We start from the raw sequence: 72,089 nt of genomic DNA on the forward strand, positions 1-72,089 counted from the left end.
GCTATGAAAAAGTACGACTATCACCAAAGTAATGCAGATCACACTTTATTCTTGAAGAAGAGAGAGGATAAAATCACGTGCCTAATAATCTATGTCGATGATAATCTCATCACATGGGACAAATTTTGAAGAGATAGAGCAACTTAAGAAGAATTTGGAGACGGAATTCGAAATGAAGGATTTGGGGGCACTCAAGTATTTTCTGGGAGTTGAAGTCCTAAGATCAAAGGAAGGGATCTTTATCAATCAGAAGAAATACACTTTGGATCTTCTAGCAGAATCTGGCATGTTGGAATGTAGGCTTGCAGACACACCAATCGCCATAAACCATGGTCTCCAAATAACTGAGGGAGCCCAACTAGCCGACCGAGAGAGATATCAAAGGTTAGTAGGAAAATTAATCTACTTGTCACACACTAGACCAGATATCCCATATGCAGTAAGTGTGATAAGTCAGTTCATGCACCGACCTCAAGACGACCACCTTGAAGCAACATTAAGAGTTGTCCGATACCTCAAAGGAACATTTGATCATGGAATTATGTTCAAGAAAAATGGACATTTGGAGATTCATGGTTATACAGATGCCGATTGGGCTGGAAACCCAATAGATAGAAAAATCCACTTGTGGGTACTTTACATTCGTTGGAGGAAACTTAGTCACTTGGAAGAGCAAGAAACAGAAGGTCGTAGTGTTGTCAAGCGCAGAGGCGGAATTCGGAGGAATTCGAAATGGTTTGACAGAGGTACTATGGCTTAGAGGATTGATGGAAGAATTGAGTTTTCTATCACAAAAACCATGTCGATTGTTATGTGATAACAAAGCCGCGACCAGCATTGCAGAAAATCTAGTCCAACATGAACGAACAAAACACGTTGAAGTAGACATACACTTCATCAAAGGGAAAATCGAGGCAGAGATTGTTGAGTTCCCATTTGTTCGATCCAAAGATCAGCTTGCAGATATTTTGACAAAAGCAGTTGGAGCAAAAGTTTTCTCAGAAGCTCTTACCAAGTTAAGTATCGGAAATCCCGTTACTTAACTTGAGAGGGGAGTGTTAGTTAATGAGCATCAAGAGTTCCAAGATAAGTAACAAGAGTTCCAAGAATACAACATTTATAATATCTAGTTTCAATAGTAGACTAGTTCCAAGAATGTATTTATTGTTGTATCTCAAGAGTCTCCAACACTCCTATAAATTCATGGATGTTGGATATCTTTTTCAATCAATAAAGTATACATCTATCTTTTTCAACAAAAACTTGATTTGATTCATGATTTACTTTTGTTTGACTAAATTACAGTTCTCTAGCTGAATAAAATAGCACGTGGAAAGAAATTCTTATACACAAAAGTAGTGGATTTGAGCAAGAATTGGGGCATAAAAAAAGTCCAATTGATACCAATTGTTGGCTACTTATAGTATAGCCATGTGAATAGATATTGCATGTTTGTTCCTTACTAACCTCACCACTCGATTATATATACGAAATTTAAAATAATAATACATACTATATCTTTATTTGATTTGGTCACGAATAATATCCGATCATGTATGTAGGGTCAGGTGTGAGATTAAAGGTGACAAGATTGGATACAAGAAAAACAAAAGACATGAGTTACTGCACATTAGCACGCCTCTTTGCAAAACATGTGCATAAAACAAAACTAGTACTACTACAAATTTAAATCAACTCATGAAGATATCAAATGTTAATGGTAATGGAGATTAATAGATTATGCTATTGCTGCCTACAACTAATTTTAGTCTACTTTATAGTAACACTAAGACAAGGCTATATAAATTTCGTAGTGCGTACACATTATTTTGGAGATTATCATAAAAAATATTCCATAAGAGATAGAATAGGAGAGGTATGATCACCAATAAAGAATCCGAGTAAAAATATTTGTTTGAGTTGATTGTGCAACTCATAAAAGATTCAGCTTATAAATATTGAGGTTATATTGGAGTAGAAAATAGTACTACTCCATATCTCTTGTGAGACTGTAATTGAGTCGAAACTCAAGTGACGAAATTCCAATATAAATAAAATATCGTATTGTAAATTATTAAACTTTGCCACGATGTCTAAATCCACTTCAAGAATCTATTTCAAACTTTAATCTACAAAATCAGCTCGACCCCTGAGAAAATTATTGGATTGGAGGGTAAGTAATTAATTTTAAATATAGAGATTAAAATTGGTGAAATTGTTTTGTCATGTAAGGATTAAAGGTGATGCATGAAGATGTGGAAGTCCTAAAATATGAGAGCGATCAACTTGGCACCTTTTAAAAGATGAAGACATGATTTTCACTTCTTTTTCTGACCGAATTGAAGTTGAACTTCAAAGCCCAAAAGCTTAGATTCTTGTCGAGTGGATCACACTGCCCAAGAACTCATCATATACTATATCGAAGGTTAATAATCAATGTGTATATATTTAATATTAAAAACGTGGTTTTTCTTTTCAAGAAAAACAAATGAAATGTGATACTTTTTGTTCCAATTTAACAGAGTTAAATGGATGATGTTAAATCACCACTATGTGACAATGAAATTTAAAATAAAAATATGTATATTTTACAAAAGTCAATTTCTATAGCAAAAAATGTAGCTTTAATCCCTAGAATATTGGAATTTGGAACTGAGCCATATGACGTTGTTCGGAGACTTTTTTAAAAAAAGTAAAATACTCAAGTAAAAAAATAACGAGCTTCAAAGTCCAACAAAACAACCTCTCAAGAAGCCAAAATCTCGTAACAAACAGCAAGTGTCAAAAACACAAAGCAAACACCAAAACAAACTCTAAGACCTCCAAATGCAAAGGTTTATCACTGTAAAATTACTACTACTGTATTTTTCTAAAACTTAGATCAATTGATTACTAACAACGTCTATAAATTATGATACATCCAAAGCCCCAATAAACTAGTAAGTGAACCTATTCGAAAAAATGTGAATGAGTAATCACTATATTCAGTAGAATTACGATTCTAATCTGAAGTCTCAGCCAAGAAAAAAGGAAGCAAAAGTTATGAAACGTTACATCCAATTTTGTGCTGACTTGCAAAAGAGCAACTAACTCTATAACATCAGCATGATTTTCTATTATTACTACTTTAATGTCTAAAACATCTCACCTAATCTTATCTTTTCCGAAAGTCGCATTAAGGTAGTTAAGTGACAATAATTAGGCCTAAACAAGAAAGTGAGAGACATGAAAGGCCAACTAAACTTTAAAAAAATAATAACAGAAAAAGATTAAATCTCTTATAACTGAATTTAATAATGCAACAGGCAATTAAAATCGAGTGAGTAGGGTCGTCGGTCAGCCCACAATCCCTTCCAACCAAAGATATGTGAACATCATTTTCCAATCCAATGATTTATGATACAATAATCCCACCATTGATCCCCCACTAGAAACTAGGAGTGCTTGCTACGTGCAGCCTTCCTAACTCCATTACACTAACTTGAGAATATTTCTCAACACACAGTTAGAGAGGCATTTCTTCAGGAATGAAGATTGTGAGTTGATTAGTAAGTTCTAGGATGATGAGTTTCTATGTATAAACCATGGTTATGAAGCCTCACTAATTGCATTTGGACACCTGAAACATAAATTCTCTTTGGAAATTACTGATTGTGCCCATCATTTTCTTGAAATATCATAATCAACCTACCTAATGAGGTTCCATAATGGAAAGAAATCAAGAGGAATTTCAGTGGGGCAAGGACATGATAGTGGCTGGCTTTGGATAGAAAATGAAATATTCTAGGATAATAAAATGTAATGGATTAAAAGTGGATACGAAAGTTGTTTCCATTTTCTTTAAAGTGATTCCTTCATGAGTGATAAATCTGCAGTATGAACGTGATTGTAAGGCAGCTGAGGTCACATGTGATCAATGTATAATACTTCTAGGCCAACCTTGATCAACACATGATTTATCAAGAGAAGTATATAGTGTATGTCCTAGAATTTCAATCAAATCCAATTGAAAATTTCCCATGTATAATAGAAGTTGTACCCAAAAGCTAATCTGAAGGGAGGGTACCCTAATTCAAACACAATGCTATTTCTATACTTTACCACTGTGAAACTCCACCACGATCACAACACTTTCACCTCATTATGAATGCAGCTGTAAGTAAACTATTAAGCTTTATGTGGTTTTGTCCCATATGCTCGATAATCTTTGAACAGTTAAAAAGTCCAAAAACTCGAGGATAAACCAACGGATACTAAAGTAAGTAGCTATAGTTCACAAGCATAGTTAGTTGGCAAAGTTGGCAAGAGTCCTCAGATTCAGTGGCATAATGCAACTCAGATAATTCCTGAAAATGGTCTTATATGTAATGCAGACACAAATGTATATAGATATATACGTACATTTTTTAAATTGTCAATTCACATTCCTGAAAACATGATGGATTCCATTGTTCCACCCGGTGATTTTCAATCTGGCTCTCACATCAACTTAGATTTGAGAGTGTTCAAGGTTCGTTTTGGATAGTTGATTCAGTTATGAAAAGAACAGATGCAGAGAATACCTAACGTATTTGCGGATTTCAAATTTATGACAGGTGATTTCTGTCGGAGCATAGATACTGATATATGTCAAATATCTCATAATTCAATTATTCGTTTTCTACTATTGTTACGCTGCATATATTGTATGTTGTAGAGTAACTCTGAATTCACAGGAGCCGGAAAAGAATGTGTGAAATAGAAGAAAAGTGGCTCAGAAAAGCATATAATAACAAGTTGGTACTACAAGGATTAGCAAAAAGACAGAAACCAACTTAGTTACAACAAAAGTTGTGATTATGCATATCATATATGCATAATGCGCATCACATTGTAAGCAATGTTTTTAAAAGAGTCTAAACTCTAGCCACCTTACCAAAACAATGCACACAAGAAAAAGAATAAAAGATTGGCTCCACCATGACATGGCCCTGTTCCTACGATATTTAGTGCTCTGTAAAAATATAATTTCTACAGGCAAGAATTTTCGAATTAGATTGATATATTGCTTCCTTTAATCATTTCTCTATTAACATCCACTTGAGTATGAGGATTAACCTTCATTTATCTTGTTTTACTTCACCTTTTATGACGAAATTGCCAGAGAAATGTTCAATAATAGAACTTTTCAGTATGTTTTGATTATAAATTATTGAAAACTATAGTTGAGGAGTTACCAGGTTCCAGGGAAAAGAATAACAAACGAGAATCAGTTAGATTTATAAGGAAAGGAACAATTACTTTCAACTTTTTCAATTTCTTAATCTCGTACAAATGTTCTGTAATATTATGGCTTTCTTCTTTTTAGCGGAGGACTGGCATTCAATGTCTGACAAAGGGCATCAACACTCCCACTGAAGATATGGATATCTGAATCAACTTTCAAATGATACCAGACCTAATGCAGATTACTTAGATTTTTAAGTTTGTTTTGACTGTTAATTGTGAACATGCAATTGATTTTGCTAGTATGGGAGATAAGAGTCACATCACTAGGTACTTAGATCACGGACCACAAAGTCACATATCACAAAATATACAAACAGATTCTTCATGTCTAGAAATTCATGCTTCTTTTCTCACAACATTTTACAAGAGTAAATTCTAATATATAGAAGACAAAGTAAACCTACATTCCATATAGTTGCATAAAAGTAAACAAATGAACATGTATAAGAAAGAACACTAAAAAATGAGATGCAGAAAGTATAATTACCGTTCAAGTTATGGAAAAAGGAGAATGGGTAATTTCTTTTACGCCACCTACTGTGCAATTTGTTCTCTTAGTTTACATAAATAAATTCCTGCCATCACAACAATTTAAGTTAGAAGCAACTAGAATTTTCAATAGCCAAATTATGTTGAAGAGATGAAAAGATTAATAATTATGCACATCTTATGCAAATTGCACTCTTCCACTATTCACAGTGGCATATACAAATTTAATGCTGTATTTATCAGCAAGGAGAAACTAAAGTGGTGCTGCAGGATAAGATTTGGCATTACAGAAGAATTCATTAGCAGATAGATCTATAAACAAATAAAATCAAAACTAAATAAAGTGAAAGGTGGGAGCACTGTGTGTCTCTTAGGACAAAATGCTATAGTACAAGGCTCAAATACAAATTTAAGAAGTGCTTAAAATGCCCCCAAGCCTAGTAGGAGTTAATCTTCCAAGCAGAACAGGTCATACTAAATATAATCCAAAAGAAAGGCTATATAAGAAGCAAGCATCAGATGACCAGAAAGAGAGAGATGAGTATAAAATATAAATAACTGAATGAAACTAGTATAAGTTTTTATTACAAAAAGAAGGTGGGGTCCACCAGAGGGTCCTGGTTTACATTTTGGGGCACTTTAGCATGTAGTGATCCTTGTTTCAAAGTGGCCGCCTATATATATGTAGCAACAAGTTCATTTTGGAAATCGAACATAAAAGCAACTCTTTAACTTCTTCCTTCAACCTAGAGACCACCAGCATCAACTGTATTCGGCCATGCCCCTCTCTTCTGTGGCTCCAAAACCAGAAAATGAGTGCCCAGAATCGGCCACAGATCCAACAACTAGGATGGAAGCCTCTACGACAGCTTATCTTGCTTACCCCATGCAGAAGAACTCACAGTTCTTACAAAGGACTTTATACCCCATAACTATAAAGGTTCTCTCTCTCTCTCTCTCTCTCATGCACGCACGCACACACAAGCTCTATCAATAGAGCTTCTCCACATTAAGGAACCATATAGTTTCTAGTACTATGCACTAGAACATATAATCATTCTGAATATTCTGCTTGCCTTTCAGTTTGAAGAAGTTGTTTACAAGGTCAACTGTGAAAGGAAAGGAAGCTGTGGAGGAACATCAACCACTAAAGAGAAAACAATACTCAACGGAGTAACAGGCATGGTTAATCCAGGGGAGCTACTGGCAATGCTCGGCCCCTCAGGAAGCGGCAAAACCACCCTCCTCACAGCTCTCGGAGGCCGCCTTTCCGGAAGCTTGTCAGGGAAGATCACTTACAACAGTCAGCCACTGTCAGGCCCAATCAAACGTCGGACAGGATTTGTTGCACAGGATGATGTTCTATATCAACATCTCAATGTCTTTGAAACTCTTCTATTTACTGCACTGCTGAGACTACCCAAAAGCCTGACCAGAGAAGAGAAAGTAGAGCACGTGGAGCATGTTATAGCAGAGCTTGGGTTAACCAAGTGCCGGAACAGCATGATAGGAGGGCCACTTTTCAGAGGAATATCAGGTGGAGAGAAGAAGAGGGTGAGCATAGGTCAAGAAATGTTGATTAACCCGAGTTTACTGCTGTTAGATGAGCCAACTTCAGGGCTTGATTCAACAGCAGCTCACCGCATCATAAAGACACTCAAAGGGTTAGCTAGTGGAGGTCGAACTGTCATAACCACTATTCATCAGCCCTCTAGCCGTCTCTACTACATGTTCGACAAAGTAGTTTTGCTCTCTGATGGTGCTCCGATTTACTATGGCCTCACATCAGTTGCCTTGGAGTATTTCTCTTCCATTGGGTTCTCAACATCCATCACAGTCAATCCTGCTGATCTCTTGCTTGATCTTGCTAACGGTAATTGAGAATTTCGACATTCTAAAGCATGTACTTTATATAGTTTAGCAGTAAAAAGTACTAAAAGTTCAAACATTTCACTTCATTCCTTTCTTACCAAAAGATAGAATGTCACTTAGTGTACTTAGTGTGTTTGTCAATATTAAAATCATAGTGGGATAAGATGCCCCACCCTCACAATATTCCACACACGTTTTTCTAATATTTTTTAATAGTGGAGTTTAACAGCTGCTAACAGGAAATTCTCTCTAAACATGATATCTTCTTTCAGGAATTGGACCTGATGCCCAACATGATGCCGAGGACAGTGAAAACCCACTACAAGATCCAAAATCTGTGAGGGAATTTCTTGCAACTTCTTATGACAAGAACATCTCTACAAGGCTGAAAAGCGAGCTCTGTAGTTCAGAAATTAGCAGCTACAATAACAAAGAGGCATTTACAAGTAACTATCTCCAATCATCTCCTTAATATTTTGGGAGCTTGTTACATACTTCTTATACTGTCAATATTAATACAATATGCTTGAAGTAATGTCACTCAGTACACTTTATGTACGATGTAGGAAATCGAGGGAATTCTGAGAAATGGTGTACAACTTGGTGGAATCAATTTAAGATCCTCCTTATAAGGGGACTAAGGGAGCGGCGATTTGAAGCCTTCAACAAGTTAAGAATATTCCAAGTCGTGAGTATGGCAATACTTGGAGGGCTTTTATGGTGGCAGACTCCATCTGCTCACATTGATGACCGTGTAAGCATTCCCACAAAAAATATCATGATAGATAAATCCTCATATACATACATCATACAAGCAAACACCCTTAAAAATTGTGGCAGTTTTGACCAAAACTTAGATCAGCATTCACTATAACTCAAGTAAAGGTGTTAAGCATTCACGTAACTAGAACAAAAACAATTGTCGCACTAATAAGAGAGTGTCTTGCAATGTGCAGATAGCTATGCTATTCTTTTTCTCGGTATTTTGGGGCTTCTACCCCCTCTACAATGCTGTTTTCACCTTCCCTCAAGAAAGAAGGATGCTGATCAAGGAGAGGTCATCGGGTATGTACCGCTTCTCCGCCTACTTTCTAGCCAGAACAGTGGGGGATCTGCCAATGGAACTCGCCCTCCCAACAGCCTTCACACTCATCTTCTACTGGATGGGAGGCCTCAAACCAGACCCATCCACCTTCATCCTCTCCCTGCTGGTTGTCCTCTTGAGCGTCCTCGTGGCGCAGAGCCTTGGCCTGGCCTTCGGGGCCATACTAATGGACGTCAAACAAGCCGCGACTCTAGCCTCAGTAACAACCCTAGTGTTCCTAATAGCCGGAGGCTACTATGTGAAGCAGATCCCCCCATTCATAGAATGGCTAAAGTATCTAAGCTTCAGCTACTACTCCTACAAGCTTCTCCTAGGCGTTCACTACAACGAGAACGACTACTACGAATGCTCAAAGGGGGTCTACTGCCGAGTTTCAGATCATCCTGCCATTAAAGCAGTAGGTTTAAGCCATTTATGGATGGACATATCCGTCATGGTTCTAATGCTAATATTTTACCGATTACTTGCATATATCGCTGTGCACAGGGTGCATTGAAGCGATCTCGGATCTGCCTGGAAAGGAGCTTCGACGGTTTCAATTTTTTCTAATTTAACCGTGAAAATAATTTTGGGTAGGCGATGCGAATATATATAACTAGAAAATTTTATGTAGCCGTTCTATTTCTGCGGAATTATGAGTATTTTTGTTTAGCATTCATTCACAGAGAAGATATGGAATGTGAAAACGGAAGCACAATCGAGATGAAAGTTAAGCAGTAAACAAGAAGACAAACCTCGACAATTGAATTTTTGCTGATCATTAGAATGTTTTAGGCATTTGAATCGATAAAACTGTTCTGCATTAGCTGTCTGGAGCTGGAGAGAGAGAGACGACGACACAATTTTTGCTTTCGCGGCTTATTAACAGCAGACTAACAAATTTCTTCTTAAGAAACACAACTAATTTTTGTTTAATTCAACGAATTAATTAAGTAGGATATCGACTTATATAGGGAGTAGTATATTTCGAGCTCGATAATTTTATCGAACTGATGGTGCTCAATTTGTTCAAATTCATAAACATGTTCGTGAGCATGTAAGCAAACCTTCATTTGATATCTTCTATGGAGACAAAAATGAGTCTTTTAAGAGCATATTTTGCATTTGTTTATAGTGTATCTTGATTTAAAAATATTTCCAAAATATATTGTTGACTTTGAACTCAAAATGAAGTACCACACGAGTGGAGCCGAGTGCAAGTTCGTCAATTAGGCACCTTCTTCCCAAAGTAAAATGAAAATGAAATATATCTATTAAAGTGTTTCGTATCATTAATATGCAACATAAAATTAAATTGGGTGGAATTCTATAATTCTTCTTAGAGCTCTAATTTAAGATAAATTTAGACCAAAGTTTATTTTTTAAAATATATGATTAATTTAAGATTTTTACCTTGTTTTTTCGTTCTCAAGTCCTAATTTTGATCGAGTATCATATTTCAAGATTTTATAAAATTAATATTAATAAAAAATGAATTTTAGTTAGAAATCAATTTTGATAGCGGCGGTGAAAGAGAAGTAGAAATAACATAGAAACGCGCAGAAATCCGGCAACCGTGAGCTCGGCACTAACCAAATCCCCAATTATGGAGGACGGGGGTGGCGGAGGGTTCCGATCAAGCAAGAAGGACAAAGACGGCGAAGTCGACTACAAGACCAAGGCCGGAACGGCGTGGTCCCATAACTTCCTCAACCAGAAGCCGTGGCACCCGCTCTCCTACCCTAACCAGCGCCGCAAATGGATCGCCGAGCAAACTCACTCTCAGAATCAGCGCCGCGCCGAGGAGGTCGCGCGCGAGGTGCGCACTACTTTCCCTGATTCATTCTCTGTATCGAATTTCTTGTTGTTGAAAATTAGGTATATTTTTCTCTCTAGAATTGGGAAATAATGGAATTGGAAGTGGTAAGTGTGTTATGCTCTATTTGATTGTATTTCCGTTTAGCTATTCAGCTCCAATGGAATTTCAGTTTGTTCTGCTCACTAGTTTTTGGATTTTGCAGCTATTGTATGTGTTCTTCATTCAGTCAGCTCCGTTTCTTATTTCTTTTTTGTTTTCCTTTTTAGATTTTGATACTTAAGATTTATAATGCTGATATATTATGCCTTTTGTTTCCAAGATTTTTGCTTATTTATGTTTCTTTCCTGTTTCCAGTATGCACAACAGCAGGATTTTCTTCGGCAGACTGCGCTTCTTTCACATAAGGAAAAAGAAAAGGTAATGCTTAGTAGTGTAGGAGGGAAATGATTTCCTATAACCACAACTTTCGAAAGGGAAAATGAGTCATGGAAGTTTTGGCAAATGAACAGACACACATACATCTAGTTTAAAGAACAATATAAATATTAGATTTTCGTTATATGATCTGACTTGCTAGTTGCCACTTTACACTTCGTATTCGTTCTTGTGCTTTTATGCAATAATGCATTTAGTCTTTTTTTCATATATAGAAGCAAATTCTTTAGATAATTGCTTGGATTTTCATTTTTCTTGTAACCTTGTTACAATCAGTTGGAAATGATGCAAGCTGTAAGCTTTTTATATGTAAAACCTCCTGGTTACAATGCGGAAAGTGCTAAAGCTGCTGAGATTGCTGATGAGAAAAGGAAGCTAGAGCAATCTCTTGAAGAGGCCTCGTCTTCCATGTAATAGTCTTTACTTAATCAGTTTGTTTATATTGTATGTAGATCTGTGAGGTGTATTGTTTTATTTTCATACTATTTTTTTTTTCTTATAGGGAAGGTGGGCTGTGTTTTGTTTCTTTTATTAACTATTATGTTGTCTGTTACTTTTATAGGAAGATGGAAAATGAACCTTCTGCAGGGGAGAAAAAGAAACCAGTGCCAAAAGATGTTTTTGGTCGTAAATTACCTACTGAAGAACAATTTGAGGTCCTCAAAAATGCTCCAAAGTACGTGTGAATATTTTCTTCTTTAAAGATTGTGTGGCAGACATGTTTTGTTATTAAGCTGTTTCAAAGTGTTGCTTAATTCTGGAGGCATTTTTCTTAGGTGACCTTTTCTTTTCGGCTATGCTTTGGGCTATGGCTGGGAATGACATGAGGTTCTGACTTTTGAGGATATATAGGATGACTTGATTACCTTTTCTCTCTTTTCAGGTTAGATACTGGTGTTGCTGGCCGGGCAAAACCATTTGGAGTTGAAATTCGCAATGTGAAATGTCTTAGATGTGGGAACTATGGCCATCAAAGTGGTGACCGTGAATGTCCATTAAAGGATGCAATAATGCCTAATGAGGAAAGTCGATTAAAACGGGATGACCCTTTAACAGCCATTTTAGCTCAAACTGATGTTGGTGAGGTAATTATCGAATATACCATGTATCTTGTAGCTGTGTACTGTATAAGATTGAACTCAGTTAGCTGCTGATTAGAACCATTCTCTGCTATAGCTTGATATATATTGCCGCAATAGTGGCATTTGATGTTTCATATCCATGTCAGATGATAAATAAATGTCGAATTGCCATTTCAAATATTGGATAGAACATGTGAATATTGTGAAGGAGATGTGACAGAGAGAAACAGTATTGGGGATTTGAGATTTTTTTGGAAGTTCATGGAATGCTGAACTACTTTGTGAGGATACAGCTACCGATTTGGATATAGAATACGATTGAGGATTCTGTGAAGCTTAAAAAAACCTGATTCGTTCATTACATAAAATTTTATGGCACATGTTTTTCATTGTTGATGAATCACTACTAGTACCAACAGCAGCTAGGGGAAAGGTACAGAATTATACAGAAAAAAGAATGAGGACTTATTTTTCCTTAGGGTAGGATAGGGTGGGTGGGGTTAGATAGTAATGGGAGCAGATAGATGTTTTGGGTCGAGAAAATTTGTTCATGCATATGGGCGAGTACGCCTCGCTGCACCACCCTTAGACTGAAGAGAATGCTGACCAAGGCATCCCAATTATATACAAATGATGCTGGATAATAATTTTGGACACTGGAAAAATCTAGAATCATGTTAATGCAAATGCTGTGTTTATTCAAATGAGATGTATTTTTATCATTACTTTCTTCTCTCTCTTGCAGCCTTTAAAATGGGAGCTGAAGCAGCAGCCCGGAATGAGCCCTCCTCGTGGAGGTTTCAATCCTGACGATCCCAATCAGCAGATAGTTGCCGAAGACATATTTGATGAGTACGGAGGTGAAAGCTATACACCTTGGAGCATAAAAGTCAATGTGTCGTCAGTCTTGAGATTCTGAAAGTGTAATCTTCTTTTTATCTTTGTTTGCAGGATTTCTAAGTGAAGTCAACATACCAGAGTTGCTAACCAACTTCTCTACAACAAAGAAAAAGATGAAGAAGAAGAAGAAGAAGAAGAAAAAGAAGTCAGACAAGAGCAAGAATACGAACACTAGACGATCTCCTTCACCAGATGAAGAAACAAGACACAATGAAGGGAGTGAATCATCGTCTGGAGATGAGAGGAGGGAAAAAGTAAAGAGAAGTCATAAGAGGAAGAAAGAGGAAGAAATACGGGACAGTGAAGGGAGAACATCATCATTTGTCAACGAGAGGAGGGGAAGAGTAAATAAAAGACATGAGGGGAAGAAGAAGAAGAAGCTAGAGCAATCCGAGTCAAGTCCACCCGAAAGTTCAGATAGCAATAGGCATCGGAGAAGGGGAACCAGACACAAGCATCGGCATTCAAGCTCCTACGAGGCATCTGACTCTGATGATCGGGGACGTAGACGCCATCGCCATCGGCACAGTCGGCATAGTCATCGGCATCAACGCTGACATCATTCCGTTTCTGAATCAGATTGGTCAAATTTCCTACACTGAATATAGCGGTGAAATGGATGTGTTACAGATGCTGCAGAAGTAAAGCAATTGAAAAATGTTGAGGTTGTGTAGTCTGAACACAGATGCATTAGTTTTATTTACCAGCATATATCATTGGAATCCATTTCAACAGGTATTGCAATTTTGGACTTAATAGTAAATTCCTGAGGTACTTAATATTCAGTTTCCAATTTTATGATTTTTTAACGAGAATAAACTTCCAATTTGAGAAGACAAAATAAACTCTATCACTGTTTCATTGTTTAAAACAGTTTGAAGTTTGTATAAATAATAGATTTTTTTTTATTTACATTGCATTTTAGTACATTCAGTCATGGAGTATATATTTTGACAACGTTAATTTTTTTGCATACGTGTGACTTACACGACATGAAACAGTGGTGCAACTTTTTTTACCAATAAAACTTTTTATATCAATATAAAATAATGAAATATCTTGTTGTAACTCGTGTAGACAAAAAGTTAATATTGCCTATTAGTATGCATTGAATCTGTATAGTTTACCGCTGGCTAACGGAGGTCTCGCTGTGATATGTTTCTGTTTTAGGCTCTAATTGTTATATTAGGTCTAATTCGTCATCTATGTTCCTATTTATATAGAAGTAGGGCACATAACTTTTTAATATGAAAACAATCAGAATACAATCAGTTCTCCGTTTTCTGTCCGTGGACGTAGCCAGCACAACATTGGTGAACCACATAAATTATGTGTTTCTTTATGATGCTATTTCTCTCGATTACACAATTACTCTATTCCGTCACAACAGTCAAAAATGAAAAGAATTCATATTTTTAAGTGGCGGGAAGCATGAAACAATTTTTGTAATGCTATTATTATAAATTTTAAATTATAATTAAAAATGAATGAATATTTTAATAAAAAATAAACTAAACTAGAGTCGATACTCTACACTTATTACAAGCACGTTGGGGACGCAAAATATTTACTTCTGAATTTTCAGTGTCGCTATCCTTCACATCATTCATTGACAGTTGACACCATCACAAACCAATATCTTTCCTCATAAATACATCATCTCATTTCGTTGATTATCAAAAATAACAAATTTAAAATTGTTAGCGACGGAGAGAAAGGAGAAGTCGTAGTCTCATACCTCATGGGAGAAGAGGGCAAGAAAGAGGCGGAAAAAGGCGGCGGCCCCAGCCACCGCCGCGCCGAGGAGGTGATCGATCACTTTTGTCTTTTTTTTCCCCTTTTCCATTGCATGTTGTATAACTGTTGAAAATCGGAAGTGTTGAGTGTAATGCTCAATTTGACTAATTTGGGGACTGCATGTTATCGATCATGATTACTATGCTCATTTCTCCCACCTTTTTCAGTCTGGCTAAAGTTGTTCAACTCTATTGCAAATATTTGTTTCTTGTGTTTTGCAGGGTGCACGAGGTCATGGAATTAATGCGCAGAAAGGGCAAGAAGAGGTGATTTCCTATATCCCACGACTTTGAACAAGGGAAAATAATTGGATCTGTTGATGTTTTTTTTGGATATCTTTTAATTGCTATTTAAATTGTGTTGATGTTGATATTTGTACCAATTCTAGTTCTAAGTATTAAGCGGTGTTAAAATTTCATAATTCTTGTCCCACATCGACTTGGTAACGATCCTAGCTCACCTATATAAGTATGGATAACCCTTCCCCTTATGAGGCCTTTTAAGGAGTGAGTGACCCATTTCTAATATGGTATCAGAGCGGGCCCAAGTCGATGATGGATGTTATCTCTTCTCTTGCCTACCCACGCGATGGAAGTCCGATGTGTCATTCCGGCCCACACGTGAGGGGGCGCGATAAAATTCATAATTCTTATCTCACATCGACTTGGTAACGATCCTAGCTCACCTATATAAGTGTGGATAACCCTCCCCCTTATGAGCCATTTTAAGGGGTGAGTGACCCATTTCTAATAAGTGGGACGTTTTTTTTGGGAATGTGATTTTAAAAAAAATATTAAAAGAGTTAAGTAAAGATAGAGGAAATTATGACACATAATAAAACAAGTGGGAGAATAAAGCAAGAGAGAAGAAATGAATAATTTTTTGTTAAAAAAATGAAATGACTCATTTTAGGTGGGACACCGAAATGGGAAAGTGAGTCACTTTTGGTGGGACGTAGGGGAGTGCTATATATTTTAGTTATACTTATAGGTAATAACAACTTGACAATGGGTGGATGACACATACTTTTTCTTTCTTGGCCATTTTGCAACATTATATTATGATCAAATAATCTCATATCTAAGTTATAATCCTATCACTTAGTTTGGAATTTATAGATGTTTACATAAACCTAATATTTCTTACAATGTTTGTTTGTTTTGGAAATGCAACTTAATTATATAGGTTATGTTTATCTCCAAAAAGTTACATTTGTTATTATTTTCACAAATTTAAGCTTGTGGACGATTTTCTCTATATACCTATTTAAAAAGAAAAAATATGCCCTACACAATATATGTAATCACAGGTGCATGTGTAGCATTAGTATATGAAAACATAATAATCCTAAAACGTAGATATTATTCAAGTATAAAAGATGTTATTAAAATTTATGCAAAATTTGATGGTTTTTTCCTCATATAGTACTACTTGTATTCTTGAGTTGTTTATAATTCATATTGCTACCAATAAGTATACACGTACACTATATTATTTGATTGGACTAGTAATGGATTTATCGTACGTAGAAATAGATAATGTCTTGCACCACGCGGGTGGAATACTGATGTCTCAGATATTTTGGGTGTGAGCAGGTTAATTGGACGTGGAAGAGAAAGCCGTTGCAAGGATTTAGCCATTCGATCTCCCTTTCTTACCGGAAGAAAGTGTTTGATGACATCAGGTCGGTTTTGACCTGTGTCGGTGGCGAGAAACTACTGCAACGATTTTCAGATGGCTGCTTTGGCCATCTTATGCGTTTCGTCGGGGGAGTCAGTTGCAGCAAAGCTCTGCATGAGATGATTAGCCGTGAAATCACATTTCCCAAAGCCAAAGGAGATGAGTTGTGGTTCCACGTTGGTGAAACCAACATCCGGTTTGCAATTGCAGAGTATGCACTCGTGACCGGACTACATTTTGGATCATCCACTTTTGATCCACTAGGGAGTCATGAGATCCCACCGGAAGGGCTTTTTATGCGATTATGGAAGGGCCGTCCTATCACCGCGAATCATCTTTGGGGCCTGTTTAATTTGCAGCATCTGAGTATGTCACCGGAGGACTATTTGAAGGTGGCTCATGTCCTGGCCATGCATCTGATGGCATTGGGGTATGACCAGTCTAAGAGGATCGAGCCATGGGTGTGGGTTTTGGTTGAGGATCTCGATCAGTGGAATAGTTTTCCTTGGGGCGCCTACACGTACCAGGCGCTCGTGCACTTTGTTAGCATCCTGCCTACAAAGAGGGGAAACATAAAACACCGACTACGATATTTTGTTTCTGGGCCGGTATGGGCCCTACAGGTATACAATCCTTGTGTTTATTGCCTTTTCAACTTTATTGATTCTTTTTTACTCGAGTTGGCTCGCCTTATTTTACAGATTTGGGCTTATGAGGCTATACCATGTCTACCAAATTTGTGTGCTTCGTTCACCAGGGAGGTCCGTGTGCCCCGATGTCTTAAGTGGTCATTCCTTATAAGGGGAAAAAGGTTGCACAAACATATTTTGGACAGTAAGGTATCACTATCATGCTTTTAGAGTTTTTTAGAAATTTGGGACAGAGATGAAACCAAATTAAGATTGATTACTAGAGAGATTCCCCACTAAATTAACTTGTGTAAAATTAGTAAGTTTTATAAAAGTGTGCAACATATTTTATTAGAAATATTTTTGTTGATTAAATTGTGCATGTCTAGATTATATGACACAAATTTATTTTGTCCAGCTTGTTTGTCATGTGACACTGGAGCCAACAGCCGACGAGCGATTGCAGCCATATTGGCTGAGCTTGCAAACTCAGCAGCCACTCGGCGTTCGTTACCCTTCCCCACGGACCCGGCAGCGGCAAGTAGTGGCGCCTCCGCCTCGTGTCGTAGGAGCTGTAAAGCGGGCCAGGGTTCCCGTCTTGTATAACTATTTAACTTCAACAGATGATGCTTCAGCTAGTTCGTCGCTGCCAGAACCACGACATGCTGCTCCTCTGGAGCCTGTCGAGGTCCCTGACACCGATGGTAGCGTGCACAGCACTCCGCAGCCATCCGAACGTCCCAGCCGCAGGCTGAACCGCACACCACGACGCCCACAGAGATGTCCTCAAGCATTGGACGAGGCTCGCTTTGTGGATCAAGTTTCCGGTAAGGTGGTAGATCATCTGGTCCAGCTTCTCGTTCCCCAGATGAAGCAGTGGATAAATGACCGGTTTGATCAGGTTCGAATTGATTATTCAATATTTTAGTTTTCCATTCTATCACCATTTGTTGCAATTCTTTGCTAGTGTTGCTTAAAATTGTGAACACAATCTCAAAGTTTACTTCATTAACACTAAAACTAACTAGAACACTTGTGCTTTTTTTATGAAGGTTGGTTAATTTTTTTCACTTTTATTATCCAAAGTTACTTCTAATAAAGTGAGACACTTTTTAATAATTCAACTAACATTCTCTTCTCAATAACCTTGAGCAATAAAATTGGGACATTTAAAATAGAATTGGAGGAGTACATTGTAACTCTTTATTTTTCATACAAGAAGCAATTTTTTGAGTGGCCTTACTAAATTATCATTTTATGTGACGGTGATCAGATGGAAAAACCTCAAGGTTGCAACGCAAAAAGTGCTAAAGCTGATGCTGAGATTGCCGTCAAGAATAAAAAGAAGAAGAAATCCTTTGGTGGGGGATCATCTTCAATGTAATTCTTGCACTATTGCTTTTGTTCATAGTAGGGTATGATGATCTCTGAGGTTAGTTAGGATTTGGGTTAAATGCTGTCAACTTTTTTTTTATGATTCTTTCCAGGTTAGACACTGGTGTAGCTGGCGACGGAATATCAAGTTCTAATCAAGAGGATTCCGTGATGCCTAGTGAGAGAAGTCGAGAAAAACGCGATGTCCCCATTCGGCCTCATAGCTATGCTAACAAGGTAATGCATAGCAATTATTTATGATGAAAGGAATATGATTTCACCACAAAAAAATAACGGATAAGGACATTTTTTAATTCCGTTAAGGACACTATTTAATGTTGTTAAATATATCAAATGCGCTTTAAAAAGCGTCCTTATTCGTAGCGTGCCAAATAATTAGAGACGCATGTATTCAATGCGTCACTAATTTAAGCACGCTTTATTTTGCGTCTCAAATGTGGGCTATTTGTTAAATTTTCCAACGCAAATGATTGCGTCCATAATTTTGCGTCTTTATATGATATATTTGTTGTAGTGTTTGATGATTTTTGCCAATGTTAGTAATTTATTCACATATAAAAGCTGTATACTGAGATGGAAGTTAATTGAACATATCATGTGGATACTGTGAAGATGTTGTTGAACTTTGTCCAAGTGAATGCAAATGCTTTTTTATTCAAAATAATTTTTATTTTTAACTCCTCTTTCTTGCCCTTGATGCAGCCAGTAAAGTCTGAGATGAAGCAGAATCCAGGTGAAAACTATATGCCTTATATTGCAACTCAATCCTTACATATCATGGAACTATTTCATGAATTTGTACTTTTCTAGTTGAAGCCAACCCTTATTCAAGCAAGACGATGACGACAAAGAGGTTGAAAACGAAGAAGTGTCCTACGTCCAACGAAGAAACAAGTGATGGTGATGTTAACGAGGGGAGCAAATCACCTTCTGGCGACGAGAGGAGGAGGAAGAAGAAGAAGAGGAGCAAGAAACGGAAGCAGAAGTATTGGCAGTCGAGTTCGGCCGAAAGCTCAAGTAGTGACGGTGATCGGAGGAGGAGAAATAGACGCAAGTGTCGTCGGGAAAGTTCCTCCGAGTCGTCCGATTTCGGCCGTCGATCCAGTCGGCGGCACCATCGTTCCCGTCAGAGCCACCATCGCCACGATCGACATCACGCCGATTGATCAGCCTCTTTCAGTGATGTAGGTGTTATGTTTTGAACTATGCATTAGCAGAGTTGAGAGTAATTTCTTTATGCATGGAATTTCTAGGTAACTTAATTTTGAGCCTTACTAAATGTTTGATATTTTGTGGCTACTTAATTTTGAGATGCATTACCCTAAACCTAAACTCTAGCATTACCTTGATGAAGTTGATGTTTTATGGCTGCTTGGTTTTTAGATATATTACCTAATTAGGCTTGTGATTAAGGTTGTAATTTGCGACTTTATGTGGTCTTTAGTTCAATTCCTATGTTTTTAATCATTGGTTAATCCAAACAAGAAACACAAATGCCCCCTCCAGGTTGCAGATGTCCTTATACTCCTCTAAAAAATTAAAGAATCCATGCTAAAAGGTTAATTGGAGAAAGAAAAACGTATGAAAGAGAATAAAACAAGACGGAAAAAAGAAGGTGAAAAATAAGAGAAAGTAGTTTGAGACGGTATGAAATTGAATAGAATGCACTAGAATGAGACCTAGTAAGTAGTACTCCCTCCGCCGCTACTAAGAAGACACACTTCCTTATTAGTGAGTCCCGAATAAGATGTTACATTTATATTTTTTAATAAAGTAATTTTTTTCTCTAATTAATACACTAAATTAGTTTTCTCTTTTTAATTAAAATATCAGACTATCTATTTTTAAAATTTAATACTTATATCAATTTTTTTTCACCAACTAAACATATTCATCAACTTATAAATTTTTTGTCGACTAAAAAATTGTATCATCTTAGCGGGGACGAAGAGAGTATTTTTCTGGTTAATGCTGGAATAGAGCTTTTAAATGGCCATAGGGAAAGTCGCGTAGACTGTAGAGAGAGTCGCTCTATACCGAACCCGACATCTCCCGTTTTCACCCGACCCGTTACCATCCTGAAACATAAGGGCATAACCCGACCCGAATAGACATTCACCCAACCCATCCCCGAATTTCGCATCTCTCTCTCTAACAAAGGGCATCTCATCGCAGCTCGGACGGAGCCGATTCGCCGGCAGCCGCTGCCCTTCACCTCCTACGGATAATCTCTAGAATAGATATCCTCGTTTTGAGTTTTCTCTGATTTTTACTATTTATCGACACTCGATATCGAGCTTCTCTAATTTTTATGGCTTCCGATGACGAAGATGCGAGTCTCGTTCATTTCCTCGAATCCGAAGTCCTATCTGGACTCTCCGAAGTGGTATACATCTCTTTTGGTTTTTTAATTTTTTTTTTGTAATAATTTTCAGTTTTTTTTAATGCAATTTTTTCATGATATATGTTTAAATCTATTTTCTGGATTGATATGCTACGAATTTAATGATATATGTTGAACTGCATATGTTTTCTGCGTTCAACTGTGTTATTGATATGCTTATAAGTTGTCGTTTAATCATTTTAGCTTTCTTCAATGGGAAAGAAGTGTTATAGTATTGTTCAACTATTATAGAGATTGATGTGCTGATAAGCTTAATTTAGAGATTTTGAAAGCCAGATTTTATTATTATTATTTTACTTTTAATATGCACTAGTGACCTAATTTATGATAATTTGTTTCTATTTATCTGAATAAAAGTGTGACTCTGTTTGGAGTCAAAGATTTTTTTTATATAAGTTGTATTTCATGTCTTTGATTAGACTAGTATAGACTAATACATTGCTTGTCTCAATTGTGTATTTTTTCCATTATGAAAAGTAAATGTCCTCTTAAGGTAGCAATATATTGAATATTGATGTATGTATAATAGTTGTTAGATTGTCAGGAAATACTATACCCTCTCAGGGGATATTTCTATTCTCTTTTCATTATTGTTGCATGCAATATCATTATGGGCTTCTATTTAGAAAATTGTCATTTTGCTACTTTGTTGGTTCATACAATGTGTTAAGAGAGTGAGTCTAGATTGGCATATATGATATATGTGTGAATCCGTTCGTCAATGTATATATAATTTGCTACCTTTGCAAATTTAGATATGTGGGATCCCTTTATATTGATGTATTACTCTTAAGTATTCTTTATTGGATAAAAGAAATAATTCCCAACACACAATTGTAATTGGATCTTTTGGAATGTGTGTGTGTGGCAGGAAGAGGAAGAAAGAGACGTGAAGAGACCGCGTGCTGAGGAGGGGCAACTAAGTGATCAAGAAGAGGAGGAGCAGCAGGAAGCAAAGAAAATAAGAATCGGCGAGGGTGAAATTAGTGATGAAGAACTTTCAAGGGTGCTGCGGTCAACGTCCTCATCATCACTGTCATCTGTTGAGCTGGAAACTGAAGTAAAAACTGTATCTTCACCTCCAAAAGGAAGCGAGACTGTCATATCTGGCAATAGCAGTCGTGGGAGGCATGTCATGGAAAGCAAACCTGCCCCAAAGAGGATTGAGACTGGGATTTTCAGCCACATCCCTCCTGAGTTGTTGTATCACATCCTCAAATTTCTCTCTTCTGAGGTTACAAGAATATTTTAGCATTTGTCGAACCTTATTCTGTTAAGTATCTTAACTGATCGAGCTATAATTTCTGATAATTGGAATGCAGGATCTTGTTTCTTGCACGTTGGTTTGTAGGTTCATGAGTTTTGCTGCTTCAGATGAGTCACTGTGGCGTCGCTTGTTAGTATTATTCCCCCTTTTTTTCTGAAGCAGTTTGACATCATCTGCTCGTTTACAAAAATATGCACCCTTTCCTCTCTTGTAGATATTGTATGCGGTGGGGTCTGCTGCCTCCGAAAAAGCCACGAGAATGTGCGTGGAAGAACCTTTACATCAAGGTAGTTTTCCTCCAAAGATCTGGCTTAATACTGACCCAATAATTTGAGATTATTTTCGTTATAGCTTTCAACAATTGCATTTTTGAGATTGAAACTGAGGCTACTCAGCTGTTTTTTTTTTCTTGTTTTGCAGCGTGATGAAGAAGACATGGCAGAGTTTGTGCGAAGCTGCCCGACTGAATTCAAAGAATATTACATCCAAATGCAGGTGGCCAAGAGAAGCCAAGCACCTAATCGTTCTCAGGTGAAAAAAATTAAGTGTTCTGATGTAGAGTTTTGTTATACTTGCCGATGTGCTTGATTGCTCACATTGTATGTTGACGTTCTCCTGATTAAATATAAGAACCAGTTAAGTTAAAGTTTCAGTAATCATAACTCATAAGTGATGAATGGCCATGTATTCCTTCAGCAACTTAAAATATTCACCATTTATATTATATGGCATGTCAATAGCAAGAGGCTTTTAATGAGGGAAACCAATGTAGGACACTAGGACTGTATCCTGGACTCCCATGATCTTCCAACCCTGCAGTCCGAAATGTTACCAGAAGGCTTCTATTTTAGTTAGAATTTAGAAATTAATGGAGGATCTACCTGTTATTGTAAACAAACTAAATTAACTTATTAATACTTAATTCACACTTACAACATCTATATATATATACAGGGTACAGTTATACTACAAACTCCTCTCCCCCTCAAAAGTATAAAATACGACCTATTATACTACCATGGTGAATTCATTGTGAAAATTGACAAATTCATAGTATTAATTGTTTTTGTGCCCACCATGGGGCTTGAACCCATGATAACAAGGTATTTTGATTAGATATAACATGCTAACAAATGATAATGATGAATTCACAATTCGTAGGAAATCTACACAAATACATCACCGATTTAACGCAGATCTTCATAATGAGCCGATATAGTTCCTATTTTATAGTTAAAAAAAAAATCTTATGTGATCCAGATCCTATGCATCTTTTGCAATATGGTGTTTATTTTTTATATCCTATTACACGTGTACTGTATAATCTTGGAAAAAAGGTGTACATTTGAAGTATCTTCTATTTTTTGGGTTATGTGTAATAAATAGCTTGATGTTTAGGTGAATGATGACCGTATAATTCTTGATAAGACTCTTGCTGATCAAGTGTCCATTTGGAAGAGTAGCAGAGGCCTAACTGAAACAGCAGTACCCAATCACGCTTGCTCCGGAGAAAACTGCACTTACTATCAAATCGGAGATGTATTTGTGTGTGAGAAGACTGGGAATGTTCATGGTAAGGCCGTCCTTCTGTTTTGGTCAGAGACACGATGCAAACTTTGATTAAAAAAATTGTTTCTTCTCATTTCAATATTTGACAAGGATGATATAGACTGTTGACTTTCCCTTCTGTTTGTGTAGTCTGTGATGATACATGTAAAGATGTTATCATGGACCCTACAAATGAACTCTTGGTCTGCACCATCTCTGGCCGATGTTTTGATCGATTAATCTCACCAGATGAAATGGAACCTGATGTGGTAAGACATTTTTCCATGTAATTGGTGGACAGATTTTTTCTATTGGTTTCTTACTGTTTGTATAAGTGATTTAGCAGTGTTTTTTTTATCGCATTCATGAAGCTCCACAGAAGGTATTGGGAGGGGTGGGGAATGAATCGTGCTTCTTGTTAGTTGTCACAATTTGGAGACTCTCCCTACCGTAGATGTATGATGCACCATCCTGTAAAAATGGTCTCATACAGTATAGTATCTACAGATAATTTGCGTAAGGGTATAGTTCAGGCACAATAGATAGCCATAAGATAGTTAGTCGAGACTGTACGAAATAAATTATGAAGGATCATAGCGCTTGGCATGTTGCATATCCTTTCTTTCATTGTGTAGAAGTCATTCTTTGCTCGCATCGTTTCCGTTCTTTCTGATATATTTTTCTCCTGCTAGTATTTCTAATTCTTAAACATCTTTCTGTGACAATTGTAACGGCTGTGGGTCTCTTAATGAAACCGGATGATTTTGGGGCTAATGGTTTCTGAATATTTTTTTGTCGAAAATTCAGGAGCAACAGCAAGCTGCTGCTAACGATGAAGCGGAGCCTTTTATGGGATCTGGTCGTTTTGGTACGTGTATGCTACACATTGTCTCGTAAATGAACAGATTTTTCTCGCTCCCATGTACCCTATTTGTGATTTTTACTGTGTAATTCGTGCACCAGCTCGGGCATATTTACTGGGATATAACTGTGATGATGAGAAAGAGTTGGAGGCTGCATTGAGGTTTTGCTGATTTAGGTTCGTCTCTCAATTCTAGCTTCTACATGGTTTCGGAATCGTTGAAATAACATGGTGATGTATTTATGAGGGACACTTTAGCTGGTCACCTTCAAGTGTTTTCTTGTGAAGAAGAAGCTATATATGTATTTAATGTATCAGCCTAAAGAATGGATATTCTCTCATCTTGCATATTTGCTTAGTTGTTTGTGTGTTTTATCTTAAATTAAGGAAAACTTGAGCATGGTGTTTGATAGGTATATAATTCGGACGAAACCCAACAAATTTGACTGCAAAATGGGATGTATATTGTTTTGTTAGATGTCTATTTATCTTTACAACCAAGAGAAAAATCATGAGTTGTGTAAATGCTCATGCTTAAATAAATTTCATGAATTGTAATTCTAATATTAAAGCGAAGGGAACTAGTTGGATTCTAGTTCAGTTAAATTTATAGTACGACTAACATATAGCCTTCTCAAAATTTGATGTCAGGCAAACCGGTCTATGATTTTATTACCAAAATGTTTGTACTCCTCCATCCATATGAATATATCAATTCATTTATATATATATTTTTTTGGGATGTGATCAAATGCAAATTCTAAATATTGTATAAACTCTAAGCTATGATCTGGATCGTTAGAAAATGTCAACAGATGACGAAATAACAGCAATAAAAAATGTCAACACAGTGTCAACGGTTGAAGCTGTGTTGCCATTATGTTGACAATATGGTGATATTTTTTGTTGCTATTATATTTGTTAATATTTTTTAACGATTCAGATTATAGTTTAAAGTGTGTACAATATTTAGACATTGCATTTTAACAAGTTTTGAAATTAGAAAGGAAGGTCTATTCATTACGTACTTATATATGCTGCTTAGCTGGCACATGTCGTTGTTTATTGATTTCTTCATTCCAACTCTAGTGTAATTTCTAACTATGTTTGATATATATTTAAATAATACGCTTACATTGTATTGCAATTTTGTGATGAGTTAGTTTATAGTAAATTATTAACCTTGTATTCCACGACACAAATTTAAAATGTCACTTTTCATGTAAATAGTCCATGAGACTATCACTATCTACCCATTTTGTTGATCCGTGAGTTATTAAGGTTTAAGTCGATGAACTATTTATTTATCATAAAAGGGGAATATTATGTATATAAGGAAAATGAGAGTACCACGGGACACTTCCATAGCAATAAAAAACAGCTACTACAAGTTATCTGTAAAGCCCAGAAATGACTTGGAATGAAAGCGATTGTTCATGTTTGATTTTTACACGGTAATCATTTCAATGTATATAATTAATTTCATAATTATTTCTTGATTATTTAGAGACTAATGGGCTATTGTCGAATTAGATTATAAAATTATGTTAGGTTTAATAAGGATGTAATTGAGTTCTTTCAAAATTACTGCTCGCAATTGAAGGAGAGAATTTTATATGGATCTTAATTATAAGAAAACACATTTAGCCAAATATGTAATCTGAGTACATGTATAATCTAAACACACCTTAGTTATAACTATAAAATGTAGCTCAATTGACTCATGCAATATAGTAAACCTTAAAAAAAATATTCACTCCCTCTTTTAAAAATATAAGTTTGTGAAGCAACACAAATTTTAATATACAATTGGGAAAGTAAGAGAAATATAAGGAAAAAATGACAGTAGAATATGAGTCCCACTTCAACAAAGAGAAAAAAAAATCTTAAAATAGAAAATTTGTATTTTTAAGAGACAAACCAAAATGAAAGTAATTTCTATTTTTAATGACAAATATGGAGTATAATTATAGATTTGTTATATATAAGTATTTACATTTAGAATTTGGAGTGGTGTGTCAACTAGCCACCCAGCATGAGGATATCAATAATCAATAAACTAGTCACCTAGTAGTAATGAACTACTACTAACATTATTCTTCGAGAAATTGAGAGATATTAACTTAACTTAATTTTTCAAACAAAATAAAAATGATCTCTTTAAATATACAAACTTCTAGGTAACTGTTCTGTATTTGAGTAAAAAGTTTTGATTTATGTACAAGACAACAATTGAGTGAAAATTCATGTATTTAGACACATTTATCTCTAATGATTTTTTTACAATTATAGCTTCTATATATTTAAATCCTAACAATATTTTTAAGATTAAATAATGTTAATTTTTGTTTTATTCTGTGTGATTTACATTATATTAGAAGTTTGCTTGTAGATGTAACAACCCGAACTTTCGTACTTTATTATAATTATTAGCCTAAAGATAAATAATAAGTGATCGTTGTAGCATTCGAAATCTGCCATTTTCATGTATAATAATTGATCTTGGAATTATAAATAATCGTTGCTTAGTTCTCGAACGAATACTTCAAGTAAAAAAAAAAAAGTAACACTAAATAAAAAGTTATAATGTCCAGCATATCTCCGAAGTCCGCTAAATTACTATTATACAAATTTATCAAATCCTTATCTATTACAATTAGAGAAAAGTTTACGCAGCCAGTTCAACGGTCGTGCTCGCACTCCAAGAAAGTCCGGTACATCATCACGGAAGACTATGGATGTTATTTATTTTCCTACATCAAAGCCACGAGCTTAAACTGAGTTTTTCCTACACCAAATTAAATGAACAAGTGAATAATACTCAAATAATTAAATTTATATATATAAAAAAAAGAATCTATATAATAATAATAATAATAATAAATAAATAGAATAAAATAATGTGTAACATTGGATAGATCCGAGAGAATATATGCAATCATGCAGCATTTAATGGTGCATTAATTAGAGAGCAGGAGGAAATCATATCCTCTTACAGAATATTTTTTTTTTTAAAGATAAGTTTCACTAACATCTTCCATCTTTTGTATAAGTACGTAGTTATCACAATAAATTTTCACCTCCACATCACTATCAACCACAAAATAGAGACTTTGTCCCCAAGTTTCATAAACAAACTGCCAAAATGGAAGCAGCTGCCTCTCCTCACCTCTCCTCCTCCCCACTTTTCGACACCCAAAGTTTCACAAGGAAAGGGGTGCAGCGAGTAGTAGCAAGGAGCGAGAGGAGCCCCACAACAAAGAATAAATTACCAAGCAAGGTAACTTCACAACGCACTCTCCTTGCATCATGTGTAGAACAACCACAGTGTTAGCCAAGAATTTAGAAAATTCAATAGGAATCTCATCTCGTCGCAACAATAAGAATGACTCAGTGATCAAGAATCAAGCTCTTTACATGGCAATATAGGCTGCTAGAATTAAGCAGTACGATCCCTAAACTTTGAGCACCCAAGTATCAAAAGCAATAATCAATCCCTACAAGATCAAGGTGTAAACATCACAAATATTCAGGACTTTCAACTTAGAAACTTAGATGCACTCGTAGTTACAGTAATAACTCAAATAATTGAGTAGAAGGGGAAGGGGGAAGGAGAACTTAGCTTTAGGTTGAGACTGACGGGCTGCGGAGCAGCAATCGCTGCACGGTCACTGCGGAACAGCAGCAATCGCCACTCCGAACATCGGACGACAGTGAGCGGCGGCGCTGGTCGCCGAGAGAGAGAGAGAGGAACCGACGGAGAGAGGGCACCGATCCGCTGCTGTCCGGAGACGGCCGGTCTGCCGGGAGAAGGACGACGAAGCCGCCGCCTGCGCATGCACGGCGGCGGCGAATCTGGAAAGACGGAGGGGGGGATGGCGGCGCGACGGCGTGAGGCTGAGAGAGGGAGAGAAGGGGGAGAAGAGAGGGAGAAAGGAGCGCCGCCGCTCCGGCGGCCCCTGGTGGATCGGCGGCGACGGGGGAGAGAGGGGAGGGAGAGGGGCTGCTGTCGTGAGATTGATGAATGGGGGAGGAAGAAGACTTAGTTTTTTTTACATAGGGTTTTAATTGGGCTTATTTTACTTGGGCTAATGAATTAATTGGTTTTGGGCCATGAATATAATTAGCAATAGGCTATGCAAAATAAATCCGAGCCCAATCCACTTAAATTGTTTTGGGGCTTTAGAATATTAATTTGAGAGATAAGTGGAGAATTTGGGTTTTGTAAATAAATCTTTGGGTTGATAATTGAATTAATTGTGGGGAATTGTTTAATTAATTTTAGAATATTTCCAAGGCCAAAATAAATATAAATTCTCGGTGGGAAATTATTATGATAAGTTAACCGTGGGATTGAATAAATTTTTAGGAGTTATTTAATTAATTTCGAAATAATTTTTGAAGTATGAATAATTTATCCCAAGTCCGGAAAACATATAATTTTTCTTAACAAAGGGAAAATGGTTGCGATAATTCAATTATGCGCTTAAATAAATCTTGGGAATTTTGTTCGATATTATGATGGAAAATACGAGGAGCTAACGGAGGAATTATGGGCGTAAGCGGCCGACCGACATCACCCCGCGACGCCTCGGGCGGCCGCTAAGGAAATGGAAAGAAAGAGGGAGACGACGTTCTCAAGCCACAGAAATAATTAAGTTTAATAAAGAAGTGCTATTAATTAAATTTCTCAATTTAATTAATATGCAAGTTTCTAAAATTTTCTAACGGTGAACAAATGATAAAAGAAATGAAGTAGGGGCATGCATTCCTATAAGTATGTGAATTTCTCGAGTCTTATTAGTACGTTGTTTGTTTTCAAAAAGGTTATCTCCGCAAGTAAGGTCGGAGTAAGAAATTCAAGTTAAAGGAACTAAACGAACCAGGTGAGCTTTTCTATACTAAGAATACAAATCGTATTTTATGAATACACGAACACCTGTCTGTGATTTTTAATGATGTTGTCTTGCCATAAATGTTTTGTGTATGATGCCTATCTGTTGGCTACGGCCAAGTGAATTATGAATGATGATATAAGTCAAATTCGGGTCCCAGTGAGGGTGGTGTCCCCGCTCGGACTAGTGTACACAAGCTACCTCTGACATGTTAGTCAAAGCAGGTGACCGAGGAAGGTGGCCACCTTCCCGGCACAAGCTACCTCTCTCATGTTGGGCAGAGCAGGTGACCGAGGAAGGTGGCCACCTTCCCGGCACATGAATGTAAGGTGACCGTGGGAGAACACCATCTCCACGGCACAATGTGATCAGATATGGCAAGGAATGGAAAGAACTTAGACTGCGCAGTCGAATAAAGATTTTTAGTAAGCTCAGGTCTTTTAAATAAAACCCCTGGGTGTTACTGTGATGATGGCTTGACAATATTTTCAAAAGTATATTTGTATTTTTCGGCAATGTGTTCACTGAGTACATTTTGTACTCAGCCCTGCATATATTTCTAAATGTGCAGGTTGAGCAGCGAAGTGGTGGAGGAAGTGCTATTGAGACAAGACATTTAATTCAGTCAGATTTTGACTCTCTGAGGTTCATGTCTTCATACATGGAACCGCGTTCATTTGCTTCCGTTGTGCATCTTAAAAGACTCGAGTCTATTTTGTTCAAAACTCTGATTTTATTTCGAGCTATTCCCATTTGTTTCGAGCTATGGTCGAGTTGTGTTGATTTTCCCCTTTCTTCCCCGCTTCTTTAATCCTCCCCTAGTCGCGATCAACCGTGTTTTCTATCCTTTGAAAATGCGGTCGTGACAGAGTGGTATCAGAGCATTCTTTCTCGCTCTGAACCCGAGAGTCTTCTTTGAAAATCTTTGGTCTAGCCTTGTTCCACTAGACTGTCTAATCGATGAAAATGCTCTTAGCACTCCCACCAATCGCACTCAACGAGCAAAAAGGTAACTTGTTCTTTTTCAAAAGAAAGTCAAGATGTTTGAAAGTTTGAAATGGAGAAATAACTCATGCAGTTAATTTGAGTGAACAGATGAAAATATTGTGTTAAAAGAAAAAGTTGATGTTTCTTGATTTGGTAGCATGCTTAAAGAAAGAGTTGGTATGTCTTTTCTTGGCTAAAGACTGTGAATGTATGAATAAAAGAAGTAACTTTCCTAAATGAAAAAAAAAAGGTACTGAAATATGAAAGTATAAAGTATACTAGTCTAGTACCAATTGGTGAAATGATATCTCTTTTTGAGGTAGTCATTGCATCATGTTGCTGGTATGGGGAAATCAAAATTTCCAAAAACTTAGAATACTTAGTTATGCGTTCCTTCTAGAACACAATATGAACTCAAACTTAGAAGTACATTATGAACATTTCTCGCTTTCCTGAGCGACGAAAAGAAAAGGACGGGATAAGAGAGAAACTTTGTCACGAGAAAAGCAATCCAACATAGAACAAAACGATATTCTAGAAAGGTGGTAGGGGTTAGATGCCATTTTATACGTCCCAATGACATGAATAATCTAGGTTAGCCATGGTCTATCTTGACAATCCAATCACTCCAAAGGATCATACCTTCGATCCAACTTAGCGATATACACATATTTAGCAAGAGAATTGACTGCAACGTAGAAAAAGTATCCAGTCTTGCAAATAATAAGTAAACAGAAACAACGTGTTACGAGGATGGGCGTTATGACGAACCGAGAGTACCAAAGAGTCGTAACCCCATATATGGTCATCTGACGTGATCGAAAAGTGAAAGTAGCTTGTGACCAAAGTTTTTCATAACTCAGTTACCATTCTCTATAAAGAATTAAACAAGGGAGTATCACCATTGTACTTAACCAAGAAGATACATCGGCAACGCTTACTTGGATTCCCATGAATTCCATTTTTCTCGCACCCCTCTTGATCAAAATACCTTTTGTTGAATTAAGAACTTAAATGACTCCTTTTGCAAGGTAATGTGCCATTACTTTCCCTCTTCTATGTCAAGATTGTGAATCACTTTCAGTTTTGAGCTTACTCCCTCATGTTTTCTGATAACCTCCAGTGACTACGGTCCTTCTTTACTCATTCTGCATAAAAGCAATACTTTGACTCTCTGAATTCTTGCCAGCAAACTCTTATACTCGGAGCTGCTTTATTTATAGCCTTCAGAATGAACATGTTTCCCTAAACTATTGTCTCTTCAATGATAATATTCTTCAAAGATCATTAGTGGACTTTTTGTTTTCAAAAGTGCTTCTTGACAAGCTCTTTATTTTATATGAGTAGTTCCCTCTTCTTAATTCCATTAAAAATTATTCCATCATGCTTTGAGCTCTTTAGCAACTCCAAGTCTAAAGTACTTTGCTCTCTTCCTGAACTAGTTTGCTCTGATTGTCTTCTCTACTAGTTAATTTCCGTGATTTGGTTAAAAACTTTGTGAATTCATTAACGTGATATAGTATCACGATGTTGTTGACCCAAAAGGGTAGTTCCTTGTTATTCTTCTTTCTCAAATCCACTTGAGCCCGATCATTTTCAGTCTTACTATATTGTAGCAGCCATCTGGTGAGACTTTAAACCTTTTAATTTGACCCTTTGTGATTTCAGACATACTTATTGACAAGCTCTTTGTTTTACATGAGTACTCTCACCTTCTGAATTCAAATATGACTGTTTTCTCTTGATTTGAGCTTTTCTGCATTGCTTCTCCCTTGGCTAGTTTTCTCTTGTTGCCCTCCTTATTAGTTAGTTTCCCTGAATTGCTTATAAACTCTAAACATTTCGTTGATATGATCTTCTATCACAGTGTTGTTGAGCAAATTGCAGTTGTTTGTTTTTCCTATTCTTTTCAAATCCATTTGTAACCCACCATCTCAGGTCTTCCTGTTATCATCCGGAGATACTGGAAACTTTTTCTACTTCACTGTTCATTTTGATTATTTTATTTGGCAACCTATTATTGACATCTGCATTCTATTCATCATACCCCACTTTTGCAATTGATTTCATCTGGCAAGCTCTTCCCACAATAAAATTCTCAAGCTCTATGGGTATAGCTTAAGCCCTTTGAAGTTGTATCTTTTCTTTTCTGAGAGTGAGCATAATGAGCCCAATTGAGCCTAGTCTTTGCACTTCATGAAAACCTTTGTAGCAAACTACTGGTGAAAGTTTGTGGTGAACCAAACACTCACGTAATTGAAATAACTATAATTGTTTTATTTTCATGGTTACCTTGGATCCTAGACAAAGAAAAAAAAAACGATTCGAATATTTCTATTAGGATCCCAAATTCAGTTCCTATCAAAGTTAAAACTGTTAGACCACCTCTAAATTTCCTCGCGTGAGACCCTCAAGAAAGCGCGAGACCGGCAAAAATCCTATGCAGATGAACGTCGAACCGAATTGAAATTTAACATCGGAGAGAAGGTCTTTTTGAAAGTATCCCCTTTCAAAGGAATAACTAGATTTCGACTCAAGGGAAAGCTGAAACCACGATTTATTGGACCCTATGAAATTCGGGAAGAAGTGGGCCCAGTAGCATATCGCTTGGCATTACCACCCAACTTTGGGAACGTACACAACGTACTCCACGTCTCCCAATTTCGAAGGTATGTGTTTGACCCAAAACATGTGATTCGCCACGAAGGAATCGGTCTAGAACCTGACCTGAGTTACGAAGAAAAGTCGGTAGAAATAATAGATTGAAAGGTGCAACAGCTTCGGAACAAGTCGATTACTACAATGAAAGTTTTGTGGAAAAACCACGGACAGGAAGAAGCAAGATGGGAGCTAGAAAAGAAAATGAAGGAGAAATATTCTGAGCTTTTTGTCTAAATACTTCTTAAATTTCGGGACGAAATTTCTTTTAAGAGGGGTAGAATGTAACAACCCGAACTTTCGTACTTTATTATAATTATTAGCCTAAAGATAAGTAATAAGTGATCGTTGTAGCATTCGAAATCTGCCATTTTCATGTATAATAATTGATCTTGGAATTATAAATAATCGTTGCTTAGTTCTCGAACGAATACTTCAAGTAAAAAAAAAAAAGTAACACTAAATAAAAAGTTATAATGTCCAGCATATCTCCGAAGTCCGCTAAATTACTATTATACAAATTTATCAAATCCTTATCTATTACAATTAGAGAAAAGTTCACGCAGCCAGTTCAACGGTCGTGCTCGCACTCCAAGAAAGTCTGGTACATCATCACGGAAGACTATGGATGTTATTTGTTTTCCTACATCAAAGCCACGAGCTTAAACTGAGTTTTTCCTACACCAAATTAAATGAACAAGTGAATAATACTCAAATAATTAAATTTATATATATAAAAAAAGAATCTATATAATAATAATAATAATAATAAATAAATAGAATAAAATAAGGTGTAACATTGGATAGATCCGAGAGAATATATGCAATCATGCAGCATTTAATGGTGCATTAATTAGAGAGCATGAGGAAATCATATCCTCTTACAGAATATATTTTTTTTTTAAAGATAAGTTTCACTAACATCTTCCATCTTTTGTATAAGTACGTAGTTATCACAATAAATTTTCACCTCCACATCACTATCAACCACAAAATAGAGACTTTGTCCCCAAGTTTCATAAACAAACTGCCAAAATGGAAGCAGCTGCCTCTCCTCACCTCTCCTCCTCCCCACTTTTCGACACCCAAAGTTTCACAAGGAAAGGGGTGCAGCGAGTAGTAGCAAGGAGCGAGAGGAGCCCCACAACAAAGAATAAATTACCAAGCAAGGTAACTTCACAACGCACTCTCCTTGCATCATGTGTAGAACAACCACAGTGTTAGCCAAGAATTTAGAAAATTCAATAGGAATCTCATCTCGTTGCAACAATAAGAATGACTCAGTGATCAAGAATCAAGCTCTTTACATGGCAATATAGGCTGCTAGAATTAAGCAGTACGATCCCTAAACTTTGAGCACCCAAGAGCAATAATCAATCCCTACAAGATCAAGGTGTAAACATCACAAATATTCAGGACTTTCAACTTAGAAACTTAGATGCACTCATAGTTACAGTAATAACTCAAAGAATTGAGTAGAAGGGGAAGGGGGAAGGAGAACTTAGCTTTAGGTTGAGACTGACGGGCTGCGGAGCAGCAATCGCTGCACGGTCACTGCGGAACAGCAGCAATCGCCACTCCGAACATCGGACGACAGTGAGCGGCGGCGCTGGTCGCCGAGAGAGAGAGAGAGGAACCGACGGAGAGAGGGAGCACCGATCCGCTGCTGTCCGGAGACGGCCGGTCTGCCGGGAGAAGGACGACGAAGCCGCCGCCTGCGATCGTTGTAGCATTCGAAATCTGCCATTTTCATGTATAATAATTGATCTTGGAATTATAAATAATCGTTGCTTAGTTCTCGAACGAATACTTCAAGGAAAAAAAAAAGTAACACTAAATAAAAAGTTATAATGTCCAGCATATCTCCGAAGTCCGCTAAATTACTATTATACAAATTTATCAAATCCTTATCTATTACAATTAGAGAAAAGTTCACGCAGCCAGTTCAACGGTCGTGCTCGCACTCCAAGAAAGTCCGGTACATCATCACGGAAGACTATGGATGTTATTTGTTTTCCTACATCAAAGCCACGAGCTTAAACTGAGTTTTTCCTACACCAAATTAAATGAACAAGTGAATAATACTCAAATAATTAAATTTATATATATAAAAAAAGAATCTATATAATAATAATAATAATAAATAAATAGAATAAAATAAGGTGTAACATTGGATAGATCCGAGAGAATATATGCAATCATGCAGCACTTAATGGTGCATTAATTAGAGAGCAGGAGGAAATCATATCCTCTTACAGAATATATTTTTTTTTAAAGATAAGTTTCACTAACATCTTCCATCTTTTGTATAAGTACGTAGTTATCACAATAAATTTTCACCTCCACATCACTATCAACCACAAAATAGAGACTTTGTCCCCAAGTTTCATAAACAAACTGCCAAAATGGAAGCAGCTGCCTCTCCTCACCTCTCCTCCTCCCCACTTTTCGACACCCAAAGTTTCACAAGGAAAGGGGTGCAGCGAGTAGTAGCAAGGAGCGAGAGGAGCCCCACAACAAAGAATAAATTACCAAGCAAGGTAACTTCACAACGCACTCTCCTTGCATCATGTGTAGAACAACCACAGTGTTAGCCAAGAATTTAGAAAATTCAATAGGAATCTCATCTCGTCGCAACAATAAGAATGACTCAGTGATCAAGAATCAAGCTCTTTACATGGCAATATAGGCTGCTAGAATTAAGCAGTACGATCCCTAAACTTTGAGCACCCAAGTATCAAAAGCAATAATCAATCCCTACAAGATCAAGGTGTAAACATCACAAATATTCAGGACTTTCAACTTAGAAACTTAGATGCACTCGTAGTTACAGTAATAACTCAAATAATTGAGTAGAAGGGGAAGGGGGAAGGAGAACTTAGCTTTAGGTTGAGACTGACGGGCTGCGGAGCAGCAATCGCTGCACGGTCACTGCGGAACAGCAGCAATCGCCACTCCGAACATCGGACGACAGTGAGCGGCGGCGCTGGTCGCCGAGAGAGAGAGAGAGGAACCGACGGAGAGAGGGAGCACCGATCCGCTGCTGTCCGGAGACGGCCGGTCTGCCGGGAGAAGGACGACGAAGCCGCCGCCTGCGCATGCACGGCGGCGGCGAATCTGGAAAGACGGAGGGGGGGATGGCGGCGCGACGGCGTGAGGCTGAGAGAGGGAGAGAAGGGGGAGAAGAGAGGGAGAAAGGAGCGCCGCCGCTCCGGCGGCCCCTGGTGGATCGGCGGCGACGGGGGAGAGAGGGGAGGGAGAGGGGCTGCTGTCGTGAGATTGATGAATGGGGGAGGAAGAAGACTTAGTTTTTTTTACATAGGGTTTTAATTGGGCTTATTTTACTTGGGCTAATGAATTAATTGGTTTTGGGCCATGAATATAATTAGCAATAGGCTATGCAAAATAAATCCGAGCCCAATCCACTTAAATTGTTTTGGGGCTTTAGAATATTAATTTGAGAGATAAGTGGAGAATTTGGGTTTTGTAAATAAATCTTTGGGTTGATAATTGAATTAATTGTGGGGAATTGTTTAATTAATTTTAGAATATTTCCTAGGCCAAAATAAATATAAATTCTCGGTGGGAAATTATTATGATAAGTTAACCGTGGGATTGAATAAATTTTTAGGAGTTATTTAATTAATTTCGAAATAATTTTTGAAGTATGAATAATTTAGGTGATGCATGTTTCCCTTATCACAAAAAGCAAATTATCAAAATGGTATCTCAAAATAGTTTTCTATCAAAAATAATTAATACTACTAACAAACTCATTATATCATCGACACCGATTTTCTTGATAAGATCAAAATTTTAGAAAGAAAAAAAAGTGGATGTGGTGGTACCCTCTTTTTCTTTAATCAATTTATACTTTTTTCATAGCATTAAAGGGAAAAAAACAAAAAGAAAAGAGAAAACTATGATAGCGAATTAATTAACTAACCAAAAAATACAGACAAACAACCAAATGAACTCTAAACATGTTATATTTGTTTCAGAAAAGGGTTTGGTAACATGAATTTATGGGTGGTTTCCATGCACTCCACAAATTGCCAAAAATTAGCTGTAAACAAATAAATGAATTATTAAGATTTGTGGGGTAAGGGTCTGCGATAATATTTTGTTTTTTACTTCTTTCTATTTTTATAATTTGTTTTTTTAATTTTGCTTCATAGAATTTGGATTTGTAGGTCATTTATTAGGCATGAGTTTTCACATCCATCCAGGGTGGATTCATTGCCTCACCTCATACATGATGTATTTATTACCTCATACGTGATGTAAATAAGGGAACTTTTTTTGGTCCGCAAACTTCCGTAACATTTGAAAATATCTTTTGAGGTCTATGAACTTCGATTTAATATCATTTGATCTATTTTTTTATTGTTTCAAATATTTTTGGGTGAAAATACCCTTAAGCCATAAAAAGTATTTCAGTCTATTTACTCTCTTTTCTTCATTAAAATATTAAGAGAACATATTTTTTGTTCCGCGAACTTTGCGAAAATACTCCATGCGTCCCGCAATAGGAGTCATATTTAGTTATGACACGAGTTTTAGGAAATGTAAAGAAAAATAGATTGAATAAGTTAGTAGAATATGAGTTCCACTTATATATATTAGTTTTATAATAAAATGTGAGTGAAATAAGTTGGTGGAATGTGAGGCCTACTTACTATTTATGGTAAAAGTGAAATATGACTCTTATTGTGGGACGACCGAAATAACAAAACAAGACTCTTATTGTGGGACGGAGGGAGTATCATTTTTGGTCTAAGTTTTATTCATTGAGAAAGTGGAATTTCTCCGGTGAGATTGTCCTTAGAGAAATCAAAGGAGTTTAACGAGGTGATGTATCCGACAATCTGTGGGATTCCACTGCAAAATCTTTTGTTGTTCAGGTTTTAAAAAAAGATATAGAAGTTTTTAAATTGAAATCGATATCGAGTCATCAAGATTATTCTTCTCAAGATTCATCCTCTTTATACACAACAAACTCCTAATTTCATCAATGTTTTCTTCAAATTTGTCGTGACTCAAATCCAACTTCTCAAGAAAATCCAATCTCGTTAAACTATTGGAGGTTTTTCCAGAGAGACAATGGTGATCAAGAGTTAAGGATTTAAGCTTGGCAGCAGAGCTCCATGAATTAGGGATCGAGGAAGTGAGATTATCACATTGAAGAGCGAGAGAGGATGAGAGAGAAAGACTCAATGGGTCGAACCAGCGAAGGAATTAAAGCTCGGACCAAAAATGATATTTTTGTAAAGTTCACGAACCTAAAAAGATACTCTCTCAATATTTTAATGAGGAAGAGAGTAAATAGATAAAATTGCTCTTTATGGCCTTGAGGATATTTTCACCAATTTTTTTTAAAATAATGTAAAAGTAGCTCAAATGATATTAAATCAAATTTCTTGAATCTAAAAGAATATTTTTAAATATTACGGACTATTAGGGGCAATTAGACATAATGAAATCAAATAAAATATGAAAGGTTAAAGATAAAACAATAGGTAATAAATAAAGAAAAATCACCTTAAATTTGTTTACACTTGAGGAAACTCGAGGAGTCATCAAGCAAAGAATTCAAGAGATATCCAATCAAGCAACGATTTGATTATATTGAACATGTTTTCTATTGCATTTGCTTTAATTTGGATAGCTAAAATCCCATAATTTTTGAGCTCCTATTACTTCCCCCGTCCACAAAAAATAGTCTCATATGTGGATAACACGAGTTTTAATGAGAAAAAATAGTAAAGTAAGAAAAAAATTAGAAAAAAATGGATAAAGTATAAGAGATAATGAGAAAAAATAGATAAAATATAAGAGATGAACTTTCTATTTACAGAAATGAAGCTATTTTTTATGGACATTCCAAAATGTCAAAATAAAACTATTTTTCGTGGACGGAGTGGGTATATCTTACTCCCTTCATCCCCATTAATTGTCCACTTTTGCCATTTTGTTTCGTCCCCAATTAATTGTCCATTTTCACATTTTACCTGTAAATGGTAATATGTCTCACATTTCACTAACTCATTTCACTCCCATTTTATTAATATATAAAAGTGAGACCCATATCCCATTAACTTTTTCTAACACACTTTCCTTTATATTTATTAAAACATGTATCTGAACCAAGTAGACAATCGTTAGGGGAGGAGGGAGTATGTTAAAACTCTTATTTTTTTCAAGTATTCTTGTGCTCACCACAGTTTCAAGTGGATTACAACTTTATTGGTTGGTATTCGTGTTGGTACGAGATTCGATTGATAAGTGTTGATACATGATCATGAATACTAATTGATACCTTCGTTCAATGAAATCAACATATTTTAGGTGAAGAGTGATGGCACGTAGTATGAAATCCACAATTTAGGTACTTCGACAAAAGGTATAGACAAAAGTAGTCATCAGTCAGTCTTATTAAAAATTGAGTCATTAATGAACATAGAGTAGTGTTAGGAATTCTTGTATTCATCTAATGAGCGCAGCGGAAATTGCAGACAAGAATAACAGATCTAGATTCATAATCATATTGCAAGTTGAGCATGTAAAACACAACGAAACTAAATCTTACTTGTTGTTGTGTTTTCTTCTACGATTGTGTCCTGCAAGTTGAATCCACTACTATCGAGGTCCACGTGTATTCTGATCCGATGCAGGAACAATTCCTCGGTACAATCGCTCTATAGAGAAAGCTAGGAATTCTCTACAAAGCTTTACGTATTTTCTCTCTAATGTTACGATATCTCCCATCTCCCACAATGGAGAATAAATAACCATTATATAGACAAAGAGTCATTAGGGTTTCATGATTGTTGGGCTTATGGACTAATTATAATTGTAGCCCAACTATAATTATTTAATCCATATTAATCTAATCTAGCCCATATCCTTTCAATCTCTCACTTGGACTAGCATTAGATATAATACGCAGTTCCAACTTTGTACCCTTGAGCGGATCTAAAAACACTTATAGTGTGACCCTTTAGGCCCTCATTATCGACGACGATCTAATCGAAGTCTGCACAAAACTCCTAGACTGCGTTGGCAGCGTAGCTCGATATATGAAGGACGTTTACGTGAATTCGGTAAACAAGCCTTTACACAAAGTTTATAGTAACATCCTTTCATTCACGAACCACCCGATTGAGCCTAAGATTTGTCATATGTCATCCAAATAGCTCAATCACTTTATCTCATCTTTATTAAATGACCCATTCGATCATATTCAATTACTTTAATTGAATATGTCTTTGCATTAGCCAATGACTTAATGGTCAAGTAATACAGAGAATTTGAGTGTTCTCTCGAAATTCTAATCGAGGAATGAATCTCATTCTTGGCTCAACTACCATTTCCATTTATCTTATGATGTACCCAACACAAGTCCGTGTCTTAATCCTCCGAGGGGAGGCAAAGCGTTGTACAAGGTCAAAGCACACCACTCAACAAACAAAATGTGTAATGACCTCAGATCCAAGGACTATTACATACTTCATGTACTAATAAACTGTAGACACTTCACAAAACAGTTTAATAGTAGGGTATACCAATACTCTCCAAAGTATACCATGTGTCCATCACGAGTATCTAATATCTCATAGTTGTGAGAACAACTACATTCTCGAAGAATGTGATGCAAACCCCATGCTAACCTATAACATATCACCAATATCCCATTCTTGATGATCATTGGTTAGGGCTATTTTAGAATTATACTATATCATTAATGTCTCACACCATTAACGACAGTCACAATTCAAGGGAACAAATATTTAGAATAAAATCAAACATTTAAAACAATTATTCCAATAAGTGCACAAAACCCATATGAAATAAAATTTTCATATAATGTGATCAAGTAATATTGTCTCAACACAAAATGTTTCTAAGACATATAAAACTGTAACTCCCACTGATTCAAAGCCATCTACCAACATGCATAACACCTAAGCTCTCAAAGTGCTTGTTGTGTTTTGCTATACATAACGGTTTGGTGAAAGGATCAGCCAAGTTATCATCAGTGGGTACTCTTTCTAATTTTATGTCGCCTCTTTCAATTATTTCTCTGATCAGATGATATCTTCTGGGAACATGCTTGTTCCTGTTCGTAGCTCTGGGTTCTTTTGCTTGCGCAACAGCACCAGTGTTGTCACAATACAAAGGTATTGCACTATTGGCACTCGGAATGACACCCAGTTCTTTAACGAACTCTAACAAAGCAACAACTTCTTTGGCAGCTTCAGATGCAGCAATATACTCGGCTTCGGTGGTGGAATCGGCAGTTGTACCTTGTTTGGAACTATTCCAACTCACTGCTCCACCATTGAGGACAAAAACATATCCAGACTGAGACTTATAGTCGTTATGGTCTGTTTGGAAACTAGCATCAGTGTACCCAGTAACTGATAACTCTGGTTGTCCACCATAGACTAAGAAATATTCTTTAGTCCTTCTAAGGTACTTAAGAATAGTCTTAACGGTTTTCCAATGTTCCTCACCGGGATTTTGCTGAAATCTGCATGTCATGCTAAGCGCATAGGCCACATCTGGCCTAGTAGAAATCATGGCATACATAATAGATCCTATAGCCGAAGCATACGGGATCCTTTTCATGTTGTCTCTTTCTTTGTCATTAGAAGGACAATCCTTCTTTGACAATACAATGCCATGTCCCATAGGAAGAAAACCTTTCTTAGAATTCTCCATTGAGAAGCGCCTTAGCAACTTGTCTATGTAAGTGGATTGTGATAATCCCAACATCCTATTCGGTCTATCTCGATAGATCTTGATTCCAAGGATGTAGGAAGCATCACCCAGATCCTTCATCATAAAGGAACTAGACAACCATTCTTTCACAGATTGCATCATGGAACGATCGCTTCTCATAATCAAGATGTCATCAACATATATGATAAGGAAGACAACGTTACCATTCTCGCGTTTACTATAAACACATGGGTCCTCTTTGCTTCTGACAAAACCAAACGATTTGATTGTTCTGTCAAAACAAATATTCCAACTCCTCGAAGCTTGCTTAAGTCCATAGATGGACTTCTTTAGCTTGCACACTGCATTCGGCCTTTCTTTCGATACAAAACCTTCTGGCTGTGTCATATAGACATCGCCTTCTAATTCTCCATTGAGAAATGCGGTTTTGACATCCATTTGCCAAATGTCGAAATTGTAGTATGCAGCAATTGCAAGTAATATCCTAATGGACTTGATCTTAGCAACTGGCGAAAACGTTTCATCATAGTCAATGCCTTCGCGCTGACTATAACCCTTTGCCACTAACCTAGCCTTGTAGGTTTGTACTTTGCCATTTGCATCTCTCTTCTTTTTGAAGATCCATTTGCAACCTATGGGGTAAACCCCATCTGGCAAGTCAACTAGTTCCCAGACTAAGTTGAAGTACATCGAGTCCATTTCAGATATCAAGGCTTCAAGCCACTTCTCTCGATCGGTGTCCGACACCGCCTCGGTATAGGTCTTAGGCTCATCATCATCTAAATCAACTTCATCATCTTGGTTCTCAACCATTAGATTCAGTCTCTCAGGTGCACGACGAATCCTTCTAGACCTATTGAGTTGGTTTTCTTCTGGCTCGGGCTGTTCATTCTGATTGTGAGTAGGCCCAGGAATATCACTATGATCTTCTTGAGGTAGAGGTGATGCAACTATTGTATCATCTTGTATTTGATGCATCTCATTGTCTTGAGGAGGTTCTTCGAGAGTCCCTCTAAGGTCTCCTCTAATAGTATTTTCCCCTCCCAATAGATCATCAAAAACTCCCACTGAGTTATTGTTCAAACCATTTGACAATACATCATCCTCATTGTTAACTTGTGGTTCTTGAATTTCTTCAAGATCTACTTCAAGATCTACTGTATTTTGACCTTGTTCCTTGCAGACATAACTGTCTTCAAGGAACGTCACATTCCTTGATGTTATCACCTTGTGATTTTCAGGACAATAGAAATCGTATCCCCTAGTTTGTTTAGGATATCCCACAAAGTAACACTTCTCACTTTTAGATTCCAACTTATCAGTCATTTGTTTCTTAACAAAAGCTGGACAACCCAAGGTCCGCATATAGTTAAGACAGGGCTTTTTGCCATACCATAACTCATATGGTGTTTTCTCAACTGATTTAGATGGAACTCTATTCAGAATGTAAATAGCAGTCAATAAAGCATGACCCCAGAGAAATAAAGGAAGACTAGCTAAACTCATCATGGATCGAACCATATCTAATAATGTTCGGTTTCTCCTTTCAGATACTCCATTCATTTGTGGTGTACCAGGAGGTGTCCAGTCCGACTGAATTCCATGCGATTTCAAGTAATCAAGAAATTCTCGGCTCAAGTATTCCCTTCCTCGATCTGATCGAAGAGTTTTTATACTTTTCCCAAGTTGTTTCTCAACTTCACACTTAAACTCTATAAATTTCTCAAAGGCCTCAGATTTGTGTTTCATAAGATACACATATCCATACCTTGTCAAATCATCAGTGAAAGTAATGAAGTACGAATAACCACCTTTTGCTGGAGTTGGAAACGGTCCGCACACATCTGTGTGGATCAACTCTAGCACATCATTAGCACGCACCCCTTTCCCAGAAAGTGGCTTATTAGTCATCTTTCCTTTGAGACAGAATTCACAAGCACCATATGATTCAAAATCAAATGAATTTAGATAGTCTAACTTTCTCAATCTCGCTATCCTTTTCTCATTGATATGACCAAGTCTACAATGCCAAAGATAAGTAGCATTATCCGTATTACATAGCTTAAGTCTTTTATTTTGCACATTGAGAATATCCCGTTTGCATTCAAGCATATATAATCCATTCTCTAAAGAGGCATTTCCATAAAACAATCCATTATTAGAAAACGAGCACCTGCTGTTTGCAAAATGGAAGGAAAAACCTTCGATGTCCAACATCGGAATGGAAATAATATTCTTTGAAATAACTGGAACAAAATAACAATTATGTAAATCTAGTCTATGTCCTGAGGGAAGATCTAATCTATAAGTTCCCACGCGTTCGGCAGCAACTTTTGCTCCATTTCCAACACGTAGGTCTACTTCCCCAGGCCTCACTTTCCTGCTGTCAATTAAACCTTGCACATTATTACAAATGTGTGAACCACAAGCGGTATCCAATACCCAGGATTGTGAGTTATTCATAGACATATTTATCTCAATGACAAACATAGCTGAGCTCCCACTCATTGCACCTTGTGCCTTGAATTTTGGGCAGTCTCTCTGCCACTCCGTGAAATTTGACCTAGTCAATTTGTTTGTTTCCAGCATACACTCATAAGATAAGTTTGACATATTATCTGAACAGAAAATAAAACGAAAAGCAAATTAGAAAAGCATACAAAGATCACAATCGCATCACTAATCAAACAAGGGTTTATTGTATTGATTAGCTCCCACTAATTTTAACATATATTATGTCCCCAAACATAAAATACGAATTTATATCTAATATAATTTTAGTGGTCGAAGATCCAAGTCTATATTATTGCAGCCTCTGCGAGGGCTGATGACTACAATAATATCACCAGGTAGGCCTCCAAGCCAATTGTAACAACAATTTTACAATTCTTGGTTTATTAATCTAATTAATATACGTCCATAAATTATTCTGGCTGCGAGGGCTACTCAAAATAATTTAAGCAAGTCAACCCCATCACGCGATGCCAACCATGCATCTATGAATGAGCCTAAACCTTGTAGATTTAGAGTAAACGCGAGGGCGTAAAACTCGTGGTCGAAAAGGCTAGGAGCATCAAACAATTGTGATGGACGACGCGTTTATTTCAAAAACAAGACTTATATTTTGTGGGGAAGAGTGTGATACTAGTTTTGTGAATATAATATCCAATATTAAATTTCAAACAATTACTGGGCGCCGCCTACCCAGACATAGTATAACACGGACTACAAATACTGGGCGCCGCCTACCCAGACATAGTATAACACGGACTACACATACTGGGCGCCGTCTACCCAGACAATAAAACGATCTCTAACTACTATAGTTAAAATAAATAAGCATAAATCAAATAACATGCTTATCACATAGGATATCAAATAATGCTCAACGAATAAAATCAAATTTTATTCCCTAATTAAATGTGGATTTAATTATATTAATTCTAAATTAATATAATTATGCATATTTAATACTAATTCCAAATTAATATTGTGCTGTGGAGTATATATTATCATTTCCAGATGATAACTATGACCCAATTTGTTAATCTAATTAACGAAATTAATTCAATCTATATTAATTCTAAATTAATAAATTTGTAAATCAAGTAATAACTCCAAATCATCATCAAGCACATATATTATTTATTATTCCAAAATAATAATATTAACAAATTCTAGCTCATTAATCCATTAATCCAATTAATAAATTTATCATCTGATCTATATCAATTCCAAACTAATATAAACAGATATTTAATATTAATTCTAAAATAATATTAAAAACATATTTACTATTATCATTCAAAATAATGACAGTAATTAATTTATTGGCTTGATTAATATTATTAATTCTAAATTAATAATGTGATTTACAGTAATCAAAACCACGATTCGGATCCGACCCGGATCTTCAAAACCGGCTAGGCTCTAGGGTTCTAGGAAAAGAACAGACGCCCCCTCCACAACGACCGAATCATCATAATTATTGGCAACGATCAAATCATCGAGGGTGACGAGACGACACTCGACGTCTCCCACACCAACATATCCAGAAATTCGTTTCCGGCGCCGAGATCTAAATTATTCTTCCTGCAACCTTAGAAACCTGAGCAGGAAGGACTGCCGGAGAAGCCTTCGAGCGGGCGGCGGTCGTGGATGGAGGCGAAGGTGTTGTGGATCTCCCAGTCGTAGTTCTGGCAGAGGAACTGCAGAGGAGGGAGCGGTTGTGCTTCTTGTGGAGTGGACCTCGAGATCGCAGCTGAAGCAGATCTTGGCCGAATCCGTTGCAGAAATCGCAGAGACGCTCTGTTTGATCTATACAACTCTCAATATCTTCTTCACTCATGGCGTTGTAAAGATCTTATCGCAATTCACGTTTTCTTTAATTTCCCAAATTGTGGAAATCCGATTCCCAATTTTTCAAACAATTCTCGAAATTCAATCTTTGAAATCTGATTTCCCAAGTTTGAAATCTAATTTCCTAAATTGTGGAATTCTGATTCCCATTTGAAATCTGATTTCCCAAGTTTGAAATCTAATTTCTCAGTTTTTGAAACGGTTAAACCTAGTATAAAAGTTTGATTTCCGAAATCGCCACATATAATCAAATTACAAAACAAATTATGAATCGAGCCCCGGGCTCTGATACCATTGTTAGGAATTCTTGTATTCATCTAATGAGCGCAGCGGAAATTGCAGACAAGAATAACAGATCTAGATTCATAATCATATTGCAAGTTGAGCATGTAAAACACAACGAAACTAAATCTTACTTGTTGTTGTGTTTTCTTCTACGATTGTGTCCTGCAAGTTGAATCCACTACTATCGAGGTCCACGTGTATTCTGATCCGATGCAGGAACAATTCCTCGGTACAATCGCTCTATAGAGAAAGCTAGGAATTCTCTACAAAGCTTTACGTATTTTCTCTCTAATGTTACGATATCTCCCATCTCCCACAATGGAGAATAAATAACCATTATATAGACAAAGAGTCATTAGGGTTTCATGATTGTTGGGCTTATGGACTAATTATAATTGTAGCCCAACTATAATTATTTAATCCATATTAATCTAATCTAGCCCATATCCTTTCAAGTAGTACATTAATTAGATTTACAAAGTAGTCAATTTAAATAGAAGTACAAGGATTCATCATCTTTGCATCACTTCTCCAAGCCTGCATGCTTCATTTTAGTTATAAAATGAAATACGTTATAATTGATCATGTTGATAGTGTAAACTGCTCAAGTTTAAATAAATAATTGATACGAAGAAATGTAATTAAATGCAAACTCTAAATATTGTACAGACTCAAAACTATGATCTGGAATGCTAGAAATTGTCAACAGATGACAAAATAAATCCAACAGAAATTGTCAACACAACGTTAATTTATTAACAATTTCCAGCATTCCAGATCATAATTTTGAGTCTGTATAATATTTAAAGTTTACATTTTATCACTACCCTTGATATGAAATATGAATCATATGATATTGCTTACCACAACTAAACAATGACGGTACCATACACTTGCATGTAGATTATAAGTTTAAAGACCTCAAATCATGCAAAATGGACAAATACATCCCTTAAGGGGATGAATAGTAGAATAGTAAATATCGGGACTGAATTTGGGACTTTATGCATTTTTTTGACTGAAAACATAATTTTTAAATGTTATGTACTATAAAAAGTCCAAACCTCATTTTCTAGGTACAAGTTTTGTAGCTCGCTCGTAAAGTTTTAAAAAATCACAATAAAAAGCTTTGCACATTAAGGTAAAGTTAGAAAGAAATCCGAAACAAAACACCATAGACTTACATGTAAAGAAGCTAAAATCATTAGAGGAGTTTGCATTTGTGTTTCTGAGACTTTTTCGTTTTAAATTTTCTAAACACCATAATACTTGGAATTGTATTATCATATATAGTTTAAATTGAATACCTACAATATAATTGTCAAACAGCAACAACAAACTGGTTTTGGTGTGGCACATAGGATTGGTATATTATAATGTTATTTGTTAGTATTAATTAAAACCAAATCCAAAACGATTTGTGGAAACAATGAATTGATTGATGTCAAAGTAATGCTCAATGTGTAACTCTAATTATAGTTTATGTAATGAAATTACGATATATAATGACCCAATGAAATTACGATTTTTCACGTTCACAGTTTCTAGCTTTTTTCTCTTCGAAATTATCATTTCGAAAAAATGTTACATTTTCAAAATGTCAATAAATATGTTTAGATTTCTACCGTATATCATTGCATTAATTCTCAACCTCATTTAGTTCATATCCCTATTCTTTCATTTTTGACATATTATAATTATAAATTAGGTGTGATGTTCTAAAATTAAAGACGCTGTGACGAATTGACGATGTCTTTAGTTTTAACTTATTAATATTGAATATATGCATTAGGAAATTATGTTTCTTGGTTTCATTAACAATTTATAACCGAAAGTCAACGTAGAAGTGAGCTCTTAATTGAGATCAATCTCGCTTAGAGCATCCGCAATGGCAGACGTCCACGCGGAATTCCCACCGGCATGCGGGGATTCCGTGGCGGACGTCCGCCATTGCGCGTCCCTTCCACGGATACGGAATTCCGCGAAGGAATTCGCTGTTCCGCGGCCATCGGCGGAATTCCGCGCGGATGTCTGCCATTGCGTTAACGCCTGCGGAATTCCGTGCGGAATTCCCATTTAATGCATTAATTTTTTTTTTCGGTTCCTATATATACATCCCGTTGAACTTCATTTCATTCGCACCACTTGTATTAACAAGTTTCTCTCTCTCTAAATTTCTTTTATATATTCGTAATGGCCGGTAGTGGTAGTGGTGGTGGTGGTGGTGGACATTATGAACACATGATGCGGATGATACACGCACGTGTGCGGGAGGCCGCTGAGAGGGAGAAACAAGCGGCCGCGGCGCCGGCGGTGCCTCGACCCATCCATCGTCGCACTATAGTCTCCCGGGATCACCTCGCTGCCCACAGGCGGTTGTACGAGGATTACTTTGCGCCGGAGCCACGGTTTGGGGAGAACCTATTCCGGCGACGGTTTAGGATGCATCGGCCGCTCTTTATGCGTATCGTGGGCGCTTTGGAGCGTCGATACGGGTATTTTAGGGTGCGGGAGGATGCGGCTGGTAAACCCGGCCACACGCCAATTCAGAAGTGCACTGCCGCAAGTAGGCAGTTGGCATACGGAGGTTCGGCCGACATGTTCGACGAGTACCTCCACATCAGTGAGACGACTGCGCGCGACTGCCTGAAGTATTTTTGTCAGGGCATTAGAGAGATTTTCGGGGATAGGTATCTTCGGAAGCCTACCCCCGAAGATTGTCAGGTTCTGTTGGATATGCAAGTGAATCAGCACGGGTTTTCGGGGATGTTAGACAGCATAGATTGTATGCACTGGGAATGGAAGAACTGTCCCGCTGCCTGGAAAGGGATGTACACTACTGGTTTCAAGGCCAAGAATTCCACGATGATCCTTGAAGTGGTAGCTGACTACCGGCTGTGGATTTGACATGCCTATTTTAGAGTAGCCGGGTCGAACAACGACATCAACGTCCTCCAATTGTCGCCACTTTTCAACGACCAGTGCATGGGCGTCGGTCTGGCCGTCAACTTCGTCGCCAACGGCAACCAGCACAACATATGCTATTATTTGGCGGATGGGATATACCCGATGTGGCCCGTCTTTGTGAAGACGATCAGGTGCCCAGCAGATGAAAAGAAGATATACTTTGCGCAACGTCAGGAGGCATCGCGCAAGGATGTAGAGCGGGCATTCAGAGTGCTATAGGGTCGATGGGCGGCAGTGAAGGGTCCCGCAAACATCATGTACACATGTATTATCATGCACAACATGATTGTCGAAGATGAAGGTCCAGCACTGACTGAGTGGACCAACGAGGACGCTGATATGCTGCGGGTCCAAGCCACGACGTGGCCATTGGCAATGTTCACATGGGGATACCCCACGATGATGTCGATCGAGTCCGTGCATTCGCCGACATGCGCCAAAAACAAGCCCATGTTCGACTCCAGAACTATATTATTGAAGAAGTATGGCAGCGGATGGGTCATCGTTGATGTGGGGGTGAAGCATTATTGAAATGTATTTTTTTAATTTGGTAAAATGTACTTTTTTTAATTAATGGAATATTTTTCCCTTTTTGTGTCGACTATTTAATTCCGTAAATTTCTTACTTTCGGAAATTGTTTAATTTGTGAATTCCGCCACTGTGCAGTGGGAATTCCTTATGACGTGGCAGTGCAGTGAGAATTCCTTATGACGTGGCATGAGGTGTTTTTTGGAATTCCGCACCACTGTGGATGCTCTTATGGATGGATAACCAGAAAATAAATTTCAATAAATAATTGGAAAATTCGGGATGTCATAAAATATGTTGTTTTCTCTGTTCCTGAAAATTTGTCACTTATTTTTATTTTTGTCCGTCCAAATTTTTTTACAACCTTTCACTTTTACTATTTTTTATAGTGGACCTCACATTCCACTAATACATTCTCACTCACTTCTTTATTATAAACTATTACACTAACTTTTTCATCTCACTTTCTATTACATTTCTTAAAACTCGTGTTAGTCACATGGTGACAAATTATTAGGGACATATGTAGTATTAATTTGGGAGCAATGTTGTACTCCCTTTGTGACTTCGTCCACGATTGCAAGTCCACATTTGATATGACACGAGTATTAAGAAATAGGAAAAGGTTAGTAAAAGGTGTGTTCTACTTTTATGTAAAGTACTAATTTTATAATGAAATGTGAATGAGATAAAGTTGGTGGAATGCGAAGTTCATTACCAAATATGGTACTCCTACTACAAAGTCATTAGACTTTTATTTATAGATGTACAAAAATGGCAAAATAAAACATTTAATGGTAGACGGACGGAGCAGTATTTTATACTCCACAAGAGGAAAGAAAAAAATTAGTTATAGATATTTGATTTATTTGGATATATGTCCTGTCCAGATGAAATGTTATGCAGCTAGACATCACCAAACCGAACCGGCCCGGCTGAACCGGCCCGGAACCGTCACCGGCGGTTCCGAACCGGAACCGGAACCGTCGGCGGCGGTTCCGAACCGTGACCGGAACCGGCGGTTCCGACGGGCCGGTTCAGGTTCATGAAATTTGCGAACCGTAACCGGCGGTTCCGAACCGCCGGTTTTCACCGGAACCGGCGGTTCCGAACCGGCGGTTCGCCGGTTCCGACACCTTTTCAGGCTACCACCGGCCTAGACGTAGCCTTTTCAGAAACCGGGTCAGAAACCGCCGGTTTTTGTCAGAAAACCGTTGACGAAACCGGCGGTTTCTGACCAAAAACCGGCGGTTCAACGAGTAAACCGGCGGTTCCGCCGGATTTCAAAAATTTGAAATTTTTTCTTTTTTTTTCTTTTTTTAATCACATTTTTCCCCTATAAATACCCCCTCATCTTCATTTTCTACTTACCCCATTCTTGTGTTGATAAGAATTTCTCTCTCAATCTCAATTTCTCTATTCTCCATCCTCTTTCTCTCAAGTTGTTTACGTTATTTGCGCTCATAATTTACTCACGTTGTTCTTGTTTACGTTAATATCACATAAACACTACTCTCTATTCTCTACTTCCAATTTCCATAATATCATGTCTTCATCAACGATGTATTTGTCATATTTTAAACTTATGTGTACAAGATGCTTTGTCTTTATGGCAAAGACATATTCAACCTATTACTACAGCTGTATCCTTGATCCACTGGAAGCCTCAAATTGGCAAGGCGTGGAAGAAGTATTGCCACTCGAAGAAAATAAGGTACACAAAGTTTACTTTAGACGTTTCTACTAGATGGAACTCTACATATGACATGTTGCAATCTACAATGGAGCATATAGACTATTTAGTTGATTTTTATAGAACTTACCCTGTTGATGATTTATATCTAACATCTTCTTGTTGGGAACAAAGCCTGAGTTTATTTAAATTATTCAAAAATTTTCGAAGTGCAACTATGGAGTTATCGGGTGTGTATTATTGCACATCCGTTCGTGTTTTAGAACATTGCATGATCATATCACTTGGTTTTAAAACTGCAATGAAAAATTCCGCAAACAATCTTGAGCTTATGTGTGTTTTATATTACATGGTTGAAAAATGGCTCAAGTATTTCAATGAGATCCCAACAGTTTTTTTGCTTGCCAAAGTTTTGGATCCAAAGTGGAAACTAGTTGGTACTTTCAAAATTTTAGAATTTTATTACAACAGTTTAGCTTCTATTGATCTTGAACCACTCCGAGCTTTGCAAACTGACGACGACGACAACTACATAAACCTTGCCCAAACATTCCAAATAAACCTCCCCCACCTCCCAAGCCTCCAAAGAAATTTTGAGTTCGACTTGCGGTCTCTCTTTCACGATTACGAAGTCAAGTACAACACTACCCACCAAGTTCGACCTAGACCCCCCCGTCAAACACAGAACTTTGGCTTCTTCCAAGTTGATGACCCCGACACCCAATCCCAATTGGCGGACCTATACGCCTTCAGCAGCGGAGGAAGGACGGCACATTCGGTAAGTGAGTTAGATTTATATTTAGACTCACACTTTTCATTCAATGAGGAAGAAGGAGGTCCCGTTCCCCAACAAATCGACGTCCTAGATTGGTGGTCTTCACACGAGAAAGATTTTCCCATCCTTGCATCAATGGCCAAGGAGATCTTTTCGGTTCCGGCTTCCACTGTCGCCGTCGAGTCCGCCTTTAGTGTTGGAGGCAACGTCTTGGACGACCGAAGAAGTAGGCTCACCGGACAAAACATGGAAGCCACCATGTTACTTGATGATTGGTGCTCCGCCGAAATTAGAGACCAAGAACCGGATTGGGACAAACTAGTAGTACAACCCGACCAAGACTACTTCCCCGACGAAGAAGAGTAGGCGCCAATACTTCCGATCAAGCCAAATAGGTAAGCAAGGTAAGAGAACTACGTGGACTTTGATTCCAAAATGCAATTGAGCATTGAGGATACGTAGGCATCTCAACTTATATTTCAACTTAAATTTTAAATTTAAGTTTAAATTTAAGTTGAGCTCAAGTCCTTTTCCTTTATTTCTTTTTTCTCCCCTTTATTTCGAATATGTAATTTTGTAAATTGTAATGAAGACTTTAAGTCTTTTGTAGTTTATAATTTTGAAGTTGTAATTTCTAATTTTTATGTTGTAATTTGTAAATTTTAACTTGTAATTTGTAATTTTAAAGTTGTAATTTGTAATTTTGAAGTTGTAATTTGTATCAATAAAATTACATTTGTACATCGCTTCATTCTAATGTTATTTACGCAAGTTTTTTTACATTTTAAACTTGAATTACAATTTACAAAATGCAAAAAAAAAAAAAAAATCAAAACGAACCGCCGAACCGGCCGAACCGGCCCGGAACCGGCCCGGAACCGGCCAATCACCGGCGGTTCCACGGTTCACTTGAACCGGCGGTTCCACGGTTCACGAACCGGAACCGCCACACCTTGGCCGGGCCGGTTCAGGTTCATCAATTTATTGAACCGGAACCGGCGGTTCCGGAACCGTGGTGACGTCTAATGCAGCTGTCATTTACTATTTGCCCAATCATTATTCTGTCTACTAAAACTTTTATTAGTAATGTCAACTGATTTAATCAAGCATATTACTAGTTTTGAACTATAAAGACAATTCTATATAAAATTGTCCATACACTTAAATAATCACTTCGATTACTGAGAAAAAGATAAAAAAAATAAAAAAAAATGGAGTAATCACTACGATTAAAAAAAACAAATTGTTTTAGCTAAATTTACTAAATTACGAATTTCCCGGCATATTGAATTTGTTTGATTGAAGAATAAATTAACATTGGAGGATTGAGAAATTTCATGCCAATTTCCAAGGATCAAGTGTTAACATGGGATTTAAATAATTGTCTTGAGGCTATTTGGAGGATTGAGACATGCCTTTGTATATTAATTTATAATTAAATTTGTAGTCGTTTTACGTTGCTCAAACCATCTTATCGTAGTGTGGGTAGAAAATTATTGGTGTTAAAATTTTAATTAGAGTTTTAGTTTTCGATAATTTAATTTTTTTCGATCTAATATCGTGATAGGATCAGTGCCATTATATACAATTCACCCAAAATACAAATAATTTCATAACTTTATAATATAAAGAATTATATAAGCATGGCTTAAATTCTCCCTATTCTTTTTCTTCCCAAATATCTCCCTAAATTAATAAAAAAAAAATTACCTCATATGAATCGTCGTGGTAATTGTTGGTAGATTCCTCCGACCGATCATACTACCTCATGAATTCCGGCCGGCGGCCACTGTGGAATCTGGCTTGATAGATCATAAGCGCGCCGTGCGCATGTCCTAGCGTAGAAATTTTTGAAAGGATTAGCATGGTAATCGTTCGGATAATAGTGCTATTTTGCAAATGTAATTATGTTTGTTTGGACGTTATATTGATGAGAATTGAGATATATATATTAGAAACATGTGTAAAATGTGGGAAACCTTTGATGTGACCAAGACCTATGGCCTTTCATCTTAGGTAACCCCCAAATGCATAATGAGGTACCTTAATGCCGAGACCTCTCGTGTGGTCACTCCTATCCTATAAATAGGAGTGAGTTTGAGAGATGAAGGACACACCACAACAAGCTTTCTCACTTCTTTCTCTAGTTATCTACATCATAGTGTGCATTCTAGGAGCATTGCATAGCTCGATTCTCGGAACTCCATCAAGTTCGCCGGTGCCTAGCGGCACGCTAGGAGGAAGTCGTTTTATCTTTGGGGGCAATACGTCATTCCGTGAGCACTAGCCGGGGCGTAATTTGTCTTGCGGAAAGAGGGCTTTCCTCGACTCGACTTATAAATTTGGTTTGTTTTATTTCCGTTGTAATTTTCATTCCTCTTTTTGTTGCAAGTTTCCTTTCGATTGTAATAGTTAGAGTACCGCCTGTATACAGCTTGGGAATTTCTTCCATTATTTCCAACAATATATGGATATTCAACCATAGCTTGCTCCACTTATAAGAACTCCAAGAGGTATGGAATAGAAGAAAATAAATTATCTAATTCTAAAATAAGAGTATTTCAGAAATAGATATTTTAGGAAATTGATTATTTCGCTAACAATTTTCTTATCCTGCACATATATCTAGAAATACCGGTTTTTTGTTTTCACTAGTTCCTCAATTTCCAATTTCCTTTTGTTCAAAGATAAAAATTTTATGTATATTTGGATGCATTACACAAAACTTATTTTAGATATATTGTGTTAGGACATGATGTCAATGTCTAGATTCAAACTCATATTTAATGACATATATTTGTTGATATATAATTTGCATATTAATATGTCACGTTAATTTCAATCAGTGGGAAATGAGAATATGAAAATTTAATTCATGACGGTCTTATATATATACTAGACTTGCCCTTAGATTAAACGGATTATGAAAATTTTACTTATTATTGTATCTCATTTAATATATAATCACTATTTACTTAGTTTAATTAATTCAATAAAAGACAAGTCTTTTGTGTAATGGACTAAAAAGAATATAAATACGACATACGCCAATTGTAATTGCAAATGCCAATAAAAACATAGATATTAATTCCAACAAATTATAGCTTCAAAATTGCATATTTTACGAGGATTCAGTCTCGCATATTTCCATGTTATTAAAATGAAACATTATATTTAAATGTTGTAGAAATTAACAATCGAATAATGTGTGTGGATGGTAATATGACCACGTTCAATCTACTTCACAAATTAAAATCACATATATCTAATTAAATCCAAAAATAGAAAATAAATAAATGTCGGCATCTGATCACACCATCACGGTACACACCACAACCCTAATATGGAAAATTCACTAAATTCCAATCTCTCTCTCTCTCATATATGCAATTAGGAGTAATATGTTTATAGGAACATGATCAATATAAAAATTAATTTCAATACAAAATCCAGATAAACTAACTACTCTCTCCGTCCGGCATTAGGAGTCCCAGTTGATCATTTTCATCCGTCCGGCATTAAGAGTCCCGGTTAGACATTTCCATAAAAAGTGAAATAAAAATATTATAAAATAAAATACTAAAAAGCACAAGTAAAAACACATCCAAAGAATAAAGCAAATAATAATGCAAATGGGTCCCACATTCCATTATCACACACTCCAATTATTACATACTCAAACATTTCTTAAAACTCACACCTGACTCAACCGGGACTTTTAATGCCGGACGGAGGTAGTATGAGATTTGGTAATTTAATGGTAAAAAATTAAATAAAAACATGGAGGGCCATTATAAAGTAGTTTTAGGTCATATTATAAAAATCAGGCGTGAGGTCATGTTAAGATCGTTTTATGTCATCTTTACTATAATGACCTAAATAAAAGCTAACAATGACCTAAAAATGACCTATGCATGCGTGGTTCTGTATTCCTATATTAAAAATGAGTTTTGTATAGATCAAAAGCAGTTGTTTGTATGTATAAAGATGTTTTATAAACTCTACTTAGAAATTCATGGTAATACATGACTAAGTAATTAGTTGGTGAAGTAATGAATAAAAAAAATGAAATTCTCGTTATTCTCGTTAGTTGTGGAACTAAGTAATGAATTCATGAATTTTGAATCCGGACCATCGATAAATTTAACAAAGTGATGAATCTAGAAAATGGATCCTTGATCATATTATAAAATAATTTTCTATTTTATTCAATCCCTATATAGATATATACTGTATTGTATATTCAGAGAAAGAGAGAGAGCTACTAATTCAATTAATATTTTAGCTTGCGCGCGTACTGTTTATACAAATCAATAGATTATTTTACACCTCAATTAATATTGTCATATTATACTTATTTATTCAATGTGCTTTATTAATTCTGTTTGTAAGACTCGGTAGTATGGTATGATTAGAATCGGTGTATATTTCTCATATTTTTTTACATTGTACATAACATCAATATATAGGATTGAGGGCTCATCTATATGGTAAACCTAATTAACATAATTACATTGATCCCAAATCTCCTATAATTGGTAAAGATTGATCCTTGTAAATCTTCCCTTTGATCCGGCGCAATCTTCTCCAACACTCCCCCTCAAGTTAAGTGACGGGGTTACCGATGCTCAACTTGCACAATACTTCTCGGAATAGTTTCGAGTTCACTGCCTTTGTAAGAATGTCCGCCAACTGATCTTCAGACTTGACAAACGGCATCTCCACTATCTTTGCTTCAATATTCTCCTTTATGAAGTGTCTGTCGACTTCAACATGCTTGGTTCGATCATGCTGGACCGGATTCTCCGAAATGCTGATGGCCGCCTTGTTATCGCAAAACAGTTTGCAGGTCTCTGATGATTCTAGGCTCAACTCTTTCATAATCCTCCTTAGCCATAGTAGTTCCGTCAATCCACTTTTGATTCCGCGAAATTCTGCCTCCGCGCTCGATAGTGCCACCACCTTCTGTTTCTTACTTCTCCACGTCACAAGATTACCTCCAACAAAGGTGAAGTATCCTGCGGTTGACTTCCTATCATTCGGATTTCCAGCCCAATCCGCGTCAGTAAACCCATGAATCTCCAAGTTCCCATGTTTCTCAAACAGCAGTCCGTGTTCTGCAGTCCCTTTTAAGTATCGTACAATCCGCAATGCTGCCTCCCAATGTTCTTCTTGAGGTGCATGCATGAACTGGCTTACAACTCCCACAGCATACGCGATGTCTGGTCTTGTGTGTGACAGATAGATCAATTTTCCAACCAACCTCTGATATCTCCCCCTGTCGGCAAGTCTTGCGTCTTTCCTTATTTGTAGCCCATGATTTTGGACCATTGGGGTGTCCGCAGGCTTACAGTCCACCATTCCCACTTCTGCCAAAAGATCGAGGATGTATTTCCTCTGATTTATGAAGATTCCCTTCTTCGATCTTAGCACTTCTATCCCCAGGAAGTATTTGAGGAGTCCTAGATCCTTCATCTCGAACTCTTTGAACAAGTTCTTCCTTAACTCGACCATCTCTTCAGTATCATCCCCAGTGATAATCATGTCATCTACATATATGATCAGACACGTAATTTTACCTCCTCTCTTCTTAATAAACAATGTGTGATCAGAGTTACTCTGTTGATATCCATACTTCTTCATCACCTCGGTGAACCTCCCGAACCACGCCCTAGGAGACTGCTTGAGCCCTTACAATGTCTTCTTCAGCTGGCATACTTCTCCATCTTGGAACTCACTAGCAAAGCCTGGTGGGGGTTCCATGAAGACGGGTTTTGGTAGCTCTCCGTGCAAGAAGGCATTAGTTACGTCGAACTGGTGAAGCGGCCAATCCTTGTTTGCAGCGATTGAGAACAAGACCCTCACAGTATTGATTTTTGCCACAGGTGAGAAGGTTTCATCATAATCGATCCCATGTGTCTGAGTGTACCCTTTAGCCACTAGTCTGGCCTTGTATCTTTCCACCGTGCCATCTGGTCTCCGTTTTATCGTGAACACCCATCTACACCCAACTGTCCTTACTCCTTCAGGTAGCTTGCTCTTCACCCATGTACTGTTTCTCATTAGTGCCCTCATTTCAGTAAGCATAGCATCCTTCCAATGTTTATGTTTCATTGCTTCCTCTGCCGATCGTGGAATTTCCTCTTCCTCATATAGTGCGGCTTCGAAAGCCCGTGCCATTTTCGCCAAATTGCCTTGCACGAAATTTGCTACTCCATAACGACTCTTCTTTCCAATCTTTTCAGGGGAGTATCTCTTTGGCGGTACCCCTCTTGTGGTTCGATGGGGGAGAACATACCCTCCAGTATCACTGTCAATCGTATTATCTTCTTCGGAGAAATCTGGACTCAAGGGGTTAGGAGGAACTGTATTTTCACCAGGAATAGGTTCAGGAATTACCTCGGATATCATCGGATGAGGATCTGGGGACCGCGGATGAGATGACTCTTGTGGTGAGACTTGCTCGGCGGCAATGACAACTGGTTCGGTTGGACCCTCAATCGAAGAGTTTGGAAGTGGCACAACCCAACTTAGATAGTCCGATGAACTACCTGAATCACTCTCCCCCTGACTACTAAGGTGGGTGTGGTAGAAAAATTCGGTTTCTAGGAAGTTGCAGTTCATGGTGGTGATGATCTTTTTCGTGGTAGGGTCAAAACACCTGTATCCCTTCTGATTTATCCCATACCCGACAAAAGCACATTTTGTTGCACAAGGTGATAGTTTGGTTCTCTCGTGTTTTGGGATATGGACATAGACGGTGCAGCCAAAGACTTTGGGTGAGAGGTTCAGATGTTGGGGAATTTTGGTCTTTTTGGAGAGGATATCGAGGGGGGTTTTTTTGTTGAGGATTTTGGTAGGGAGACGGTTCATGAGGTAGACGGATGTTGCTATTGCTTCAGGCCAGAAGTGTTTGGGTACCCTGGATTCGATCATGAGAGCCCGGGTGATTTCAAGGATAGTTCTGTTTTTCCTCTCGGCTACCCCATTTTGTTCGGGTGTGTAGGCACAGGATGTTTGATGGATCATTCCATTATCCTTACAAAATTGGGCCATAGAATTGTTAACAAACTCCCTCCCATTATCGGACCTAAGGGTTTTGATAGTGGTGTGAAACTGGGTTTGGATCATTTTATAGAACAGGATAAATTTTTCCACAACTTCAGATTTACGTTTTAAAAAATATATCCAAGTCATTCTTGTGCAATCATCCACAAATATCACAAAATATAGAAAACTACCCCCACCAAAAATTGGTGCAGGACCCCACACATCAGCATGTACTAAGGAAAAAATATCATTCATACGGGTATTGGTAAGCTTAAAAGACTGTCTATGGCTCTTAGCCAAAACACATGTTTCACAGGAAAAATCGGTAGGAATAGAAATGTTTGGAAAAAGAAGTTTAAAATAACCAGGAGAAGGGTGCCCTAGTCTTCGGTGCCACAGCCAAAGTTCTTGTTTTGTGGTTCCGTGAGCCAGCATTGCATTGCCATGTTGAGCTATCTCATCCACGTAGTAAAGTCCCTGTTTCTCAGTGCCACGCCCAAGAATCCTCTTCGTCTGAATATCCTGTAATATACAGAAAGTGGGGTGCATTAGAAGCGTACAGTTTAATTCTCTAGTCACATGACTAATAGACATCAATCTCTGAGATAACGTAGGAACATGCAGGCAATTTGACAAACATAGAGTAGGAGATATATCAATAGTTCCCGACCCAACGACAGTAATCAACTCTCCATTTGCAGTTCTGATAAATGTATTAGTAACTTCACCATAGCTACTAAAATCACTCCTATCGGGGGTCATTGTATCCGTGGCTCCACAATCAAAAATCCAACCCTTATTGCTCGTTTTATCCTTAATACAGACATGAAATGCAGCGGAAACAGTTTCTAATGGTGCAAAAGGGTTGTTTGACACAAAACTGCAAATATGTGGGCTTTTTCGAGAATTTCCAACATTCTGGGGTTGTACTTGATAATTTATAGGATCTGGGGGTCTAAATGAGATATCATGGGGTCCGATTTGCAATACTCGTTTCTGCTTGGGGTCAAGATATGAATAAGAGAAATTACTAGGGTTTGGCTTAAAGCCAAACCCTTTACCTCCATAAGCGCCGCCGTTCGTTCTCCTCAGCTCCTCCGCCCTCTCGGCGAAATTGCCGACTCCACGCACGCCGTCGCCGCCGGTCGAGGCTCCAGCCGATGATTTCCCTTGGCTAATCGCCTGTGCTTCCCGATTTCCGGCACCAATTCTCGCGGGATGATGCCCCTTCTCGTCTACGCTGACCGCAAGCTTTGCCTGAGCTCTCTCCTTTTGTTTCTCCTCCCACCACTCCGGATATCCGATTAGAAGGAAGCATTCTTCCCGGGAGTGCCTCGGTTTTCCGCAATGTGAGCAGATTAGCCGGGATTTATCCGGCCTGCTTCCCGGGCGGTGATTGGTCGTGGTGGGTCGAGGTGGTCCGCGCGAGTTGGGGCGTTGGTTCTGGGCCGCGAGTCCGAACCCAATTCCTCCGGTTGTTGAATCGGCTGTTTTGCCGTCGTCGTCTCCGGTGGGTGGAGGGGCTGTGTTGATGCTCCTCCGGGCAGCCTCCCTCTTCACCCAGCCGTAGGCTTCTTCGAGTGGCATCTCTGGTCCGTCCTTGAGGATATCCCTCCGGATTGAATCATATTCTGGATTCAACCCTGTTAGAAATTTGATTAGCCGCTTGTTGTTGGAGAATTCTCGAAATTGGGCGACGCCCTTGTCGCAACAAGTGACTGGTTGCTTCTGGCAGCGGTCAATATTGATCCACAGCCCGTTTATTTTCCGATAATATGTCTCTAGATCGAGATTTCCTTGCCTGATGTTGATTGCTTTTTCCTCCAGGTCGTAGATGAGATACGGGTCCGCCTTGCTCTCGTAGGTCACCCTCAGGCTATCCCACAATGCCTTCGAGGTTTGGTGATGCGCAAAGTCGGCGATGATATCGTCTTCGATATTGTCGACGATCCATGAAAAAACGACTAGGTCGTCCTCTTCCCAGTCCTCGTACCCCTTGCTCCCGGGTTCAGGGGGCTCGTTCCTGATGTACGAGTAGGCTCCTCGGCCTCCGATCTTCACCTTCATCAATCTGGACCAAATCGGGTAGTTTCTCCCGTTTAGCTTGAATGCAACAGTGATGTTCTTACTGTCCCTTAACTTTGATGCTTTCTGATCTACTTTCTTTTCATCATCTGTGGTATCTGACATGGTTTCTGGTGTAGGGTTGATTTCTGTGTTTGATTTTGGCTAAAGGATCGAGATTTTGGTATTGGCTATGATGATATTGTTCTGAGCCACAATTAAACCTGCTCTGAGGCCATGTTTGTAAGACTCGGTAGTATGGTATGATTAGAATCGGTGTATATTTCTCATATTTTTTTACATTGTACATAACATCAATATATAGGATTGAGGGCTCATCTATATGGTAAACCTAATTAACATAATTACATTGATCACAAATCTCCTATAATTGGTAAAGATTGATCCTTGTAAATCTTCCCTTTGATCCGGCGCAATCTTCTCCAACAAATTCAATTAGCATGCATACATATTTTACAGATTAAATCAATAGATTATTACTTTATTGTCCATGCATGTCTAAGTGTGTATACCTCAAATTAATATAGTCTCCTCTTACTTGGTGTACGTTCATTTATTCAATGTGCTTTTCCAAAACAAGTTAACTTGACTTATAGTAGTAATTAAGTAGATGGAATAATTTAATTGGCCCTTCTAAGTAAGTAGTGCACCACTTGCACTTTCAATTGCAACTTCCCCTGAAAAAAAGAGGAAGTTTAATTCTCATAAATAATAGTGAATGCAATGTATCTATGATTTAGACACGATATCAAATTTGTTATTTTTAGATATACAAATGTGTGGTTTCAAATATGATATGCATCATGCCATGTATACCTAACCGGCTACCCCACATTTCCCACGCTTTTGCTATAAAAGAAATTAACCAATATATGAATTTCTCGAATAAAGTGATAATTCCAAAACAAATTAATTCAATTCATTTTCAAGATCTTTGGTCGGCAATATGATGTGATGTCCATACTTAATTTTGTGCTATAAATTGATACTATTGTTTTATTTAGTATGATTATTTATGAAGTTTTAATTGTATAATAACTTTTCATTCCGCCACCTTTTCACCGTGTGCCGAGTTTAGCAAACACTGAAATTTCTCTATGACGATTGAATTAACAATTTATTACTATATTTTTTATAAGGATAATTCATTCGACACTCTCTAGTCATGAGTCATGACTATATACCCTATTCCAAATTAAATTTATGATTTTGACTATAGAAACTTTGCATTCGTCATTCGTCACAGCCGAATTAATATTGGGGTGAGTGGAAATTATATTTTCTATAATGGATATATAGATACGTAGAGAGAGAACAAGTGGCTAGCATGCATATTGAATGACTATTCCAATTTCCAAGTGCCAAAACTCTCAATTTATTTGTTCTCATACGTCTAAAAGTAGAAATCTTGGCTCTTTGGACATTGATTCCATCACTAAAAATGCTAGGGCCTTGAATTACTCGTGAAAAATTTAATGCCTGAACCATAAAAGATTAAATAGTAGTATTTTACATTATTAAGAAAATTTTCTTAATAATTTAGTACTCCATAAAATATACTACTCCTACTGTATAATCATTTTTGGTTTCAACATGGTTTCGGTTTATGTATTTGATCTCCTTTTCAGCATAAGATTGTATTTGAAGCAATGTTGTAGTTAGAGAAAATAAACACAAGAGTATATCAAGTTGATCTTAGAATTTAAGTAAACCAAATTTCTTTATATTTTTTAATCATAAACTTGAATTTTGTGTGTGTTATTTGTACAAAAGTTTTTATCGCCAAATCAAATCTAAGAAAATTATCATAAGAAAGTCTCAAGTTCAGATATAAAAATATACATTATATTGTTTAATTATTGAAATAATAATACTGAGATTAAGATATAGTATGACAAAAACAAATTTAGTTATGAACATATATATCTACTAGGAGATGAATGACGTATTTGAAATGCTACTAATCGATGGATAATATATTATGGAGCACATATAGTAGAAATGTTATGAAGCGATCTCTTTTACTTGTGATACAATTAAAGTCGTATTATAGTTTTATTATTTTTCTACGTTTAACTAATTATGATAAAAATGTGATAAATTGACCGTCTGAAAATAAATTCTTGCTACCTCGTTGATCATATCCAAACCTTCTGTTATGAAATGGCAATTGGTCTTGCATCACATTCTACATTTTGCGTTCTACACAAGGAAGCCCCCATTGAATTTAATTTTTTAATGTTTAATTTTTTCTTGTAAAGTTTTTAAATTTATCCAAATTGTATATAAATTTTACTCAAAAGCCTCTATTGATGATCTATATTACTCAAAAATACACTTTCAAATAAAATTTAGAAAAATTAGCCCCTACTAATGCTTGTTATTTTCAGCATCCTCTCATGTTTAAAATTGTGAAGAAAATTTATTGAAACATGAATTATTACACTTTTATAAAAGTATTAATTTTATAATTGAATATGAGTGTATTGATTTAACAGAGTGTGGTATCTGTTTATAAAAATAAAAAAATAAATGTAATTTTAAATCTTGCGAAATTAGACATTATTTGGGTCACATATATATATTTTTGCGTGTATGCGATTTTTTCACGTAACCTCAAGCTAGGTTTCGGTGGTGCTAATTAACTCTTAAATATATGTATTCTACTAGAATTAAATTGTTCCTCATCTAGTTGCAATATGTCCATCTATTGGAAACTTTATTTTGTTTCCATCTAACCTTTTAGATTCTTTCAACTGGCTTTTAAATTTGGATGCTTTCCAATTAGGTGAATAGCAAGCACATTACCAACTTAATTAAATTATTCGAAAAAGAAATGTAAGGTGTATAGTCGTTCCTTTACTTCAATTATAATTTTATTGTTTTGAGAAATGTATGTTATTAGGTTAAAAGTTTAAATTTTTGCTTACATTAAATTCGAGTTGTTATATTTTGACTTAGGTCAAGATTAGGTCGTTGGCAAGATGAAAATGAATGGAATGAAATCAAATCAAATTAATTAATAATAAGCAAAACCTCACATAGGTATACGAACTTCTGCTTTACAATTAAAAAAATATTTTTGGGTACCCACGGAAAAATTAATACTACTATATTGATATAATTGTCTCCTTTAATTTGATCACCATCAGTTTCTCTAAAGATTTTATGTAGAATCATTGACTTGACCTTCTCGTCTCACTAAAAGATCTGCTTTGACCTTCTTGTCTCAGCACCATGAATAAATTTTGGGAGTGATCTTAATTAATGTTGGTTGAAACTTGATTAATAACTATGATACAGAGATACACTAACCGGGCATAAAACAACCCAATGAAGAACGGAGAAATTAAACGGAAAATAAATTGAATTGAAAATACAAAACAGAATTCGAAACAATAAACCGTAAAGATGTAAGCCGAGTCGAGGAGTCCTCTTTCCGCAAGACGAGATACGCCCCGGTAGTGCTCTCGGTTTGGCATGTCGTCCCCAAAGATAAAACGGCTTCGTCTCTGAAGTAGCAGCACCGCTAACAACAGAGCTCCGGCGAACGGGAGTAAAGCGGGGGCAGAGCTTCGACGGGAAGATATGCAGAGAGGGAGAGAGCGTGTATGCAAGAATGCTTGTGTATGTTATGTCTAGAATGCAATGGATGCATGCCTATTTATAGGCCAAGTCCACCTGTAGGGCATTGATGGAGTCAACAGCCATTATGTGTGCCATGATGGCTTGACCGTAACCGCCGGGGGTTACTGACTGGTGCACTAGCCAGTGGGAGCTGAAGAGACACGACGCACCTGGACATACTACACGACGGGATACACCATGGACCCGTCGGGGTCCAACGGGGACCTTTCGTCTCCCGTTATACGTCGGGGTCCAGCGGGGACCTTTTGACTCCCGTTGTGAGTCGGGGTCTAGCGGGGACCTTTTGTCTCCCGTTGTGCGTCAGGGTCCAGCGGGAACGTTTTGTCTCCCGTCATGCGTCGGGGTCCAGCGGGGCCATGACGTGGACCAAGACCCGTCATGAGTCGGGGTCCATCGGGGATAGCGTGGAGTTTGGGGTGGTCTAAAAAGAACAAGCGGGGCTCGAACCACGCTCAACTACCAGCTCCAAAGAACAACCCAAAGACCACCCAAAGACCAATTGTCAAGATCCAAGGCACCAGGCACCCGGCACCCGGCACCCGGTGCACAGGGCACGGGTCACGGGACACGGGTCACGGGTCACGGTGCGCGGTGCGCGTGTGCGCGCGTGTGGGCTCTGACACCCGTCTTATTCCACGATAATTATTACACATCATAATTTATCTGATTAAATACTTCAACAAAGAAGTTTATCATCCCCGATGTGGGATAATTAACACTTAGTTAATTAATCCCTTAGTCTCTTCACATAGCTCATTTCTAGCTTTATTGTGACCAACTTTAATATATTATTTCTCACTCACCCGGAATCGGATTTGAGAAAATGAATATACTACGGTCATCTACTCGGAACGTAGATCGACGTTATTGCATTTAATTTCACAAAATTAAATGTCTTGTAACATTTATTCTTAGTCATAAATCATTTGACTAAGCACGATTCCAACAATCCCTCACATGAGTGGAAATTGCCAAATGCATATGTATGCAGACACAAGCTCAACCCTCAAGAGGTATGTAAGCATAAGGATTGGTAGTTTTTGGCTTTGAACCATCCATAGTCAACACCATCGCATACACAGGCGGACTAGTAGAGCGATGCTTTGAACTATTCCTCCACGGCGTGCATCGAGACAATGATGTTAACAATTAAACACCTCAACCTCATCCGTTCTCACGTTTTGTGTCCATTTCAGGCCTTGGACACCACTTTGGATTCATAAGTGTATTGTTTGAAGCGGCCCCACTTCACACTTACATAGGTGATTCCTCGTTAAGTATCTTGTCATACTTTGTCTCCTTGAGAACTTCATCTCAACGAGATCGTTTAGGGATCATTAAAAGTCATAGACTTAACCTCACCACTAGGCAAGTTTTCAACACTCTATTGCTCTCTAGGGAATAGATATAGATGAGTGTTTCACACGAACTCTCATAGCTTAGTTTTCCCATTGAACCAAGTTCTTGGGATCTCCAGTCATCATGGTTGGGTTACCACTATGACAATTCTTTAGTTTGTGGATTTCAAACCCATTCCCTCTAGCAATTTATTCATTTGATCACAATTTAACCATTTGGTTAGCGGATCCGCTAGGTTATCCAATGACTTCACGTAGTCAATTGTAATCACCCTTGTTGTGATCAAATGTCTCACGGTATTATGTCGTCGATGAATGTGTCGAGACTTACCATTGTACAAGTCACTGTTTGCCCTCCCAATAGCGGCTTGGCTATTACAGTGAATTAACACTGGAGGCACGGGCTTTGACCAACATGGAGTATCATCAAGGAAGTTCTTAAGCCACTCGGTTTCCACACTAGCTTTATCTAAAGCTATGAATTCCAATTCCATGGTTGATCGGGCTATACATATCTGTTTCGTGGATTTCCACGAAACAGTATCCCCCCAATAGTAAAGACATATCCACTTGTTCAAAGTGAGTCTTTGTTATCGGATATCATGTTCACATCACAGTACCCTTCAAGTACCTAGGTGTATCTCAAGAATTATAGCCCATGATTTTGAGTACATTTCAAGTACCTCAAAACTCTTACAAGAGCTTTCCAATGCTCCTGGCTTGGATTGCTCGTGTAACGACTCAACTTGTTCACAACGCAAATAATGTCAAGTCTAGTGCAATTAGTCAAATTCATAATGCACTCAATGCCCCGTGCATAATCTTCTTATGCAGCGGGCTCGCCCTTGTTCTTGCTCAAGTGAACATTGAGCTCTATAGGTGTCTTAGCCGGGATGCCATCATAGGCATTGAATCTCTTTAGTACTTTCTCAACATAATGAGATTGGGTCAAGATGATTCCTTTGAATTCGAATTTTTCCATTACAAAATTCACATCGGCTATACCCATATCCTTCATGTCAAAGTTTCTCTTTAACATGGTTTTCGTATAGTTAATCACTTAGGTGTTACTACCCATGATTAACATATCACCAACGTAGAGACACGCTGTAACGTATCCATTATTAGTGTTCTTAATGTAGACACATTTTTCACATTCGTTGATTTTAAATCCATATGATAACATCACATTATCAAATTTCAAGTGTCATTGCAACGACGCTTGTTTCAATCCATAGAGGGACTTAACCAGTTTGTAAACCTTTCTCTCTTGTCTAGGTACAACAAAACCTTTAGGTTATTCCATATGGATTTCATCTTAAAACACCATTTATCCTTATCAACTGTTCCAAGGCCTTAAACTTGCTTTTAAGGACTCATTTGCATCCTAAAGGTTTAGCACCTTCAGGTAGATCAACCAACACCCAAGTGTGGTAGCAAAATTGAATCAATTTCACTTTGAACAGTTTCTCTTTAATGCAGCCCGTCTTGGCCATCAAAGCCTACTTTTATCGATGTTGGTTCTTCATCCAACATGAATGCAATATAGTCAGAACCAAATGTCTTTGGTGTTCTGACCCTGTTGTCACGTCTTAGTACCGCATCGTTTGGATCATGCCTTGTTCGCTTGCGCGATTCTGGCTCTTCATCCACTGATTTAGAACTAGTGGCTTCATCCTCAATTCTCGTCTCAGAATTGGGTGCAATATTTTCTTTGTCTTTGCGAGGAAATATATTTTCAAGAAATACATCATTTCTTGACTCGATTGTTGTTCCCACAGTCACAGTCGGTATTTCAGACTTGTGGACAACAAATCGATATGCACTACTCTTAAGTGCATACCCAATAAAGATGCAATCAACCGTTTTAGAACTGATTTTAATCTCTTTGGGCGTTGGAACCATCATTTTACCAAACACCCCCACACTTTGAGGTATTTGTAGGATGACTTCCTTCTCTTCCACAACTCATAAGGAGTAACATCCTTACTTTTGAGTTGGATTTTGTTTAGGATGTAGTTAGCTGTCAAAACAGCTTTCCCCACATGTTCTGGGGCATCCCTGGACTAATCAGTAACGCACTTATCATCTCTTTAAGAGTTCAGTTTCTTGCGTTCTGTAGCACCAATAGATTGTGGTGAATATGGTGCAACCGTTTGAAGATTTATATCACTTGTGTTGCATAATTCCCCAAACGAGGCTAAGTATTCGTCTCCTCTATAACTTTGAATCATTTTGATTTGCAATCCAAGTTGATTCCCGACTTCGTTCTTATAATTTTTGAACACTTCAATTGCTTCATCTTTACTTTTTAAAAGATAAAGATAGCAACACCTTGTGCAATCATCTATGAACTTGATAAAGTATTTTATACCACTTCTAGTTTGCACGAATTTTAAATCACATACATTGGTGTGAATTAATTCAAGGGGTTTCGTGTTCCGTTCAACAGAATGAAACGGTAATCTAATCATTTTTCACCTCAAGACAAATCTCACATTTGTTTTGGGTATAGACTTCTTTAGTCTTTAGTAAATTCAAGTTTACTAAACTTTTATAGCATTAGGATTCACATGTCATAATCTATAATGCTACAAATAGGAGGAAGTATTTGCATTTTCATTATTAGCCAATGGCTTTTCAAACACGGCGAATAGCCGATACACTTAGTTTAAAAAGGACCCTCGGTTACATATCATTTTCCGATGGATTTTCCAAACTTATATATAAAGAACATATCGGACTCAAATACAAGTTAAAAAACCCCTATTTACAAGTATTGATCCAGAAACTATGTTCTTGCGTATGTCCGGGACATGTAGCACTTTCTCAGAGTGATTGTCACATCGGACGTCATCTTGAGGACCATATCTCCAAAGTCGACACATTTGGACGAGGCTTGGTTCCCCATGTTGAGCTTCCTCCCCTCAACAGTCTTGTAAGTGTAGAACTTACTTCTATCGGCACACACGTGGGCAGTGACGCCCGTGTCGATATACCAACCACCTTTGTTCTCAACGTGGTTGACTTCTTCAGTTACCACGGCGGCTATATTGCCTTTGGCATGTTTGATAAATTCTCCACCAAGCTTTTTTTATTATTATTATTTTCTTCCAAATTCTCCACCAAGCTTCTTGGTTGGTGGCTTCATATTTCTCCCGACATTTAGACGGGTGCCAAATATCTCCCGACATCTCTCATGGAATGGCGGGGCCAAATGTCTCCCGATATTTTTTCAAGACACGAACGGGTGTCAAACGTCTCCCAATATTTGCTAAGGGACAGACGTGTGCCAAATGTCTCCCGACATTTGCTAAGGCACGAACGGGAGCCAAATGTCTCCCCATGTCTCCCGAGGAACGGGAGACCGACGGGTGCAAAATTTACTCCCGACATCTCGTAAGAGACGGACGTGTGTAAAATTTCTCCCGACATCTGACATAGGATGTAAAGGTGGAAAACGTCTACTGACATTTCCTAAGGCACGGATGGGAGCTCATGTCTCCCGACGAACAGGAGACCGACGGGTGCAAAATTTACTCCCGACATTTCCCACGGCACAGATGTGTGTCATACGTCTCCCGAAATATTCTAAGGCAGTAACGGGAGCGAAATGTCTCCCTATGTCTCCCGACGTTTTGAAGACACGGACGGGTGAGAAATGTCTCCCGACATTTCTCATGCCACGGACGGGAGTCGAATGTCCCTCATGTCTCCCGATGAACGGGAGACGTCCCTTGGGACCTAACGTGTGCCAAATGTCTTCGAACATTTTCTAAGGCACGGACGGGAGCAGAACATCTCCCATGTCTCCCGACGAACGGGAGACGTCCCTTGAGACCAATGGGACACGCCCAATGACCCTATCCATGGGAACGACGGGAGACGTCCCATAGGACTTACCGACCATTCACATTCACAAGGTCTCTCCCCAACATTAGAGTCAGTCGTGTTGATCCCAAAGGCATCAACTCTCGTGTTGGACCCAACAGTCCCAACACTCAATCCATTAGAGGATTCTATGGAGCCACTAAACGTGGAACCACTAGTTCTCGTGTTAGCCTCAACACACGTGTTGATCCCGAATGCCTCAACACTTGATCCGTTAGAGGATCTCAAGGAACCACTAATAGTGGAACCGTTAGTTTGCGTGTTGGCCCCGAATGCCCCAACACTCGTGTTGATCCCAAAGGACTCAACATACGATCCATTGGAGGATCTCGCGGAACCACAAAAAGTGGAACCGTCTTTCTTTGTGTTGGTCCCGAAGGCCCCAACACCCGTGTTGACCTCAAAAGGTCCAACACTTGATCCTATCAAGGATCCCATGGAACCACTTAATGTGGAACCATCGGTGCCACCAAAGGTGGATGCACCAGTCGACCCAAATGGGTTAGTAAGCGCTCAAGGCGCTTGGGTAATCAAGTGTGATGATGTGGACTCGACGGGAGTCATGGTCATGGGGGGACCCGACGAGGAACCAGCGGGGAACAGTGGGCACGTCAGTGTTGGAGTCGGGGAAAGCGACAAAGGGGAACGCGGCGACGGGATCCATCTCCACGCTAAGGTATTAGTTTCGAAAGTTTTAGATTCAATTTATAGTCCAATCTCCTTCTTCAATGGCAAGTATATCTCGTCTTGCGATTGTTGGTTGAAACTTGATTAATAACTGTGATACAGAGATACACTAACCGGGCATAAAACAACCCAATGAAGAACGGAGAAATTAAACGGAAAATAAATTGAATTTTAAATAAAAAACAGAATTCGAAATAATAAACCGTAAAGATGTAAGCCGAGTCGAGGAGTCCTCTTTCCGCAAGATGAGATACGCCCCGGTAGTGCTCTCGGTTTGGCGTGTCGTCCCCAAAGATAAAACGGCTTCGTCTCTGAAGTAGCAGCACCGCTAGCAACAGAGCTCCGGCGAACGGGAGTAAGGCGGGGGCAGAGCTTCGACGGGAAGATATGCAGAGAGGGAGAGAGCGTGTATGCAAGAATGCTTGTGTATGTTATGTCTAGAATGCAATGGATGCATGCCTATTTATAGGCCAAGTCCACCTGCAGGGCATTGATGGAGTCAACAGCCATTATGTGTGTCATGATGGCTTGACCGTAACCGCCGGGGGTTACTGACTGGTGCACTAGCCAGTGGGAGCTGAAGAGACACGACGCACCTGGACATGCTACACGACGGGATACACCATGGACCCGTCGGGGTCCAACGGGGACCTTTCGTCTCCCGTTGTGAGTCGGGGTCTAGCGGGGACCTTTTGTCTCCCGTTGTGCGTCGGGGTCCAGCGGGAACGTTTTGTCTCCCGTCATGCGTCGGGGTCCAGCGGGGCCATGACGTGGACCAAGACCCGTCATGAGTCGGGGTCCATCGGGGAGTTTGGGGTGGTCTAAAAAGAACAAGCGGGGCTCGAACCACGCTCAACGACCAGCTCCAAAGAACAGCCCAAAGACCACCCAAAGACCAATTGCCAAGGCACCAGGCACCCGGTGCACGGGGCACGGGGCACGGGTT

The 72,089-nt window shown here is 37.8% G+C and overlaps 4 protein-coding genes and 3 long non-coding RNA genes across 9 annotated transcripts; 5 read left to right on the plus strand and 2 right to left on the minus strand.

Annotated features, from left to right (window-relative positions):
* The first annotated feature begins 6,456 nt into the window (after positions 1–6,456).
* On the plus strand, positions 6,457–9,392 carry LOC121770955 (ABC transporter G family member 14-like). Its single transcript, XM_042167732.1, has 5 exons — positions 6,457–6,697; positions 6,841–7,630; positions 7,902–8,075; positions 8,196–8,383; positions 8,586–9,392. The coding sequence occupies exons 1-5, from the start codon at positions 6,536–6,538 to the stop codon at positions 9,228–9,230; spliced, it is 1,959 nt and encodes a 652-aa protein (XP_042023666.1). The 5' UTR covers positions 6,457–6,535; the 3' UTR covers positions 9,231–9,392.
* A 917-nt stretch (positions 9,393–10,309) lies between these two features.
* LOC121770956 (uncharacterized zinc finger CCHC domain-containing protein At4g19190-like) lies at positions 10,310–13,728 on the plus strand. Its single transcript, XM_042167733.1, has 7 exons — positions 10,310–10,532; positions 10,887–10,949; positions 11,244–11,377; positions 11,530–11,643; positions 11,851–12,052; positions 12,795–12,909; positions 13,001–13,728. Exons 1-7 carry the CDS (start codon positions 10,320–10,322, stop codon positions 13,504–13,506), a joined length of 1,347 nt encoding a protein of 448 aa, XP_042023667.1. The 5' UTR covers positions 10,310–10,319; the 3' UTR covers positions 13,507–13,728.
* An 853-nt stretch (positions 13,729–14,581) lies between these two features.
* LOC121770986 lies at positions 14,582–19,803 on the plus strand. Of its 3 annotated transcripts, XM_042167779.1 has the most exons (9): positions 14,585–14,756; positions 14,968–15,012; positions 16,342–17,049; positions 17,128–17,265; positions 17,474–17,956; positions 18,329–18,435; positions 18,543–18,666; positions 19,153–19,183; positions 19,261–19,803. In XM_042167779.1, the coding sequence occupies exons 1-9, from the start codon at positions 14,691–14,693 to the stop codon at positions 19,614–19,616; spliced, it is 2,058 nt and encodes a 685-aa protein (XP_042023713.1). In that variant the 5' UTR covers positions 14,585–14,690; the 3' UTR covers positions 19,617–19,803. The 3 variants fall into 3 exon arrangements, with proteins under 3 accessions (XP_042023711.1, XP_042023710.1, XP_042023713.1); XM_042167777.1 differs by having other exon boundaries at positions 14,582–14,756; positions 16,342–17,265; positions 19,267–19,803; XM_042167776.1 differs by having other exon boundaries at positions 14,584–14,756; positions 16,342–17,265.
* Positions 19,804–20,555: 752 nt separating this feature from the next.
* Positions 20,556–24,913, plus strand: LOC121772508 (F-box protein SKIP31-like). Its single transcript, XM_042169638.1, has 9 exons — positions 20,556–20,836; positions 21,726–22,088; positions 22,177–22,250; positions 22,336–22,408; positions 22,542–22,652; positions 23,520–23,694; positions 23,820–23,938; positions 24,477–24,537; positions 24,633–24,913. Exons 1-9 carry the CDS (start codon positions 20,762–20,764, stop codon positions 24,701–24,703), a joined length of 1,122 nt encoding a protein of 373 aa, XP_042025572.1. The 5' UTR covers positions 20,556–20,761; the 3' UTR covers positions 24,704–24,913.
* A 2,168-nt stretch (positions 24,914–27,081) lies between these two features.
* On the minus strand, positions 27,082–28,761 carry LOC121772056. The gene is made up of 2 exons (XR_006044262.1): positions 27,949–28,761; positions 27,082–27,319 (listed from the first exon to the last, which is right to left on the minus strand). It is a non-coding gene; the product is annotated as an uncharacterized LOC121772056 (long non-coding RNA).
* Positions 27,317–38,456, plus strand: LOC121772059. The gene is made up of 3 exons (XR_006044264.1): positions 27,317–27,811; positions 29,358–29,417; positions 38,168–38,456. It is a non-coding gene; the product is annotated as an uncharacterized LOC121772059 (long non-coding RNA).
* On the minus strand, positions 34,932–37,720 carry LOC121772057. The gene is made up of 2 exons (XR_006044263.1): positions 35,749–37,720; positions 34,932–35,123 (listed from the first exon to the last, which is right to left on the minus strand). It is a non-coding gene; the product is annotated as an uncharacterized LOC121772057 (long non-coding RNA).
* Positions 38,457–72,089: the final 33,633 nt, after the last annotated feature.

This window comes from Salvia splendens, chromosome 16 (genome assembly GCF_004379255.2).
Source record: "Salvia splendens isolate huo1 chromosome 16, SspV2, whole genome shotgun sequence".
Taxonomy (NCBI): domain Eukaryota; kingdom Viridiplantae; phylum Streptophyta; class Magnoliopsida; order Lamiales; family Lamiaceae; genus Salvia; species Salvia splendens.

What these genes read in the sequence shown, in the direction of transcription:
- LOC121770955 (XM_042167732.1), top strand. Translation starts at nt 6,536, where the DNA reads ATGCCCCTCTCTTCTGTGGCTCCAAAACCAGAAAATGAGTGCCCAGAA. An exon ending in CTTGCTTGATCTTGCTAACG is followed by an intron (nt 7,631 to 7,901) that starts GTAATTGAGAAT and finishes ATCTTCTTTCAG; the next exon opens with GAATTGGACCTGATGCCCAA. An exon ending in TAACAAAGAGGCATTTACAA is followed by an intron (nt 8,076 to 8,195) that starts GTAACTATCTCC and finishes TGTACGATGTAG; the next exon opens with GAAATCGAGGGAATTCTGAG.
- LOC121770956 (XM_042167733.1), top strand. Translation starts at nt 10,320, where the DNA reads ATGGAGGACGGGGGTGGCGGAGGGTTCCGATCAAGCAAGAAGGACAAA. An exon ending in GTCCTCAAAAATGCTCCAAA is followed by an intron (nt 11,644 to 11,850) that starts GTACGTGTGAAT and finishes CTCTCTTTTCAG; the next exon opens with GTTAGATACTGGTGTTGCTG. An exon ending in CTCAAACTGATGTTGGTGAG is followed by an intron (nt 12,053 to 12,794) that starts GTAATTATCGAA and finishes TCTCTCTTGCAG; the next exon opens with CCTTTAAAATGGGAGCTGAA.
- LOC121770986 (XM_042167776.1), top strand. Translation starts at nt 14,691, where the DNA reads ATGGGAGAAGAGGGCAAGAAAGAGGCGGAAAAAGGCGGCGGCCCCAGC. An exon ending in GGTGGGGGATCATCTTCAAT is followed by an intron (nt 18,436 to 18,542) that starts GTAATTCTTGCA and finishes GATTCTTTCCAG; the next exon opens with GTTAGACACTGGTGTAGCTG. An exon ending in TGAGATGAAGCAGAATCCAG is followed by an intron (nt 19,184 to 19,260) that starts GTGAAAACTATA and finishes GTACTTTTCTAG; the next exon opens with TTGAAGCCAACCCTTATTCA.
- LOC121772508 (XM_042169638.1), top strand. Translation starts at nt 20,762, where the DNA reads ATGGCTTCCGATGACGAAGATGCGAGTCTCGTTCATTTCCTCGAATCC. An exon ending in TATCTGGACTCTCCGAAGTG is followed by an intron (nt 20,837 to 21,725) that starts GTATACATCTCT and finishes TGTGTGTGGCAG; the next exon opens with GAAGAGGAAGAAAGAGACGT. An exon ending in ATGAAATGGAACCTGATGTG is followed by an intron (nt 23,939 to 24,476) that starts GTAAGACATTTT and finishes TCGAAAATTCAG; the next exon opens with GAGCAACAGCAAGCTGCTGC.